This window comes from Argentina silus (genome assembly GCF_951799395.1).
Source record: "Argentina silus genome assembly, chromosome: 4".
Lineage (NCBI taxonomy): Eukaryota > Metazoa > Chordata > Actinopteri > Argentiniformes > Argentinidae > Argentina > Argentina silus.
The window spans coordinates 2,279,515-2,350,009 of NC_139658.1; the positions used below are offsets into that span (position 1 = coordinate 2,279,515).

The window sequence follows — 70,495 nt, forward strand, 5'->3', positions numbered from 1 at the left end:
AGAGAAAAGCAAACTTGAGTTACCTTGTTGATAAATAGTGTACAGTATAACCAAGCAAGAGCTTAGTCGTTGGCCTGGGGCCAGCATCTGGTGTGTTGTAAATAAAGTTCTCCTTTTCAAATGCGCGCAACCATGCTCTTTTCATTTCCTCCCCATAAAAGCCCAAACTCTCCTGGGCCAGCGGTGGGAACAATCCAATCTGGAAATGACTCGGGCCGCCGGGTTTAGGTGGCAGCGCCAGGGTAATTGACTGTTTACAATTTAGTGCTGATGGGGCTGCTTCCATTCGGGCAGGCAGAGCACTGGGAAGGCTGGGTGTTTGCTGGGTGGATTTTGCTGACACAGCCGAGGCCCTCCTGCTATTTTAAGGCCAGGTCATGAATGAGATCAAAGCAGGAGAATCAATTAGATGTTACTGCTCACTCAGAGTATGGAGTCCGCACCTTGTAGCTCTGCCTCTGGCTGTTCATGTTGACAGGGGAATGTATGATACAGTGGATGGAGAGATGAAACAGGTACCAGTTGGGTTCACTGTCAGGTTGTTAGGAATTCAGCTAACCTTATTTATGTCAATAATATGTTTAAGACAAGGGAGGTTACATGCCACTGCACAAAGATACATATTTTCTTTCTGACTGACTGGGTCTATTGCAACCAAAATTCGGAACGGGATGACCCTAAACTGGTCTTTTGTTAAATCAGATACAGGTGTGAGATTATCCTAATTGCAACCAAGATTCCCCCAAGATTCCCCCTAGAGCATCAATTAGTAGACACCTGGGGCTCATCTACTTATTAGATATTGCAACATCAAGACAACACCACAGTGGATGGAACCACCCATGTAACACTGCTTCCTAATTGCCTGTGGCCCGCGTGAGGTAAAACCCAGATGGTACTTTGAGGGTGTAAAAATGTTTTTTTATATATATACATTACCAGTCAAAAGTTTGGACACACCTTGCCAAGAGTGTGCAAAGCTGTCATCAAAGCAAAAGGTGGCTACTTTGAAGAATCTAAAATATAAACCATATTCTGGTTTGTTTAACACTTTTTTGTTTACTACATAATTGCATATGTGTTCCTTCATAGTTTTGATGCCTTCAATATTAATCTACAATGTAGAAAATAATAAAAAATAAAGAAAAACCATTGAATGAGAAGGTGTGTCCAAACTTTTGACTGGTACTATATATATATATATATATATATATATATATATATATATATATATATATATATATATATATATATATATATATATATTAGGGCTGTCAAATGATTAAAATTTTTAATCAGATTAATCACAGTTTAAAATTAATTAATCATGATTAATCACCATTTGATTCGGTCCAAAATATGCCATTTACTTCTGTATATTGTTGCGGGAATTGAAAGATAAATGACAGAAGGCGGATATATACATTTAACATACAATATGCATGTTTATTATAATAACATCCACAGTGTGGTATTAATATTGAAAAATATACACCAAACTGCTGTACAATGACAACATTGTTATTGCTATTCCTCGAAACAAAGTAGGATGGTGTTAAGAACATTCTTTTTGTAACACACTTACTTGGCCATTAGCCAAGCCATTTCTCTTATTTGAATGAAACCTTTTTCTTTTCTTTTTTACAATAACAAACTCTTTCTTGCAGTATGTACACATTACTATTTGTTTATTCATTGTTCCATCTTTGTTTTTTTTAAACTCAAACCCATCCAGAGGGCCAACCTGTTCGTCTTGCTCCATGCTGTGACTTGTTAGCATCCGCTCGCCGCTCAGCTGCACACTGGAGCGACATCGGGTGGAATTATGGGATGTATGGGTGGGGGGTTCTGCGCATGCGTTAAATGCGTCAAATATTTTAACGTGATTAATTACAAAATTTAATTACCGACGTTAACGCGTTAATTTTGACAGCCCTAATATATATATATATATATATATATATATATATATATATATATATATATATATATATATATATATATATATATATATATTATATATATATATAATCTAATCTTTCAGTTATTAATGAATTTGTCCAAAAACAAACCATTTTATTTGTTGTCAAGTATTAATTTGGTATTCAGAAAATTACAAATGTTATGGGAGAGCAAAAAAAGGCACAATTCGCCCAATTCAACCCTGCCTCCCTGGATTAACTAACCAGATGTAAGCACTCAGCTAATCAGCAAGTCAGATCGTTCCATTGCAACTGGCCCACTGATTTTATGTTGTGAGTAGCTGTTATCTTGTAGAGTACAGCTGTTCGACTAAAATGCATCATTAAGTATTAGCCTCTTATTAACTGACTCTAACTACCCCAATGTAGGTTGGGTGCCTTATTGTATCCTGTCCAGGATGCAGTGATTGTGGATGCAGCTTTACCTCACCTTTAAAGGCTTTAAAACCAGTATACTCCATGGCTAGCTCACCCTAACGTGGTAGATTGGATTGGGTGGTCTGACTCCTGCTCGGGCCTCTCATTCCATTCAATCCAATTTCCATTCATCAGCATCACTACAGGCATGGGGACCAGTGCGTTACATGAATAATTAATACCTAACAGAGTGATTAGTATAAATTAGTAATTACCCACCACACGTGTGTACTAGCATTAACAGTGTAAGTCTAATGATATAACAATAACATGAGAGTAATACCAATATGTCTGGCCAAGTGCCTCCTGTAGTTTTGTCTGCATTTGCCTGATGAGTCTCCAGTCATTCCCTCGCCAGCACAAATTTAGATATGCATCACTGTATTTCCCCATCAAAGAGACTCATGAAACTGCTTTTGCATTATTCATTATGTTTTCTGCTGAACCTTACACAAGGTAGGCAAGGTGCATTTTTAAGTCTATAATTGCAATAACAAAAAAGCTGTGCCTTTTAATTTTTCCTTTTAAGAGTTGTTTTTTTCAGGCTGACTCATTAGACATTTTATAGCATGGTTTAACTCCGGTCCTGGAGGGCAGTTCTGTATGCAGGCTTTTGTTTCAGCCAAGAACTATCACACTCAATTAAATGAATCAATTAGTAATTGGACCTCGATCAATTAAATCAAGTGCTAGCCAAGTCAAGTTGTTGATCTTTGGTGTACACACACCCTGGAATACATCTGTTTTGTAATATACAGTGTGTGGACTATCAGTGCCACCTAGCTTATCCACTTCAAACTGCACAATCAAAATGAATTACACCCACACAAACAGTATCCAAGGCTATACATATATGGGTGTGTGTGTGTGTGTGTGTGTGTGTGTGTGTGTGTGTGTGTGTCTGTGCGTCTGTGCGTGTGTGCGTGCGTGTGTGTGTGTGTGTGTGTGTGTGTGTGTCTGTGCGTCTGTGCGTGTCTGTGCGTGTGTGTGTGCGTGCGTGTGTGTGTGTGTGTGTGTGCGCATTTAAGGGGATTGCGTAAATTGTCATTGGCTTATCCAGCATGGTTTACTCAGATGAGAGGTCCTCTCCCCTGGCCCGGCCTGTGTCCTGCTGTGTGTCCTACTGCTCCTGTGAGCAGGTCTGAATGAGCTCTATTAAAGAGGCCAACAGGCTATTAACCCCAGAGTCAATACTTAACAGGTTCAGCTGTGGTTATGAACCCATTCCAGCTCCAGTCATAAACACTAGGCTTATTATAGCTTCTCCAGGCTAAAGCAGACTGTGCCACTCCACCCCATTACAAGAGGACCCTAAAGTCAGACACTCTGGAACAAGGGTAGAGGTGGACATAATAGATAGATAGATAGATAGATAGATAGATAGATAGATAGATAGATAGGTACTTTATTGATCCCTGAGGGGAAATTAAGACGTCACAGAATAATACAATAAAATAGACATCTGAAACATTATATACAGGAGTTATAAGTTGGTGTTTACCTATTTCAATGGTGTGTTGTCTTGTTGGGCTTGAGGGTATTATTGATGTCTGTGACTATTGTGTAAAATAGCAATCAGTTATTAACTTGAGAATAAGTGCTAATACAGCTCTCTTACTGTAAGTCACAATTCTTATGAGAGTAAAAAAGCATTTTATAATATTTTCAGTCAACAATAGATTAAATGAGGCACTCAGAGTGTGTCATATTATAAGTGTTTTTAGATTGCGTTTGTATGGTTATTTTGCGAGAACTTGAGCTATTTCTGCCCTGTGAAAATTGGGGCCAGCCATTCACTGATCTATGACATGTTAATTTAAACTGTAATGACTCCTTTTAACCTTCCTCCTGACCTCTGGTCCTCAGAGACTGAGTTAAGATGCCTTTTCATTTTCACCATGGTTAACCTTTCACCCTCATCACCATTCAGGGGTAAACATCCTAGAGGTAAACAAGGGGAGGATTCTTTGACTTGACCTCAACTTCACATGCTGCTGGGAAGTCTCATCAGAACCTTCCAATACCATTCCTGGAGTGAATTATTTCCTTACAGCATATATATTTCTCCAATTATAGTGAATCTCTACTCCATATATGTAAACTCTCATTGCTCAACAGTTCAACTCAGTTGTACTCTATACTGACAATCAGTTGTACTGTATAGCTTATGGTAATTCTGTGCCTGTTGAAAATATGATTGCTTATTATAAATATCATCTAATATTAAAAATCAAGCAAGTAGGTACAACACAAAAAGTGCCAACAAAAACATTTACAATAATCTATTCTCTCCTGTCTGCCAGGCCACATATTACATTACTGATTTCAATTGTGATTATAGAGGTACAATGTATGGGGTAGAGATTCACTATAATGGGAGAAATAGCTATGTGCTGTGAGGAAATAATTCAGTTTTGTTCAACACTTAGTATATGTTTGTGTCCGATATAGAGAGTTGTGTTAACTGTTTTGCAAAAAGGTGCTTAACATTTGCGTTTTGTGTGAAAGCAATGAGAAATGACTAACTGTTTTGCTGACAATGTTTCTGTTCTGCTCATGTATGTTATTGCTGTAGGCATGTGAACTTCAGTTTCATACCAAACGTGTAACCAGTCAAGAATAACTCTATATGTATAGTAAGCAAGCATATTCTACAGTAAAACTTAAGTGAGTTCTCAAGTACAACTTAAGTGAAATTCTAACTGTTTTTCACCTTTCAAATAAAAGTTTTCCAACCTGCAATGCATATTGATGGTTCTAGTTACTATTTAGTGTGTCATTATTAAATTAGTGATGGATTGAACTTTTCATTACATGATAAAGTATAATGTTTTTGAGAGTTATAGTGTATTTTGCAAAATAAATGTGGTGTTTTGGCAAACATGTTAACTATTTAGGGGAACGTGTTAACTGTTTTGAAAAGTGTAATGCTGTTTCAAAGAATTTGCTCAAACTATTGAGAAAAACTGTGAAATGAACCTGTCCTCCGATTTCTACCTTCACCAGACTCCCCTGACACACACACACACACACACACACACACACACACACACACACACACATACACATCGAGAGCCAGCTGCCTCTAGTCCCCCTTTGGTAGGGACTGTCTATTCATCTCATCCAGCAGTGAACAGAAGTATGACACCAATTAATGTAAGGAATGTGAAGTGGAACCTGCAGTCACACGTGTAATGAGGCCCATGGCAGCAGAGTGATGTCACTTCTGCCCCTCTGGAAGGCTGGGGTGTTTACCCAGCACCCTCAGGTGCTGTGACTAAAATGTCGCTAGGCAACCACAAAGTCCCTTCCGGCGCTCCATTTCTGGCACTCAAGTGGGAGCTTATGTGGACTTAACTCTGAAAGAGCAGCGCTGTAGCGCAGTAGAGAGGGAATTACCAGGGAAAATATTGGATTGGGCGGAAGCACAAAGGGCAGGCGAGCCTGCAAGAACCGTACTGATGCCCTGTCTGTCTGTCTGTCAGTCTGTCTGTGTGTCTGTCAGGCACTACAAAGGTTACCTGTATCCACTAATTATGCCTGAGCATTGTTTTGGGCTGCTCTATTGCCCCATATTTGGACAGCTGCACACAGTTGTGAAATTATAGATACAGTAGCCTACCGTCCGTAACAATGTTTTTACTAAGTGGTATTGGGTAAGCATCATGCTCAACAAGATAATCTGACAGGTGAGTGTTAGACACTGGTCCTAGACTTATTCTGATCCATGTGTCCTCACCACAGTAGTACCATTATAAGCCTGGCAATCCAGCACTACCGAACCCTCCGTTAGATTATGCAACTGAGCTAATTTTAGATGAATGGCGACGCAATGGATGGAATCAATTTACAGGTATTAACTGTAACTGAGTGCATACTAATGTCTGAGCAAATCTTGCTGTACTAAGGTTTATCCTCAAGCATGTACCTGGAACATGAGATGATACTGCCACCTTGTGGAGAGCAGCAGCACAACTGCTGAACAGAGTGGAGATTACAATGGAATGGATACATACTGTATGTCAATGAATGGATCCCTATTCACTTAAAGCTGCAAATGTTCATTAATTGTTCTGCATGCATGTTAAAGCTGGTCACAGTACATGTAGCATTAGGCCTGCATGTGTCCCAACAGACAGGCAGAATGGTGTGATTGTTTTCCGGCTGACACTGTTGTGGTGAACATTAGCATCTGATGTGGCAATTGTTTCCAGAATGCCAGCAACTGAGTTGCTAATGTGAGTCATAGGTTTGGAGGATTGCACCGAGTCAACCGACACAACAGCTGTTGTTCTGAGAATAGTGGACAGATGGTGACAGCAACAGATGTACAGATGCTAGCAGACAGTCCCACCTTGTGGATCCCCCAAAAATGTGAACATTATCTATGTTGGGCCTCCCCCAAGTATTGATGTGTAATTCAACCCCTGAAAAGAACATTGTCTCAGGCCTAATAGTTCAATCAGAGAAAGAGGATTGTTACTGGCTGGTCTCTAATCATGTCCTTTAGGGTGTTTCATTAGAAATAATCTGATGCATACCATTGCAATTTTATAGCTGTACTTCTAGGAATTTCAGTGATGAAGCATTGCCTTCTAATGCACAGATACCTTTGACAGTAATCTTCTGTATTTCAATCAATAATTAAACAAATAAGAAACCTATGAGGATAGTCACTGAAGAAATACAGAAAACATATTTTTTATTTTCAATTTTAATGAAGGAGTTAATTCTCTTTCAATCCTATACAAAACCATTGCAGTTAAAAACTTTAGGTAAAATATTTACATATGAACAAGTGTCTGTGCAAAATGTACAAGAAATAAGGGAGACATGCTATGCTACTGAGGTCCCCCTTACTTTGAATTCTCTGTGAGAGACAAATATGGAAAGTAACAGGTACCGACCATCAGCATCTAAATCAAATTGATCAGGAAGAAAAATACCACAGAGCGTTAGCAAGTGCTGTCCAATGGGGCACCAGAACAGAAGCACCAAGATGATAATGCAGACAGGACAACTTCAACAATCATAACAATACCATTCATACAACCATCTGAAACAAATCAGCATATCCATCCATGAAAAAGGTATAAAGTTTGCATGTTTTGGAGAGCATAAAAATTCCCTCAAGATTCAGATAGATTGAGAAATGGTATTACAATACATGCAGTCTATAAAATAAAATAAAAATCACTTCCCTGCATGCATGTGCCAGTGAGTACAGTTGTGGGGAATGGTATCCAGTACGTGCCCTCTATCAATTTGGACTGCAATTGTTTTTGGTGGTGGAGAGTTATTTTGCCTAGTTTTTGGAATACTGTTTTACTATTGTAGATCTAATTCAGTTCTGTCTAGATCAGTCAATCTTTTTTTATTAACTAAAATATGGTGTATTGTTATCAATGTAAGTAATGTCAGTAAGGGAAAGAGATGTGATCTCAATCACACCAACACAGATGCAAAACAACAAATAAACAGAATAAAAACACAAGTTTGAGCTTATATTAAAAATACTGAAGACATTGATTTCAAGCTGAGCTGCAAACTAAGACAAACGTGAGATAGACAAAGCCCTGCTGTTTCAGATTACAGTAGGAATTGCTTGATTAATTGCTTTGCTGTTAATAATCAGATACAAATATATGGCTTATATCATCAGGAAGGCAATTCAGTAGAAGCAGAAATCCGTTAAAACAAATTAGGCCTATCGAATAACTATAATAAAATAAAAGATAAAAATCTTCACAGCCGTTCTACAGAAACACTTTTGTTGATTTGATTTCTTTAAAATATATAGATTTTTTCATATAAAGAGAATTATAAAATCAATTGACTGCATTACTTTATATTTGTACATTAGGTAATTTGCACTTTACAAAACAGCCTTCTAAGTAAAATGCATCATATATATCTATATTAATCTTTACACTTCCATAAAAAAGGGATTCTAAATAAGTAAACTAAAACGTAAATAAAAACAGTAGAACATATATGAGAGTCCCAAGAGCGTTGTGTCGGAAGTTGGTGAGGAGTGATTTAAGGGAGGGGCTGTAGAGCCTAGAACCAGATAGAGAAGGACAGGACAACTCCACAGGGTAGCCAGAGGTTCAATTCTCCTCATTCAGTTCCATTCACTAAAGCTTCCAGTGTAGGACTACTTCCTGGAAAACCTTGAAATGTATCAAACCACTGACCAATCCCTCTTTATCGTGTTCTAAGCATCATGTAGAGCAGGGCAGACTCAAACCCTCAAACGTCTCAGAGGAAGCCTCTTTAGAGGAGGTGACTGGTCTCTCCACACTCTGGTCTCTCCAAGCTCTGGTCGCTCTGGTCTCTCTCCTCTTTCTCCTCTCTATTTGAGGAAGCCTCTGTAGAGGAGGTGAGAGCGACTGGTGGCTTTCTCGTTTTCCAGGCAGAAGAGCAGGTCCCTGAGGTTGATGCGCGTGATGCGCTGACGGGTGAACTGCCTGGACCCTGCTAAGCCAGCACTTCCAGACAGAGAGGGACTGGAGCCCGAGCCCTGAGGAGAAAGAGAGAGGACATTGTGTGAGTGCATGTTTGTGAGCGAGTGAGATAGAAACAGAAAAAGGGTAACTGAAAGAAACCAAGACAGGGCAGGGTGAGATAGAGGCATGTACTGAGACAATGTTACCTCAGCAGCTGCAGAGGATGCAGCCTCCAGTTTCCTCTTCTTCCTGGGGCCTATGGCTGCCAGTGCCGTCAGGTTAGCTTCTCTCTGTCTCATCTGAAACTGCTCCTGCTGCTGCATCTGGAAAACACACACACACACACACACACACACACACATTGAAGTGAGATGCACACACTCAGCACAGTGGTTCATTAATTTTCATCTAGTGTCCTCTTACCTCTTTGGCCTTCTGTTTTAAGCGCAGCTGCTCTGGATCCTCCTGTCGAGCTCGAGACTGAAAGGGCATCAAACAGAACCCAGATTAGACATCACAGGGCAGAGAAGCAGTATGGATGTTTCAGTGCACCTCTAGGCAAAACGCATGTCACTTTCCTAAAAAAAAGTCTATATGAGTGGGTTTTCAGAATAAAGTAATTTCCACCTCTCACCACAAGTGGTCCAAATAGTCACACACCAGTGTGGATTTTCAGCAAAACCTCTCAGATCTCAAGTGGGCTACTTTGAGTCTGGGAGTGTAATGTGTGGCTTCTGTTACTGCTCCTATACCTTAGCTGCCTTCATCAGGATCTCTCTCTCCTGCTCTTCTTTTCTCTGCTTCTCCATTTGGTCCAGCTGCTCAAAGAACTTGAGCTGGGCACGCACATCACTGGTCTGCTCATATCGGCTGTCCTCCTGCCAATGGAGAGCAGTGTCGTCAGCTCAGGAGAGTGTTACGTTATAAACAGCATCAAGTTCGAGAGGATATGAACACATGATTGCAACCAAGGTCCACAATATGTATGTTCCCTCTCTAAGTGCGGCTCTTCACAAACCTTGAAGTTGATGTTCTTCTGCTGGGCCACCTCAGAGACCTTCTCCAGCAGGTTCCGTAGCCTCTGCTGGGTAGCGTGAGACACATAGTTCACCACCTCTGGCCCCAGCTCTGTGACCCCAAACTTTTTACCTGAGGAGGAGAAACACAGTAAGTGAGAGGTGTGTGTGTGTGTGAGTGTGTGTGTGTGTGTGTGTGTGTGTGTGTGTGTGTGTGTGTGTATATATGTGTGTGTGCGCATGCGCGTGTTTGTCTCACCTATCTCCAGTATTCTCCTCTGCAGTATGGGGGTGGAGAGGAAGGCCTCATCTTTGCAGGACCGCGTCACCGCTCCCACCAGCTCTGAGTTGGTAGCCAGGATACGGGCACTCTCCTCCGACAGGTTGACCCCAGCCATGGATGCCACATCGTTGATGTCATCGTCATCCCTGGAAATTTGGACACACACACGCACGCACACACACATGCACATGCACACGCACACACGCACACACTACAACTACTGAACCTTTCACTTCTACAATTACTTTTCTTTCATTTTTGTGAAAGAGCAGACCTGAATGTGCTGCCAGCCTCCTTCAGCTTGTTCTTCTGAGCTGCAGCCAGAGAGGCAGTACCAGGAAGCAACTTAGAGCCAAGCAACCCCCCTGGCTTCACCATAGGGACTGAAAGATAGAGGGGGGGGGGGGGGGGGGGGGGGGATCAGTCGATTTGTCTAGGTTTTCTCTTGGTTATCCACACATTCATGCCCAGCTGAAGGTTTCCTCCCCCACTCACCTGTCTGCAGCTGTTTGACCTGTACCTGTGACTGGCCCAGCATGATGCGGCTGGGGGGCTGACCCCGGAGTGTCACCATGGGGGTTGTCGCCAGGGTTACCTGAGGTGGCCTCACCATCACCCCCTGCTGCTGAGGGGTGAAAGGTTAAGAGTCAAAGGGAGAGTCAAACCTCTGTTCCCCTTTAATACTCTCCAAACTAAATTAAGATAGAGCTGTAACACGCTATGAAAGTCTGTACCTCACAAACTGCAGAATGTAAACAAAACTGGAGAAATTTGTTTCTGTTTTTGGAGACAGGCGTCATCGTTATGATTGCTAGCAAAAGAAATCGAGCGCGGTAGCAGATATTACTCAATTTATATTACTTACATCTTGGGCCAGATCAGAACATATTTACTATTCGTTAGCAACCACTCAGATTTACTTTTGTTAGCAATCATAACAGTGACGTCTGTCTCCAAAAATTACGAGTATCTCCAGTTACATACTGCAGTTTGTGATGTACAGACTTTCATAGTGTATAACTCATCAAACCTTCGTAATAACATAATGCTATCTAGCTCTACTGTGGTTGTCTAGCCCAGACATTGTGGTTGATTTACCAGTGGGGCAGGCTGCCCTTGTTTGCTGATTACAGGCTGGAGGTGGGGTCTGATGGCTGAGACTGCAGGGCGGGGGGCAGGGCTTCCCAGGACCACCGAGGTGGGAGCAGAAGCCTGCTGCGGGAGCCCACTCTGCTGGATGAAGGCTGTTGAGTCTGGGGTGAGCTGCCGCAGGGTTGGGAGGCTCCTCTGGAGGGCAGACAGACATGCAGAATCACATTAGGACCAACATAAAGAATACACTATTTAGTACTTGTCGCCCAATTGGAAGCTGAGGATCAACTATTGAGTCTGTGCTGGGGACTGGGTCATGAATGAAAGCATGCACAGGCATGTGAGTGACAAGTATCAGTGTCAGTACCTTGAGGAAAGGCACAAGGTAAGGCTGGGGTGAGGAGTTGAGCTCTCTGTATAACCTGCTGGTGAAGTCCTCTGCTTCTAACTTCCCCTCCTGTTGGAAAGATGAACAGAAAAAGCTCGGGTCAATACCAAAACAATATACAAATATGCGTGGACAGGGGGTACTCCCAAGGCAGAGTGTCACACTTTATGACCATAGCGTTTTCTGAGAGCTCCCATTTTTCAAAAGTACAGAGCAAAAGTTGAACTATCTATGGATTGATTACAATGTCCTTACCTAAAGTGATATTCTTAGCAATTTACAGTGATTATTAGAAAAAATGACACCTGTGGGGCCACTCACCAGGAGATCTTTGACCAGGTCCTTCACGTTGGCGGCCGTCTCTGAGGACTGCTTTCCGCTCGATGCCAGCTTGATTAAAGTTGACAGGAAGTTCTTGCATTTCTTCACGTTCTCCATTGTTTCAGCCTTAGAAACATTTAGACAACCATTATGTTGACTTGCTACAATCACACTTCAAAACCCAGTCTGCCCTCTCATATCATATGAGATGTTTTACTAGAGACCATCAAAGTACTATTTCCACAGAGCAGAATTCCCTGATGAGGCCTAGCCCTAGCATTGATCCATGGGGGGATCCATGGAGTGGTTGAACCCCAGTTGCTCACCGTTGCTGAGGTGACAGTGGTCCCGGTTGACAAGGTAACTGTCCTCTGGGTGGCCCCTGGTACTGCAGCCCCAATGGGACTCTGGGGAGGAGAGAGAGACAAGTGTTTCAGACAAAGTACATACTTCAGAGCCCTTACGCATTCTACAATCATGACTAGGCCTATCTATGCTGGCAACCACCAGTGTTTTGTTGAGATTGTGAGCCAATGATCAACAGCTAACCCACTGGCTTTTGCTGGTTGATAGGGGCATCTGAATATTGCTGTTATTTACATTTATATTTATGCTGTCAGCCAGAAAAGTCAAGACAGCAGGACACACAGCAGTATCAGTCTTAACAAATTATCGAATTATTAAGGCAATGCCTCATTTAAAGGGTATGAGAGCATAGGGCTTCACACACACTACAGCTCTGAATCGACAGACAGAAAACACTCATGGGGATCCCTTTAAGAGAGAGAGCATGGCATGCACACAATACCTGTGAGAGGACTGAATCAGACATTGTAGGGCCAGGATAAACCAGGCTTTCACTAGAACCACTGGTCATGATAATGAGTGTGTGGGAGTCCACAATAGACACACAGAAACAACACACACTGAGCCTAGCAGAAGCAGGTTGTCTAGGTGACAGTAGCACCCTCAGAAATCTGAAATGGTACCTTGAGGACGGGCGGTCTCTGGAGCATGGTGGTGGCAGGGGTCTGGGCGGGCGAACCCTGCTTGATGATGGTGGTAGGGGTCACTTGCCTGGTGAGGATGGGAGTCCCAGGAGCCTGGAGGAAGGGATGAGGTATGCTTAGACAAGTTTCATACATACCTAGCCATGACTTTCTCTTTAATCAATTCAATACACACTAACATTTACTAAAAGAAGACTTTAGTTATATAGCTATACTTCAACCCTGTTTTTTCTTTTAGAGTAGTGTTCTTATGTCAATGTATGTGGACTTGATTGGTGTGCTGTGCTCTGAACTGAGGGGAAGGAGAAGTGCTGGATTTACCTGGACTGAGGTGATCTGGACTGGATGAGTGCTGGTGGGGGTGGCTGGGCGAGGAGCCATGGCACCCTGGGACTGGGACTGGGCCTGCATCTGGGCCAGAGTCTGCTGGTGGATCATCAACAGCTGTCCACTCTCACTGCGAACCAGGACCATACCTGTGGGGAAAACAAAACAGAATTCAGCAACAGGTTGCAGCGCTTCACAGAGTAACAGTTCAGCTCAAATCCTGCTGACTTTCTCTGGGAATACTGCATAAGGGCAATTCCACGGTAACAGAATGAAGCTGGGACTCGATTTTCACTTTCACCTTGATAGAAAAGCTTAAGAAACCATACAAGTCTTTTGTGCAAGGACAACTTCTAACAATTCCAAATGAAAATGTATATTAAAAAAAATACACACATTTACTTTAAGAACTGTGCAGATTCAGAGTTTGGTAATGGAATGACCATAAAATCCCTGGGTTTTGTATGTAACCACATTTCCCCAAACCTCTGTTAAATATCTGCTTTAAATTCAGATTTAAATATGTCTGCAGAAAGAGTGGGGTGTCAGCTATAATATGATACCTTGAGTGAAGGCATCATAATGAATAAATAAAATAGGCCTATGGCATGTACAGACACACGGAGACACCCTAGTTTACCTCAGAAACAGCCTCTGCAAAATGTTCTTTGTCTGCAACCGGTATGGGAAGTATCCTAAAATTCTGTTTTAGGGACACCACACCATATGTGTCAGTGTGCTCTTTAATGATGAAGACAATGAATTTCACATTTTGATCCTCATGGGTCCTTTTACATGGAGCTGCCCATAAGCGTCATTGTCTGCCTGTCATATAACACTAAACACTTCTCCTAATGGAGCGAGGAAGCAGAGTCATGCTGTAATCTCCATGCTAATAGATTTGGACACCGGGCCATGCTGCAGGGAATCTCAAGATGGCTCTACGAGCATGGGTGGTCCTATTGTAACAACAGAGAGCTCATGGAGGACAAGACACTATATAGAACATACAGTACAGTGAATAGGGGTTAGCTGGGAAGAGAGCTTCAACCAGGGAAACTAAATATACTGTGCTTACAGGGTTGTTGTTGTTGTTTGCTTACAAAACAACAGCCTACTACCAGCCTAATCTGAATGTGCAGGAATTATCAGTTTTGTTAGACCAACAACATTCTTATTTTATTCCTGTCATTCTATTCGAATAGACGTCAAAGAAGCACACATAAAAACAAAGGACAAACTTTACCTGGGAAAATTGTACATGACGGAAGAAGTCTTTTCTCATTCAGAGAAAAATCTCCTGCATAACTCAGAAGACTTTTTCTGTCAATAATAATACGCTTTTCAGCATTTAAACGTGAATTTAAAAGAGAGTTGGCAGTGTTTAGAGCTGCAGCGCAGCATGGAAGGAGCTGCTCAAGAGAGCACTCACTGGCTGGAGAGAAAGTTTGGGACTGTGTGCAATGGTGATGTGGCTGACTCAAGCTATAGCTTTTTCAGGATTTGATGGTTCACCATAATCATCGTCAACAAATATGGTTTGAAGTATTGAGTCCATGGCACAGCAGCAGGCCAGCTTTGATCATCAATGAATCAAGAATAGAGCAACAAGTATTTCCAACATGCAATCAACAATATTTATTTTCATTAGACAGTGATGACTTGTGTGTTTTCAGCATTTGATGCACTGAAACCAATATTTTGCAAGCAGAAAAAAAAAAAAAAAATGTATATATATATATATATATATATATATATTTTTTTTTTTATATATATATTATTATTATTTATTTTTTTGTAGAGTAGGAACTCTGTTGCAAGTTTTTAAGACAAGTAAACAAACCTGGGGGGAGCTGAATGTTCTGCACGTTGGGCTGATTGGGGGAGGTCTGGGGGAGCCGTGGCGCCAACACCTGTGGAGCAACGGCTCGGACGCCACCTGGGCTTCCCGCTCCTGTCACCGGGGTAAAAGTCCTCGGTGCGCTCTGCAACACCGGGTTCTTGATGATCCCCATCCCCGGCTGCAGCCCGCTTTGTTGCTGCTGGCTGTGAGTCAAATTGTCCGTGTTCTGAGCAACGCTCGATGTAAGAGACTGTGGTGCTGTCTGTATGATTGTCTTGGGTGCCTCTGCTTTGATGATCTGCGACCCCGCACTGACAGACACAGAGGCGGGCGACTGGCCATTGTCCATAAGCGGAGATTGTATGGTCATGGCCGGTGTAGTTGTGCCAGGCTGATTCGCTACATTGACAACCAAAGGCGATGCCATATTATTATTCCCATTCGACGTTGTACCCGATCCCGCTGTTTGCATAGATGGTCTCACGAGTGTTACGGTAGGTCCACCTCCCAGACTCGCAGCCTGGGATGAGGTGACAACATTCTGTGAGTTCACGAAAGATGTTTGGATGACAGTGTTTGAGGGAGGCATTATCGCGTTCGCGTGCCCTTTTAACAACCCCGGTCCGTTGTTGACAACTGTGACAGCGCTCGTGCCACTAGTCAAGCTACTTGACACGGGAGTCCCTATGAGAGGGACAGTGCTTCCTGAATTGTGAGAGTTCATAATGCCTCCATTCAAAGTTTGTACTGTGGATGAGCCTAATTTTCGCCCGTGGTTGGGAAGAGGAGTTATACTGGCACTGACAGCAGTCTTGCCTTGGCCGTGCCCTGTCGATGAGTCCGACACAGCCGATGATGCATCCATAGCTGAACCCTGGCCCTGGGACCTCTTACTAATTACAACCCCTTGCACTCCAGCCCCTGTTTTGGAGCGGAAACAACCGTGAGTGAGCGGGGATATGCCGTGACACAACTCAACTGCCGAGGTACTCTCAAGATAAGAACTGGTGTTTGCTTTCGTTTACACTTAGAGAAACAACAAGCAAAACAACGTTAGTAACACTGCATACCTGCTTTTGCAACCCCTTGAGCAAGCCCCTGTCTGCTCTGCTTGACATTAGCATTACCCCCTGTCCCGGAACTAGCGATGAGATTAACGGCTGTCTGGCTCCTTACCCCAGGGTTCCCGTGACCCGAGCCCGAAAGCTCGGACTTAAGAGACCCCACAAGATCACTAACTACTTTCTCGTCCACCTCTGTATTAAAGAAAACCTCATCCAGCAGATCGGAGCCTGTCGCCATCTTCACACTGCTGCGCGAGCTGAGGGGTGGGGGCACTCTCAAATTGCCATACGCATGCGCAGTAGAAATGGAACGTCACCCCACAGGGATTCCCGAGTACGGGGATTGGTCGATTCCAGGATTTAAGGGCTGGACTATGGCCACTACTCTACTGTCATACAGTATATGGGGTATTGTAACACCGAGCTAGTACAGTAATGTTCAGCTCGAACCTGAACATTTTATTTAGCGTATTTCCAGTTACATGTAAGCTAATCGATTTTGGAATTGTTCCTTGCGATGTTTTAGACTATTAAATGACGACTAGCGTCAGTACATGATCCATATATTTAGGCAAATTCCCGAGTGAAGCTTTTAGGGTCTCGTGCTTATGTTACAAGATGGCTGCGTTGTTTTGTTGAGCAAGTTTAGAGCACCACTGTCTAAAAGCGTTTGAGGGCGCCACACCTTCCCTGTCAATTACGTTTCAGCATGCTGTCAAATGAAACCACGTCATATGATTGTCAACAAAGAAATGTACGTTTGGATATTTATAACATGGTGTGAAATACATGGAAATTCATTCAACAATGTTTCGTGTCATTTGGAATGTTTAAATTGATTTAAATGTTTTGGATTGTTTATGTAATGTAGCCTACTGTCAAAATATGTTGTGTGCACCCATGTCAAATAAACCATTGATGAAATGTTAATTCATCATGTATTTGTCATATTCAATATTTCCATGGGCTACAATTTGCACTTTGCGATGCAATGTTTATAACTGTGCAAGATAAATTGTTACGATAATCATTTGTTAGGCTACTTTACGCAAACCAGGCATTTTAATTCAAATTGCGATCTGGAGGTGTGTCCCAAGACACCTGGGGCAGCCATATAAGAAGCACTTGAAGTTACTCCCAATTTGCACCTGGCGATAAATTAGACATTTGAGTGTTGGCCTTCGGTGGCCTATGAAACAGACCATAAAAACACGGCTTGCTTTGAAAAGTGGGAATATCCTTTACCAGCAAAAATGAGCACTGGAACGCCGTACATTGGAAGTAAAATAAGCCTAATATCCAAGGCCCAGATACGTTATGAGGGCGTTTTATATACAATTGACACGGATAGCTCGACGGTGGCCTTGGCAAAGGGTGAGTGTTTTTTGTTGTGTGTTTTATTTGTCACTTATGAGATAAGAACGTATTGATTGATTAGCAAAATAGGCTTGATAGGTTAATTCAACCTCAATTAACATTTTGGGCAAAATGCCTAGTATGGGCTGCTGCAGATTTAAGGTGAAGTTATTGAGGCAATGTAGGCAGCCTATGTTGCCCTGTAAGTAAAGTAGGCATACAAATATGGTTACCCTTATTTGGTCACACATGATTTATTTTTCCCCAAACAGTCAAGTCATATGGAACAGAACGTCGACCTACAGACAGACCAGTGTCACCAAAAGATGACATTTATGAATACATAATTTTCAGGGGGCGTGACATTAAGGACATCACTGTGTGTGAGCCTCCAAAACCACACCATGGTTTACCTCATGACCCTGCCATTGTACAGGTATGAGATGTGGACTAACACCAGCTGTAAAGAAAATAAATAACATTTTATTTTGACAGTGAATGATGCATCCAGAATCAGAATCTGGTTACTTCTCAGTTTTTCAGGAGGTTGGTTTGTCTCTTATTTTGCAGTCCTCAATTGGCAGCTCCTCTGCTGCATATTCACCCCAGACAAATTACAGTCCATATAGTGGTATGGTGCCCTCCTATAATCAGCTGGCTGCGAGCTCTCTACTCAACCAGCAGTATGCTGCAGCCTTGGGCCTTGGTGAGTGAAACTGGTGGAGAAAACCATGACATTGATAAGTTGTCATTGTGGAAATCTATAGGGAAATTGTCTATCATTATATTTTTGAAGATCAGATTTGGTGTATTTTGTTACCCCCTGCACTACTGTAATGTGAAGCCCTCATATTTAACAGCCTCTTCTTGTAATTTCTCGATCACTCTAATCAACCCCTTCTCCTTTTCTGTGGAGTTGTGCCTAATTTCAGGATGCTTCAGAATGCGTTTCCCCAGATCCTAATGAACCCTGCTCACCATATCCTCCAAACCCTTTGTTTCTAATGTTAGGGGCACGACTTCAGGGCCCTCTGGCAAGAAGAGGCCCCATGGTAGAGCAGGCTGTCCAGACAGTGCCAGTGGAAGAGCCTGCCCAGAGAAGGGGCCAGCCTGCGTCCCAGCAGCAAGGCAGAGAGTCTGATCGTCCTCCCCAGCACCCAGGCCGGGATGGTCCCCAGTCTCAGAGGAGGACAGCCCCTAGTGGTAAGACCAAACATCTGAAATTGGCCTTAATGGCTTTATGGACCACTACCGGTGTACATCAATGTCATGCATGCAATTGAGTGTGTGGTACATTGTTTCAATGCTCAATCTAGATTATGCTCTCATTGTGATATGAAACAGATATGTAATGACACTGCAACCTAATTGTCCTTATCCATTTTTAGGTCAAACAACTTCCCAGCGTGGCACAGCCAAGGTTCAAGGGCAAGGTAATGATGAGGACAGCAGACCAAGACGAAGACATGGTATTTCACTTTTAGGGTTTGTAGAGTGATGCTATCATTCATGGTCCCAATGCCTCAATTAAATGCTATGCTCACAGGAAATCGCAGGGCCAGAAATCGTGGGAGAGGTCATCTTCTTGTGGAGAACTCAAAGGCCACAATCTTACAGTTTGAGTCTGACTTTGATTTTGAAACTGCAAATGCTCAGTTCATCAAAGATGACCTCGAGAAAGAACTTCAGGATAAGCTGACCATCAAAGGTAAACCAGTTGTAAACAAAACTATTGCTTTAAAAATTGTTTTAAGAACCACAATTTGTATACAGAGTTCTTGGCAGTAAGCATAACAGGGATCTACATGGAGATCCAACTGCTGTTGCAAGCCATTATATTTGTCTACACCTTAGAGACATTACATGATTTGCTGTTTGTGGTCCACCTCTAAATCCCTGTTCCCAGATCGAGAGGAGAAGGTGGACTCTGGGGTAGAAACCCAGAACAGTGAGGGCACGGTGGAGGAGGATCCTCCAGCAGAGAAGTTCTATTATGACAAAACCAAGTGCTTCTTTGACAATGTCTCATCTGAGCTCCAGTCTAGGTGATAAGATATTTGTTTCAGCTCCTTTATGATGTATCCATGTTCACCCTTTTGGATGTAAAATGGAATAACCAAAACTTTTTTTTTTTTTTTTCCTGATTAAGCCTGAGTTCCTTAATTTCATGCATGTTTTGTTACAAATGTTAGTTATTATTATTATGAATATTGAATGAATCTAACAGTCTCCTGTTTCAGAAGGACAACCTGGGCGGAGGAGAAGAAGTTGAATGTGGAGACATTTGGTGTGCCAGGCCGCTTCCTGAGGGGCAGAGGGGGCTATCGTGGTCGAAGAGGACGGGGCAGCGCCAACCAGCGTCCTATGCCGCAAGTAGGCAGTGGGAGGCTGTGAAGACGGGGTGTATTCTCTTCCGGTCCAAAGCGCTTGCTATTTATTTGTTTTGTTTTTTTAGTTTGAATGTATGTACATGTACAGTCTTCAAATCATGTTGAACAGTTTTTTTGTGCTTACTTCCTTCCCCTGCTCTTAGAAGTACAGAAAGACAAATTACATTAAGAGCTTTAAGTTGTAGAGTTTCCTTTTATTTGTTCTTTGTGCCTCATTATGTTGGGCATATTGTTGTATTTGTACAGGAAGATAAATTGTGTAAATTGATAGTTTTCCAGTGCTCACTTTTTTTTCATTGCATGGTACTGTGATGCAGTTTCTCTCGTATTTAGAATCACCCAATTTAGTTTTTTGCCTCTTTGGAACAACATGCCTACAGGCATGCAAAGTTTTCACCAAAGCAAACATTTAAATGATTATGATTTCTTTTTATTTATTCCTTGTAAATATAATTGAAGTGGCATGTCTATTGACTGCCCAAATGTGAACATATGTGACTCTTTAAGAGTGAATTCCCACATGTTGAATGTATGGACATTAGTTATGGTTGTAAAAATTATTTTCTCTCTTGATAATGAATATTGAAACTGTGGGAAACTTGTATTGTGACTTATCCATTACTAATAAACTACATGAGAAATTGTCTGATTGTGAATTGAGTTCATATTCTCAAACATTGCAGACCTGACACATACCCCAGTAGATATCCATGCATATTCTCCCACTTTACTTAAGGTCCCACGAACGTTGCACCTACACCATATGTTGCTCTTAACATCACTAAAAATGTGTTTTGCAGGCCTTTAGAGCTCACAACACCAAAAACATTCTGAATACATCCAACAATAACTTCTAGCTACATCATTAATCATTATTTGTAAAGATGTCTAAACTCATACTGTATCTTCTCCATATATTTTCATAGATAAACCTGTGTTTTGAAAATGGTCCAAGAAGGCTACTACTTTAGCACTGATGTTTTAAGATCAATGTTCAGCCTATGTAGGTTTGCAGATCAAGGCCAGCTGATTGAATTTGAGGTCCAGGTCCTGCAGGTCTCTCAAGTCCAATGTGTCAGGAATGGAGATGGAGTCCAGTTCAGAGTGAGTCTCTGAGTCCCCCTCATCAGTGTAGGTGTGAGGGTCATAATCCCCTAACTCCTCCCCTGGAGCCTGGATGGAGTGTAATCTCTGTAGAGGGGGAGAGAGGAGGACAGGTGGTGGGATGAGCCAACAGTTTGGAGAGGTAGTTAAAGTAAAATAATATAATATTAAGATTAAGGGTTAGCAAATACAGTTTTGTGGTTTAGCTTTCATTAATTCCATTCCCACCCAAACTCATCACTGGTGCAAAGGCATAGTATATCTGGCAAATGGGTAAGATAGACAGTATGTCATTGTTCATGACACCTGCTTCAGTACAAACCTGGTGAAGCAAGGACGACAGGGCTACCTCTGTCACATAACCAGAGTCCCTTCTAGTTATGCAATATGACCTGTTCACAACTGGTCCCTGTAGAACAGTGGAGAGATACAGGGCTATGCTCATATATTGGCCAAAATGGAATGAATAGGTTGTGAAAATGTTTTGCTATGGTTTTTCTATCAATGGTATGTATTAGCCTTGAGTTGTGAGACTCTATTCCACTATTCCCCAAATGTTAACCCCAGTATGATATTCCAGTGTGTCAGTGATCAATAGACACCTCCTCACTATACTGTACCTGGGGGTGGTGGTGGTATCCATCTATCACTGATGAGGTAATCTTATATGGTTAGAAAAGGAAACGTTATGGGTGGAGAAATTAGTAACACACTAGGAGGAACTATTATAATCATTACAAACTGATTTAGATAAACAAACTGCATTCCTTGTTGTCTGAAAACTGAAGTCAGAATAGACTATCATTTGGATTTGGGGTAACTTGTGAATGATAAAAAAATGGCCGGAGATGGATGCTTACCTGGTACATTGAGCCTCCTTTAAAGAGATTATAAAGATGCTCATCCCTGTGATCTCTGACTTTGTAATGACTGTGATGGTGATCTAAAACCTGTAAAATGTATGATCGATAAAATAGTTAGGTACTGACTCATTAAACTACATGTTTACTCGAGTGTGATTTTATTTAATAAACTATGAATAATTCACTTCAGAGAAGATTTAAAATGTTACCTTTTTCCCGCCAACCTTTTTAATGTCCTGGGTGTGTTGCATTCCTCCCCCAGATTGGTCCGGATTCCAAAGTGATCTCTGTTGACTATTGTCTGTGAGTGCCACCAGTGTTGCATCAGGCATCTTGACAAAGACAGTACATGTCACTATCGTCAACAGATACAGAAAATACAGTATATAATGTTTTATTTTGCTTTACTTTTTGCATAAAGGTTAAAATGTTACCTTTTTCCCGCTAATCTTTTTAATTTCTTGGGTATGTTGCATTCCTCCCCCAGATTGGTCCGGATTCCGAAGTGACCTCTGTTGACTATTGTCTGTGAGTGCCACCAGTGTTGCATCAGGCATCTTGACAAAAACAGCACATCATGAACTATCATGAACAGATATAGAAAATACAGTATCTAATACATTTTATGCAAAAAGTTTTGCATAAAGTAAATCTATAGTACATTGATTGACCAGTAGAATTACCTTGCAGTCTGTTCCTGGTTTCTCAATGTTGTATAGCAGCAAGGTGCCCCCAGAGCTGTAATCTATCTGGATGATGGACATCTCTTCTTCACATGAGACGAAAATCGCCAACACCAGGAAAACTGACGGTCAAAAACAAATGCAATGACATGGTCAATTATGTGGTTTATGTGTATGATTATAGACCAGTTTCCTAGTCTGTCTAAAATCATTCTACTGTGACATAAGTATATCAGGTGAGTCTTTTACACAGTAGCACAAAGAAGGAGAGGAATATAATGCCGATGGCTCCGGAGCTCATTTGTGTAACAGTGGCCCTGCTGTGCTGGCAGTTGGGAGTGACCGAACAGTCGCACACAGTCACATAGAGATTGTGAATGGCAAACTGGCCCTGTTGATCAGAGATCTTCAGCTCAAGTGTGTGTGGGCCAGCATACACAGCAGGCTCCTTCACCAGGTTCACAGTGTAACCTGAATGAATGATAAACATACAGCTAGTTCAAAAACGCATTTCAGGCCCATCAACATTTTGAGGGGGTTTTAAGGGCACAGCAGTAAAAGTTTGACAAAATCATGGACAGTGTTTATCAGAGCCTTATAAGGGACACTTTAAAAAAACGAACCCTGTGAAGGATCCAGACTCCATTTCCCCTCGACATCTCCCAGCAGTTGAAAGAGGAAGGGGCCTTCATACGGCTCTGCATCCAGTTCAGAGGCTGTGATGTTGGCCATGGTGGGACCCTCAGACACACACATGTCCAGGTGGTTCACAGACAGCTGCGGAACATTGTCATTCTGGTCCATCACATGGATCCTCAGTGTCCCTGTGCCTGTCATGGGTGGGTCATCTGGCAACGAGAGAGTACACAGATGAAATGGTAAATAAAAAGAGAAATTGTAAACATATTGTGTCTTTTATGTCAACTATGATACTGAATTGTGTGTCATATTACCATTATCTATTACATAGAGTATGACTGTGTAGATATTGTTGATCACATAGGGGGACTCTCTGTCCAGTATCTTAGCTGTGGTGATGTGGCCTGTATGAGGGTCTACTGTCACCCAGTCATCTGGGTCGTCTCCCTTCACGTACCTGGTTCATAGGTGGAGGAGGAGAAACAGAATAAAAACAAAATCAGCGCTATGCCTTGCCTAGATGACACAGACATTTAATTATACCACAAACCTCACTCCAATGGACTGAGTCACTATTTCAAAGTTTTATACTGTAAATTAGTCTGATTCAAACTTTGTCTGAGTCAGACATTGTGTCAATTCCCCCCCTTGTTTCAATGCCACCTAGGATGATGAGAATCACTCTAGTCTTACACAAATTCACTGGCATAGCTAGAGTCAGGATCAATGGCAAGGAATGTCTCCACATGGTATCCAATCTCTGTGTTCTCTTCTACCATGGTATCTTTGATAGAAACAGTAAACATTGGTGGGTCGTTGGTGTCCTGAACTAGAATGGTGAATCTCTCAGCGCTGGACTGTGGTACGTCTCCTGGTCTTGCATTGCCTCCGGTGGTCACAACAGTCCACAGCCCTGAGACAGGTCTATTCTTCACCTCACAGGAGAAATATGGCTCCTCATTCTCCACTCTGACTGACAGCTCTCTCTCTGCTCCATCTTCAAAGTCCAGAGGCTACAGTCACACATCACAGAGGGAAGGGGATATACCATGCTGTTATTATCATCAGCAAAACAATGGCTTCAGTGACATTTAATAGCAAAAACAGATGATTTACAGATTTCTCTATGAAATTGGTAAATCAGTCATTTATGAAGAAGCCTTTTTTGCTTACTATACTTTACGTCCAGTCAAATGAATGCATAGTATGAAGTGTTGCAAGGCACTACAGTATGCCATTAAAGCAAGCAGGATGGCAATATCTCAGACAAGAACTGGTTTTAAATTAAAAGAAAAAAAAATCTTCCTTTCTTCTCGCATTGTGACTGCCAATAGCCCCTGGTCCTAGCATAGATTAATTTTTCTTATGATGACTGATGGATAGATGATTCACTTACGTAATCAAGTAGTCGTGTATTTGTTGTAAGTCGCTTTGGATAAAGGTGTCTGCTAAATGCCATAAATGTAAATGCCAGTAATGCAGTCTGGAAAGACTCACTTTTACAACAGTCAGGATTCCATCGTTGGTTTCTGGGTCAGTCTCTATCTGAAAGTGTGCTCCCGTGTCCCCCTCAATGGTGTATTTGGCCCGCCATGCTGGCATTTTCTTCATATCCCTGTCTGTTATGTGGAATCTCAGTGGTGAAGCCCCAGTCTCTCCCTCCATCACCATGCCAGTCCCCTGGTGTAAGAGAGGTCAAGCATACAGATCCAGGTGAATTCTATTGACGGGGGAAGGGCATTATATGTAATGATTATTCTTACACTGAAGGGCTTCAGACGAAGAGTATGTTAGATAAGCATGGAATGATACAGTATGGAACTATATGTAAATTACACATTGGTCAAATGATGTTTCCAAATGCCTACCGTGTGACCAGTGATATTTGGTAGGTGATTGTTCCCATCCTCAACATGGATGATGACAGTAGTTGAGCTTGACAGACTGACAACTTTACCATGGTCCTTTGCCTCTACGACCAGTGTATATTTGTCTGCTGCCTAGGTGGAAATTAGGTATAGAATGAGAAATTAAGAATTGGCTTGATTGAGTTGTTCATTAGATTAGCATTGTCTACTGTTTCCCAGGCTACATTTCCAATGACAGCAGGACAGCCACTAGCGGTTTACATCCTGGAGCCGTGTAATTATAGGTCATGCAAAAAGAGATTATCTCCTGAATACTTCACATAGCTCCAGTGTCATTCACAGGAGATGTCAACATGTTTCTACAAATCTTTGAAGTAGGTATCTGTGGCTCAGTTGGTATAAGCACTGGCTGTATGCATTTAATGCTACATTACACCTGTTCATTCAACATGTTCATATAATACTACTTTCTCATTTTGATCTACCTCTAAATATGTCCTTTCATTTGTTATTCAGTGACTCTGGTCCTCAAAGATAAATTGACTTGCCTCATATTCCAAGCATCCCTTGAATGAGATTGTGCCTTGGCTGTCAATGAGGAACTCAGCATTTGGTGGGTTTGGGGATACTGATGTGATTTCAAAATGAAATGTTGAATTGGGAGAGCCTGTCTTGTCCATATCGTAGGCCAACACAGTAAGTAGATAGCTTCCTGTGTGAAGAGAGGGTGTGTAGAAATGTGTGTAAAAATGTGGTGACACAATAATGTTTTTTGTCATACTGTATGAGTCATATACCATATACACTGTTTACCTTGTGTATGTGCCTCTCCAATGCTGATCTCATACATATCCTTCTTAAAGAGTGGTGGGTTGTCGTTTATATCTAATATGTCAATGTCAACCAACAGTTTTGTTTCAACTTCAGAGTCTCTTCGTGCCTCAAATGTAAGCTGTAGGATTGAATTAGAAAATGTTGTTATTTTGACCTTGTTTGTATCACATGACATTGGCAATGAATATGATATGTAGTAAAGTCAATTGTAATATCATTAGCAACAGAAATACAACACTGTGTATGTGCTGACCCTCAGGTTTTGGTACTCTTCATAGTCGACTGCTTTGTGGACCATCATCATGCCAGTGTCTGTATTGATAGAGAGGACTCCCTTTGGCTCTTCACCCATTCCCTTCCCGTGGAGTTTGAATTGAAATTGTTGCTGTCCCTCAAAGTCAATCTGAACCAGAGTGGTAGAAGTACACAATACCTTTTGACATCTTAAATTAATTATGATACCAAGAGTGTCTATTTCTATCGTGCCAATATAGATATAGTCAATCTGCATAACACAAAAATAACTTACTTACTTACCATGAATAACTTATTTACTTACCATGGTCCTCTGTGGCTCAGTTGGTAGAGCATGGCACTAACAATGCTTAGGTTGTGAGATTCTCGCTGGGACCATATATACTGAAATGTATACACTCACTGCAATGTAAGTTGCTTTGGATAAAAGCGTCAGCTAAATGGCAAATTTTAACATACTGTCAATCTGTACTTACTTTGCCCAACTCATAAGGGAAAGGTCCAGGGTGCTCCTCTTCTATACTGAATGAGGAGATGATCCAGGCCCTCCTCTGACGACTCAGGGGTTCTGAGCAGGTGACACTGGCCAATGTACATATCTGAGGGAAGCACTCTATCTTAGTACATCAAATATTAATGTCAAAGATTATCTGTAAATTATCCCGGCATATCTAGATGTTTCTATTTCAAATGAATGAATGTAATGAATACATTTTGAAACTGTTCATCAGATAACAAAGAAAGAAATCAATTACATTTCTAGATTTTCTAGCTGTTTTCCAGCTGTACTTTTTCAAGTGTATTGCAGCAGTGCACCATTGTACCATTGGAATACAATAATATCTATATGGACGATATATCTTTATCCAGCCAGACCTAATAATAGCACAAATACCTATAATTTTTAAGAGGATGTCATAAAGAAATGGCCGAGTAGGAGATCATTGTTTGTTTCAGCAGTTAAGCAGCATGCTGAGAGAAACTACATATTTAAGACCTTTAACCTGTGTTAAAGGAGTGTCTATGAGGATGAACCTGTTCATGGCTGATAGTATTACATGGCCCTTAAACCAGTTTTGCAGTTGATTGTACTCCTCACAACAAGTACAGCAGACCTTGTATTTGACCTAACAAATAAAGGACCTTGTATTTGACCACTCCTCATAAAGGAAAAATAACAAGCAACTGGTTTCATATTATACCTACAGTAGTAAAGTTACACCCATACTACATCTACATTATTTGTATACTTTTTCATAGTGGTCCTGTAAGCATTCACATTGGGGTCGCATTGCAGAGAAGTACAAGTTTTACCTTAATGTATGTAATAATTTCTCACTGTAAATATCAAACAAACAGAATATCAAAAATACAAGTACTATTACTGATCAAAAGTAATTACTTACCAAAATCCAGAGAGAGATGTATATGATAGATTCCATGGTAAAGTCAGTTACATCAGGTACGTATGTTACATGATCTGCTTGGGGGATGTAACAACTATATCTGGCATGTACTGAGAGAAGACAGAGGCCTTTTATGTTATGCACAGCCCATGGAAATTACAGTGTTTGTGTGTGTGTGTGTGTGTGTGTGTGTGTGTGTGTGTGTGTGTGTGTGTGTGTGTGTGTGTGTGTGTGTGTGTGTGTGTGTGTGTCTGTGTCTGTGTGTGTGTGTGTGTGTGTGTGTGTGTGTGTGTGTGTGTGTGTGTCTGTGTGTGTGTGTGTGTGTGTGTGTGTGTGTGTGTGTGTGTGTGTGTGTGTGTGAAATTGAAAATTACTGAATGTACCCTAATCCTGACACATTCATCACTTCCAACACTGGTGTGTACCTTCAACACAGGTGTGTACCTTTGCGGGCAATACAACAGCTTGTTTTGACATTTAATATGAGGTAAATGTAGTTGAGCAGCATTCCTTCTTAATGTTTCAGTTCACTTCACTTCACATGTTCACATGTTCACATGTTAACTTTACGGTTCATTTTCTGACTATGGTTCTATTGGTATTTCAAGCTGTGTCAGTGTGTGAATGTACATTACAATGAAATGGTGAATTCAATAGTGCCTCACTTTAAGTGCCTTAAAGTGCCTCAGTCATTCCATGGTTACCCAGTCAGACCTCCACTGAGTAGATCAGGTCTTCACCACTTGCACAGATGCTCAGACTAGTCAGATGATTTTCTCATGGGGAGAGGAACTGGGGGCAATGTTGTTGTTTCAGTCAGTACATTCATACTTAGTGTTTGACCTTTATACCAAAAGGTTCATGGCATAAGTGGGTGATACTGGAAGAGGAGGTGGAATAGGGGGTGTCAAGTGAAACAGGTCCTGGTGGTTCTTGACAAATTAAATTACAAGAAGACACCTGCAGACATGTCCAGAAGACAGCCAGGAAGGAGCAGGATTCATACATTGTTGTTTCAGTTATCAGTGCTGAGACCCAAAGAAACAGGAGTGTCTATCTGTATGTACTTTTTATTGATGAGGCAAAACAAACCTTAAGATCATGTATGAGTTTACACCAGTAAACATGAAACGTTATTTATTTACGTTCTATTTTTAGATCTCATTCCACTACAGGAAAATGATAGGTGCAAGTGCTTAGTAAATATGCCACTGTTAGTACCAAGTAAAGTAAAGCATGCTTATGTTGTTGCATTTTTACTACTTTACCATTTCCAACTCATGTAGGGTACTGACAGAAAAGTCCACACCAAAAGAGTATAAATACCCTGCATGATCCAAATAGAAGAAAACATGTCTAAAACGTGCTCATAAGAGAAATTGATATACAGGAAGCAAGCTTGGAGAAGATTTATCTTTATGTACAGTTCAGACAAAACTCATTAAAAAAGAAAAGCGAAGAGACGGTTTAGTGATAAGAGCCAGTCAATGGAAGACATTGGTGTGTAAGTGTCCAGTTACAGCAACACCTGTCTGTAAGTCCAATATTACCCCCCTTAAAAGCATGTTACTGTAAAGAGGTGTAGCAGGGGTGTCTATGGTGAGAGGATTGACCTATCCTTCCCCTCATCCTTCCCCGGGGGTGTGCCCCTCCGTGTGTCTAGATGCACGTCCTCATCATCTGATTGGACGACAGGAGTATCCCGTCCATCCTCACTGGTGTTCTGACTGTTTGAGGAGGAAGTAGATGAAGTGGACGACATGCGGGACTTTCCATCACTGCCATCAAAGACATGTCGAGAGAGTCCATTATTGATGACCTCATCGTTGTTGTTCTTGCCATGGGCTGAGGGTGAAATTAAAGTGATCATTAGGAATGTTAGACAACATTCATGCTGAAAGTTGCTCTAGTCAGCTTTAAGCAAGTGGACAAAGCCTCAGCTCTTTATTGGATTTACAATTACTTTTGGTAGAAATAATTTTAATTTCTACAGTAGATTGACCTCTGCTGAAGTACCCTCCAACAGTCAGTGTCTAAGGCTTTCTGCCCTCTCACTGGAGGTCTAGCTCCTGTACTCCATCTCCACCTCTCTCCCTCTTACCTGGCAGTGGGGAGGGCAGCACCCCATCCTCCCCCCCAGAGCTGAGGAAGACATCCAGAACGTCCTGGTCAGAGATGTCCATCAGATCCATTTGCTCCAGCATGTCCACATTCACCTCCATGGACGAGATGCTGCCAATGGGAGCTACCAGGACAGACACCAAAATTAGAAACCAGGTAGAGTGTGTGGGTGTGTGTGTGTGTGTGTGTGTGTGTGTGTGTGTGTGTGTGTGTGTGTGTGTGTGTGTGTGTGTGTGTTTGTGTGTGTGTGTGTAATGCCGACCACACTCACGCCTCTTATAGTCGATCTGTAGGTGAGCGGAGGACAGGTAAACATCCACATCATGCTGAAAGACCTCCTCAAAGAAGCGCTGTCTCTCTCTCAGCTTCAGCTGCTGGGCTGCATCCATGTCAGGAACCCTCTGGGCATGCTCTGACTCCGCTGGCAACCAGAACAACAAGACAGATCTCTCAGAGATGCCAACCATAGATATACGTATCATACACATGGTGCCAAGCATTTTAATTCAGCCCTCATTTAGAGCACGGAAACTGCGGTTTAAAAAAAAGAAATAGACCAGAAGGGGGCAACACTGGGCTTGGAGCAGAGGAGATTTAAACAAAAACATACATAGTCACACTGTACTCTCATCAGGGGAGGCTGGTGGAGGTAGAAATCTGAGGTTGATACCATTCTTCATCCCATTCCATGCATTATAATGAGCTAGTTTTTTACCTCCACCAGCCTCCACTGACTCCCATGCACTATATTAAATCCCTCCAGCCCCACCAATTGATTTGCAAAGGCAAGCTGTCAATTCCCTTACTAAGTTAATCTTGTTTAGGATATGCCGCAATCACATTTTCCACATAATCAGCACCATTGTAATAAAGCAGAGTGCAACCAGAGGGGAGAGGAGACAGGGGTGTTACAAGGAAAGAGGGATAGAGGAGAGAGAAAATCTGGATGAAATAAACTGACAATTGCTTTCAAGCCAATGGACCTAGCAGACAGAGGAGACCACAATGACCTGAGGAATGTCATTGGGCCCTGAGTGCAGAGTAGACCACCTGGTCTCACCACCACCTTTTATTGTGGGCTTCCTGCACACACTCCAGTTAAAAACTGCCAGTCAACAACTAAGTCTAAACACGCACAGCAACATATGAGAATGACTCTGGGCATATTAATCCATGAAGTGATGTGTGTCAAATTTGAGTCTTGATTTTGTTCATGTGTTTTATTATGTGAGGCATGCCCTTGGTCTGACAGGCCACAGCTCAGATAAGGTTGAAATGGGCTTTCAGCATCGTTCTCTAAAGGTATTACAGCACACACTGCTCTCTTTCTCTCCCCTCTACCCAACATCCATATATTGATCCTCTTTGAAAAAAAAGTGTCCGGGGGACTTTAGGGACGCATAATTAGAAGCTAAAGGCAGGGATTGGGCTAATTGGGTGAGGCTTTTAAGCCTGGTCTAAATTGGGAATAATACAAAGATTATCCGGCCTGTGCTGTGAGTAGTGATCACACTCAGGCCGCAGAGCTATAAAGAGGACAGTGAGACTCTGAGCAGCAGATAATAGAGACACAGCTCAGCTCAGAACACAAACAATACCAGGAAAGAGAGCTAATGTACTAATCAGAGATATAGTTAAAGGCTTCATGTGTGCCTAAACACTAACAATTCCCACTGTAAATAGTCCTTACGCATGCAAGTGATTCCATTTTTGGAGTTTTTGATTGTGAATTCAGATAATTTATCTGTATCAAAACATAGACTTGAATCAAAAACAATTCTTAATTGATAAAGTTATGTATCAAAATATGTCAAGGCAGTCTGGAAAGAACAACAGGTTCCCCTCCTGTCCGCTGTCTCATCACAAAGCTCCCCATGAGCCTGGTGAGACCTGTCTCTACAGTACCAGCAGGAGGCAGGTCTCTCTCCTGACACTGACACGGTCTCTCTCCCCCACTCTGACAGGCTGCTCTGGGCCTTGGCCTGGCTGGGGATGCAGCAGGGGAGAGGGTTTATCCCCTAGGCCCTGGGGATGGGCATGACTGTCTGACAGCACTACTGTGCATCTGTGGGCATCTGTGAGCATACTTGCAGACAGGGGGAAAATATGCTGACACCTCTACCCCAAACAAACTCATAGCGCCAAAACCAAATTGACACAGCAAAAACAAGCTGGTGAATCTATGTCATGCCAAGTGTTCATAGTGTTCACATTGGTATCTACGTATGGGTTACTGAACAAGTATGCAATGAAGGAATTAGGCCATGACTTGTTTGGTTTTGGATTCCTCTGCCATGATTCAGCATGACTAGGATGATTCAGTGTAACTTTATTTAACCCTCTTAAACGTACAACATATCAGATCTCATTGCAGTAGCTATGGAAACAATTCAGCAGGTTGTTACTGCCAAATGAGCAAGTCTACTTTGCAGTACTACTTTGTAGCATAAGACTTTGTTCTGTCATAATCATGTTATGCACTTTCCTCTCAGCATAAATACATCTCTGCACTGTACTCTCATCGCTTCTCCTTTCCTCTAAACAAGAATTAAACTTTATCTGTAAAACTCTTTTTTTGTGTACTCTTTTTTTGTGTACGTTTAATTTCCAACACAAGTCTCACTCCCCTCATCTCTCATCCTAATTCTTACCATTCTCACCTTCAAGTGATGAAAATTGTTACCATACGCTTTAAGGATGTTCTCTACCCTTCAAGTAATCAGAACCTTTTCCTTTGTCATTTCCAACTTGGCTTGTCTAAAACGTAAAGCCTGCCAGACTCAGCACTTCTGTTTATGCAACCAGCAGAGGAAGAAGGAGAGTGTCACTTTATTTACTCCCCTGCATAAGTGTGATGTGAGTGATGAAGTTAAGATATTACATAATGAAGGCACCCAACTCAGCGAACGAAAGCACTCTTGCCAAGAATGCTCTTTTCGTTAACCTCAATCTGACAGAGGATGTTAACTCAGCCACCCTGGGGCTACAGACACAATAGCAAACGCAACCCAGCAGGGTATCTATTTAAAGTTCTCCATCAGGTTAGATATGGATGCACTTACCAAGGGTACTGGAGGGGTCTGCGAGCTCCCAACTGGCACTGTTGGCATGGAGGTAGTTACTCCTTTCTCAATCTGACATGCCACTGTCTAAACTCTGTGGCTCAGTTGGTAGAGCATGGCGCTAACAACGCTTAGGTTGTGGGTTTGATTCCTGCTGGGACCATATAAACTGAAATGTATGCACTCACTGCAATGTAAGTCGCTTTGGATAAAAGCCTCAGCTAAATGGCATATATAAACTCTTGAGGTGATTATGAACCCATGCTGACAAAGGAAGATGCCAGGATAAATTGAGGGCATTCACTTGAAGAGAATATGCAAGATAAGCATTCATTTGTTTTGATTACCAAAGCACCAAAACATGTCAGGATCCCTATTGTGGTCCTCCAGTCCACTGTCATCAGAATAGATGACATCATCATGTTTGGACAAAACATCGGATTTAAGATGGTGTGGGCGTGCACAAAGGCTGATGTTGTTCTGCTATCAGCTGAGCCACAGCAGTTTGGAAGCTACATGTGATTCTGAAACCACACAACTGATCACTTAGATTATTGTTTATTGTTCTTCAGTTAGTGCGTTTTCTATACTGGTTGACACTGATTAATCAATACATTGATTCATCAGTATGAATCATTAATACATTGATTTTATATATTGATTTTTCGAAGAGGCCTGGGACCAGATTTAGAGTACATGAGCTAAAGGAGGGTAATTAAAGATGCATATGCTCACATTGATTGTCCTACCCTATCCCATTCTTTAACCATCGAATCACCTTGATCAATAAGGTCTGACTAACACACGGCTGACCCTCCTGACCTCCGATCAGTACCATCATTGACAGGGGGAAAAACTGGGTCACACAATGATGGGGTCACAATGTCCCGGACTGATGAGATAACTTTTCCGGTCACTTATCCCCCCCACCCTCCCAACTTCACACCATGAGTCATCCAATGTCACAACCAGCAGGCAACACAGAGTGGCCATTCAGAGAAGATGAAGAGAAGGGAATGCACACAAGAAAAGACTGGGACAAAACAGATGAAAAGCAGATTGTTACAGAGGCTTGAGGCTTGACCAAACTTTCTCTTACAGGAAGTGTTTTTTACTCTCCCTTTCCCAACTTCTCTTTCTTTACTCTCTTTACTATTTCTCTTTTCTCTCTCCACTCTCTCCCTTCCTCCCTCTCTCCCTCCCTCCCTCCTTCTCTCCCTCCCTCTGAGGGAATGCGATGGGAGTTGTGGGACAGAGTCGGAGATTAGGGCTCAGGACCAGCTGGACGTGTGGAGTGAGGCGGACAGACAGACAGACAGACAGACATGTCGGATGTGTCAGCGTGCCCACTTTGCCTCCCCACACAAAGACAAACCCTGGTCCTCTGCAGCATTGAGAGGACAAACAGAAAGAGCCCTTTCAGACTGGGACAAAAGCAGGGATCTAGGGGAGTGGGGCTGGGGCGGACTCTGAAGACATGATGTCAATGATAGGAAGTTACATTACTCGTTAGGTATGTAAGATAGAGTGGGGGTATAATATTACATCATGAACACACAACCCGTGCCAACAAGGAACCCTCTCCCACTATTTATTGAAGTCTGTTTTATTCAATACAACTTTATCAATCCCCTGAAGATCAATATAGAGGGCATCATCAAAGCACAAGAGCATAATCACAGGTCCTCATAGTACTACACAACATAAACTATATAGGCAGCAAGAGCTGGTCTCAGGACATACAGAGTGTGTTTGGGTACACAACACAGAAAGTTAGCCTTCCAGATGATCCAGTTGTTTAGGAGTTTTAGATTTCTGGGTCAGGGCAGATGGTTTGTGGCCTCCCTCCATACCCTAAATAATCAGCACTAAAACTAAAAACCTCTATTGGAACGACGACTTCCTCCTGTACAAAGAGTGATTACAGACTAAAATTCCAGATGCACTTTCTGAGGGTTAGCGTTATTCTGTTCCACCAAGCTAAGTGGTGGAAAAGTGATTTGCTAAAGAGTTAAGTATTCTTTAAATTGCCTTTTGGAAATGACTGTGAACCACATAAACTTACTGAGAATATAGAGGCCTAGATTTCCTGCTGTGGAGCTGAGCATGGAGCTAAGACATGAAGATTACAAAGGAGACAAGAAAACAAACCTCTTGCCCTTAATCTGAACTCAATCGGTCACACACTCTCTCTCTCTCTCTCTCTCTCTCTCTCTCTCTCTCTCTCTCTCTCTCTGTGTGTGTGTCTCTCTCTCTCTGTGTCTCTGACAGGATGCACCAGTGGTCAGCACTTGATGATAAAGATAAGGGGAAGGGGCATGAATCACTTGCTGGCACAATATCAGCCAGTGTCAGTGACTCCTGATCTGAGACTTTGACGTGATGTGATGTGATGTAATACTGTTTACTAGGTCTAGGAGGAGACTGTCTGCCCTTTCCACTCAGACGTGTTACTCAGACTGTGGGCGGGAGAGATTCTGTTTCACAGGGACGATACCACCGCTTGTTCTAGAGGTGAGTGCCAGGGAGGGTGGGGTGAGAGAGAGAGAGGTAGAGAGAGTGGATACAACACAGATAATGAGTGTAGGAAGAAAGGTCAGCCAGAGATTAAAGGAGACAGGAGGGGGAAGTAGGGTCAGCTAAAGAGAGAGAGGAACAAAGAAAGAGCTTAAAGAGATACGATGTGGACAGTGAGAGAAGGAATGTGTGATTGAATTGATTTGGGTTCATTATTTAAAAGGATCTCTTGCTCTTAACTGTTTTTTTCAGTGCCCTGCAGCCCCCACCATCCCATTCCACACACAACAGTCTATAGATGGTCTACAGCTGGTGCTAAAGAGATCAGCCAAGTGACCCAGGCTGCCCCTTGCTAACTGAGAGGTTGCTGGCCTAACTGCTGTGTATCCGGCTAACCTGCTTTTGAACAAATCATTAGATTAACTGCATCCTTCTACGATTATTCTGTCTAAGGGGATGATCTAAGCGGTTAGAGTCTGTCCCTGGCATGTGAACAGACTGCAGAGTGCAGCCTCCCTCTTGTAATACCAATGACAGCATGGATGGAAACTTCTCTGTAGGAGTTTCTGTTGTTTTTACCTTCCATTTTGGGCTTTTCTCATCCTATTGCTTTTTGTCCTAACCCTCTTGTCTGGGCATGGATCCAATTGCGATGAGTAAATTATTGATGGTGAGTGTGTGTGTGTGTGTGTGTGTGTGTGTGTGTGTGTGTGTGTGTGTGTGTGTGTGTGTGTGTGTGTGTGTGTGTGTGTGTGTGTGTGTGTGTGTGTGTGTGTGTGTGTTTGGACGAGAGTGTGTTTGTGTGATGGAGTATTTGCAACAGGGCGAAGCACAGCCTGGCACCATCACCACATACCCGACTTAGTAAACACCACATGACATCATTATTAACCCTCTCCTTCCCCCAGCTTACATCCCAGACTGACAATAGGACTGTTTGTGGGTCAGTCTTCTGTCCCACTGCCCTCCATATAGCCCATAAACATAGACTGCCAGGAAATGTAGGTGTGTACTGGTCTAGAATGGGCCCAGCCAGCTCAGAGCTAAGAGATATCTCCATCAGACTGCAAGGGAATAGGCAGGATTTGCCTGGAGTGGATTTGGAGGAGTAAAGGAGGATGGGACGGGATAGATAAGCATTGGTGGAGTGTTGGTCACTAACAGATGATGAGAGCTCAGGAATCCTAGTTATATTCACTAGATTCAATGCAATGGCTCTGGCCTTCAGTTGAACTCTTCACAATAATTCACAATGAATGTTCTATATCAATAATGGTGAGGGTGATACTGGTGTGATTGGGGGACAGGTCACTGTTTTTACAATTAATTAACTTCAATATATTTGCAGGCGCTGACAAGACAGTCTTCTTAACCCATGGGAGCTTTGTTAAAAACTAGTTGGAAGACTCTGTCTCTGGCCTGTGTGCTGCATAGTTTAAATGATCTGAGAGAAAAAAGATGTGAACCTTGATTCAGACAGTCAGTCAAGGCCATACACACATGTACAGGAACACACCAATGATATATACACTCACTGAGCACTTTATTAGGAAAACCTGTACACCTTCTCATGGTGGAGGTGGTGTAATGGTGTGGGGAATGTTTTCTTGGCAGACTTTGGGCCCGTTACCAATCAATCATCGCTTGAATGCCACAGCCTATTTGAGTATTGTTGCTGACCCTTCATGGCCACAATTTACCCATCTTCTAATGGCTACTTCCAGCATGATAATACACCATGTCACAAAGCAAAAGTCGTCTCAAACTGGTTTCATGAACATGACAATGAGTTCAGTGTTCTTCAGTGGCCTTCCCAGTCACCGGATCTGAATCCAATGGAACACCTTTGTGATGTGGGAGATTCACACCTTGAAAGTGCACCTGAAAAATATGCAGGAATTGTGTGATGCAATCATGTCATCATGGACCAGAATCTCAAAGGAATGTTTCCAACATCTTGTGGAATCAATGCCACGAAGAATTGAGGCTGTTTTGAGAGCAAAGGGAGGCCCTACCCAGTATTAGTATAGTGTTCCTAATAAAGTGTTCAGTGAGTGTACATTCATCATGGTACACACCCCATGGGACATAAAGTGCACATTATAATGCGTATATTATGTGTGCTCACACAACACAAGTTGTTCTCAAACTAGCCATGGGAAATATCATCTCAGCATTGCAAGTGTATCAGTTCATATCTGTTCTGTTGTTGCATCAGTGGTATTAGTAGTAGGAGGGGAGGTAGAAATTGGGAGATGGGCTCGTTATAACACACGTGTGTTTGATACCATTCCTCATTCCGTTCCATGCATTACAATGAGCCTGTCTACCTCCACGAGCCTCCACTGAGTAGTAGAAACAGTACTACTAAACAATACCAGTGGGGGTTGTTGTGGCAGTAGAAGTGATATAGTTACTTTTAGAGGTACGATACCAATGATCCAAATCAAGCTTGTGGTTTTGAAGGTCCGAGTATCGGTAATGTCCAAAGAATGCTACACCCTATCAGTGCACTCCCAGGCACTGTCTGCCCCAGTGGGTGGCTGGCTCCATTTAACAGGAGCACTCTGGCAACAGCCGCTCTGTCTGTTACTGAGCTCCCAGCATGCAGAGCAACATACTGGAGGTCAATGCCTGGTCAGTGAGGAATCATGGTTGTTGTGGCTGAGACTACCTGAGTTGAATACTTAATACTTGACATGAAATCCATCATTATCAAACAGGGTCAGCACAAGAAAGAGACTTAAAAGAGGTCGAGTGAGAATTAGTTTAAATTATTTATTAAACCATTTAAAATAATGTGGTGCAGGTCCAATGAGAATGTATCATGGATACAAAGAGTTAAAAAAATGTTTTAAAAAAATAAACTCCAGCACACTGGTTATCTTGCAAAAACTTGCAAACATTTCATTGGGTCAAACCAATGTTTCAGGCAAACGACCTTCATCAGGGTTTATAGAATTCCCAGACTGTCTTCTAACTGTGCAACAGTCTGACAACAGCTGTTCAATCCTTCAAGCCATAACATTATAGCAGAACATTGTGTGCCCATTATAGCAGAACATTCCCAGACTATCAAGACAAGGACCATAGTGTGAGGGCACTGAGATTGGTCAAGACAACAGATGGAAGGTGTCTTCTCACAGTCATGGTCTGATCCAATTTGGGCCCCAAAACCATAGACTGACCTCACTGTGACAAATTTAATTTCCACTATGCCCTATCTGGGTTGCTTGTGACAGCATAGTCACAAGGACAGTCTGTCTGTCCGCAAAAACTAGACACACAATCTCATTATGGGTACGAGATTTCAGCCTGGGATTTTAGTCTGTGTGGCCCAAAAATGTGTATCCATGCTTTGAATGTTCCAATGATGACAGAGGTATTAAGGACCATTACTCATGGTGATGATTCAACAGTCTTGTATGTATTTGGCTAGCTTAGCAACTTTCATCAGCGTAAGTCACATCAACAAAAGCAGCTCTTATCTATTATATCCTCTGAACATTGAAAGCATCCAAACAAACACACACAAACACACACACATGTGCACGCATAGGTATGCACACAGACTCACACATACGCGTACAGGCACGCACACACACACACACACACACACACACACACACACACATTTTCAATAGCATGAATCAGTAATAACTAGTAATTACTCCAACAGGTTCTGTTAATTGTGGCTTTGATTTATGTTTCTCCGTATTAAATATGTAATGTATTTGTCTGTAAAAAAAGAAAAGAAAAAAAAGCTCCTACTGCAGACACCCAAATATGGAAAGGAATGTCCTCTATTCAACATTCTCTTCTGCATTTGGGGAGGAAATGTACGTATGTGGCAAATTACATAAAACAAACCTGTACTGTATAAAACATACATTTGACACCACTTGTCTGCAATAACTTTTCAAACTATTCACACTGTCACAAAGTCTTTCAAGGTCTTAATCAAACATGTGTTACTGTAAAAGGACCCTCAGAGTGACTCACAGGGTAGACGCTTGTTGTGGAGGTTGGCCCCAGACGAGCTCATGGTCCAGGGAGCTCTGGGTAGAGCTGCAGTCAGAGTCAGAGGTGGTGTAGAAGAGTGGATGTTCACACAGAGACACAGAGAAAGAGGTGGTGGTGGTGGTGGTGGTGGTGGTGGTGGTGGTGGTGGTGGTGGTGGTGGTGGTGGTGGTGGTGGTGGTCAGCCCTCCAGAGCTTCAGCAGAGAGGCTGGACTCCAGGACAGCTCATCTCCCTCCTCTTCTCCTGGGACAGACACAAATTTACAGCGTTGCTTAGAAACTCACTCTTTCTCTATTGTTATACACCACTACTTCCCTCTTCCCCTCAGTGGACTCAGGCAACTAAACCCTTTGGATGAGGACAGCAGGTTAGGGCTTTGTGGAGCATACCAAGTGGTCACTCACAGGGGGGAGGAGCATGGTGTGAGTTAGGAAGGGTTTGATGGCAAGCAAGGAAGAGAGGTTTTATGTAACAAAGTGGGAGATACCAAGTCAACAGACAGACACTTTGTTATTTTTGTCCCTCTCTCTTACACACCAGCTCTCTCTCTCTCTCTCTCTCTCTCTCTCTCTCACTCTCTGTCTCTCTCTCTCTCTTCTCTCTCAAACTCCTTTCTTCATGAGCCCACTCTCTCTCTGTGCTGCTCTGTCTCACTTTCAGGGTCAATTGATGTGCAGAAAATGCAATGCGACAGGATACAAGATCGCCTTGCTGTTAATGGAATAGCATTGATGTTATTGAACCATTTCAGGCTTCCCGATTTCACAGATCACATACTGTTCTTCAGGGAGAAATGTTGATTTCAGCCGCTTTATGTATAATTCAGCTAATGGCATTGGTTACATTTTTTCGTCACCAAAAATAGCATCAGAAGCTATAACACCTCTGAGAATATACCTGTGTGTTTGTCTAGACGAAATACCTTTTCTTTTAGGAATAAGAAAACTCAATATTTAGCCTTTGGAAAGTGGAAATAATCCTACAATGGTAAATAAAGTTTTAACATACATTGTCCTATGTGTATTTATGTACCAGTTGACTCAGCAGCTGATGTAAGAACAAATAGCTAGTGTATCACAGCTCACCAGATCCTACTGTATATATACATTTGTATATAATACAAATACTTTGTTATTTGTTCTTGATATCTGCATGCTCTGGTTTACAGCTTGAATTCACAACAGACCTGAGCCACTGAAGTCATTTGAAGTTGTCAGCTATATTGTGACCTGCTCTACGCTTCATTTGATATATTTCTCTCTGCTGGTGTCAGTGGAGAATTGCCTTATGATTGTGAAAACTTGGAATCGTTTACCAATCAAATACAGAAGCAGTGATGAAAGCACAAAAAGCTACTTGAAGTTATAGTTAGTTGAGTCCAAGTTTATTTCCAGTGGTCTGAATTTAACTCACAGGTTTTGGTATTGCCACTACAGAATTCTATTGATACAGTCAATGGAATATCCATGTAGTTGACACCATCTAGTGGTGAAAATATAAATGTTTCTTTCTCATTGTAAATGACTGGAGCTGCTATGAAAACATTACTTTGTATGAAAAAAGTAAAACAGATTGTACTTTATATGCTTGAGAAGAATCAATATCAAGAAAATATCTTTTTTTTTTCTTTTTGATAAACCTGACAAATGATGCATTGTTACTTGCATGCATCTCTCCTTTGGGTGTCGAATCCAGAATTCAAATGATCTGAATACAATCGTTGATGAACAGTCAGAAGAGAGACAAGCCAAACAGATTCATGCCCTATCTGTCCCTGTGCAAGGGTGGCAACTTCACACTTGGCATCTGTGCTAGGGTGCAGAGATGTAAGCTGCTGACCACAGAGTGCGCGTAGAAGCTACAGTTGTATTTGGAAGAGGTGGGAGTGAGAGAAAGATATCTAGCAACACATTATCCTCTTAAATGTCAGGAGGATGTTCATTGTGGTATTGACTCCTCCAGCCTTACCTCTTGACATGTCCTGTACTCAGTGTACTGTCTGAGAGAGTGTGTGTGGGCAGAGGAAGCATGATGTGACTCAAAATGAGCAGGCCTCTTCACATCTCTCATCTCTCTCTCTCTCTCTCTCTCTCTCTCTCTCTCTCTCTCTCTCACACACACACACACACACACACACACTCAGTGGTCCCATGGAAAACACAGCGTTCGTTCATATCTCTCTCTCTCTCTCTCTTTCTCTCTAATGTATGTGTGGGCTTTATCATAATTGGAGTTTCACGCTTGTAACATATCTACCTGTACATTTGATCACTTTCCTTTAGATGTCAACAGGAATTAAGGGCCATGGACACATTGTATTGTGCTTAAAGAAGTGAAAAAGGGAAGAGAGAAATCAAGCTCAAAAAGAGGAGAGAAAGAGGGGTATATTATATTTTATGCTATCTGTGCTGAAAGAAATGTTTACCTTATAGCTATTCAATAGAAAGCAATCACAGTAGACCATTTCAAACTATTTTGATATTACCACTGTTTAGAGTGTGGTTCAGCTCCTGAAATGTATTTGTGTACTGGTGTTTCTCCTTTATCTGCAGGTGGGAGGGAGGGAGAGATGTTGAAAGAAGCAGTTGTGAGAGTGGTGCTGCCCAGTAGGAAGTGAAAACTGACTATAAGATGTTACAACTGTGAATTTCAATAACTGTAAAAACACCCAATGGACTTTCAGTATGGGATTTCAGTTTCAGAAAGTGTCGTCCTATATTTCCTAGAAGGTTTTGCATTCCAGCTGGCTGAAGCGTCATGAAAGCTAAAGGTGTGTATGCCTGGAACAGCCTAAGCTATAGTTTCCCGCCCTCACCACAACTGGGCAGAGTGCCAAACCCATCAGGCAGCCGTACGCCTACTATCAGCTGAGGAGTAGCACAGCAGTCTCATGTCTAATTATACACCCAGGGAGAGGGAGGGCGATGGAGAGGTAGGGAGGGAGAGAGTGAAATATGGAGAGGGGAGAAAGAGGGAGAGAGAGAGAGAGAGAGAGAGAGAGAGAGAGAGAGAGAGAGAGAGAGAGAGAGAGAGAGAGAGAGAGAGAGAGAGAGTGACCGATTGAGATAAGGAGAGGAGAGGGGAAAGGAGTCTGAAGAGAGAGAGAGAGAAGGGGAGAGTGAGGGGAGAAACACAGAGAGAGAGAAAGAGAAAAGCGAGAGATACTGGGAGAGTGAGAGAGAGAGAAAGAGAGAGAGAGAGAGAGAGAGAGAGAGAGAGGGAGAGAGAGAGAGAGAGAGAGGGAGAGAGGGAGAGAGGAGAGAGAGCATAAAATCTGTCAGATAGGTTGAGAGGGCTCGAGATACAGTGGGGGTGTAAAAGAGAGTGGGAGGAAACAGAGAGAATGTGTCTGATAGACAGTAAGGTTGTCTGGATGTTCCCATTCACTCTACAGTCTAATGTACTGATGATGAGGACACACATCTCTACATGAACAGAACAGAGAGGTAAGATATCACATATTCAGATGTGTCTGGTGTATGTCACAAATAATACATAGGTATGCAATTCTTATGTGTATTTGTATGTGGATGGAGCTGAGGGCTTAAACGTATTTACCTCACTTGCCATCATTACAAAACATGCTCAAGGTGTGTAAATGCTTTGAACCAGGTGTAGCCTGTAGGTGTCTCTGTTAGCATTAGTCTTTATGGATTACATGAACTGTAATATGAGATGCTGTGCTTTAGGAGTTCTTACGATTACAAATTGTTGCTTGTAACAGAGCTCTTTGGATAATAGTTATCACCATTTTTCTATGCAAAGAAATTATTTATCTTTCAGGAGTTTCACAGCAATAATGATTCCATATAGAGTAAGAGTTGTGTGTCCACACAAGCCTACTGTGTTGACTGAATTTGCATAGTTATGACCTGCACTGCAAGCTGAGGTGAATCAATAACCTTAATAGGCCATGCAGGTTTGCTTCTGCTGTTGCAAATTTTTGACCCCTGATCTGTCAGTGGAGTCCTCTTTCAGTGTAGTCCTCTCTGAGTTTCCTCTATTGGTGTTGTGTATTAGTTTGGTCCCCTGGCCGTCTGTGGGGAATGTGTCTCCATCCAAGGGTGTTGTCTGTCCCTGTTTTATGAAGTCATCTAGTTCCATGTGTACAATAGAGGGTGTGATCCCAGTAACTCCTCATATCTGCTAGACATATCTGCTAGACAGAGAGGGTTGAGAGAGAGAGTCTTATTCACTCACTGTTGACAGAGGTGCAATGACATGATGACATAATACAGGCCTTGGGTTTAGCTTTGTATCAAAGTGGGCTGTAAAAGTTGTAGTCTGCTTTCATCTCTCTCTGCCTCCATCAGCTCATTTTAATAATGAGCCGGTGACGATTTGAATAGGTAAACCACTTGCAACTGTATGTATTGTGTACAGTGACATATTTTTGTTGATGTAGACAATAGGGAAAAGCAAGGTTGGCTTATGGACTGTAAACTCAATTTGTATATAGGTTTGAGTCATTCTAAGAATGGAAGAGTGCAGATTTCTTTGCAATAAACATGAACTCCTGTTGACCTTAAAATCAACTGCATCTCAAGTCGAGTTCCGTGGGAAAGGGGAGAAGAGTTTATGACATAGCTCAGACAAACTTAAGATAATTGAAGTGAAGTACAGAGCTTACTGCAGACCAATGGGGAACTGAGTTTTGTTATCAATGTTGGAGCCACAAACAACCACAATCTCACACTGTAACACCTCCCCAACCTTTTCCTTCGCTATGCTCATGTACGTGCTTTGTTACCATAGTAACTTTTTTTTCTGAAGGAAACAAAGGGTAAAAGTTGAGCATTCTATTCTATCAGACTATAGCTGTCAGTCACACTGAGAACAGTTAGTACAGCCGTCTGGGCTTTGAAAGGCTCTCATTTGGAAGCGATGGAGAAATTAGCGTTGAGGTTTCAAGGGCAGCGTCACCATCTGTACCTCCACAGGGGAGTGAGAGAGGGGAGGGAAAGGCTCTGTCTATCATTCATGAAGTACACATTAAATAAAGGTAGACCGGGGGAGAGAAAGAGGTAGGAGGAAGAGGGAGAGAAATAGTAAAAGAGGAGAAGTCAGAGTTTATGTAAAGTGTGGTTTATGAAATGTACAGCCTGGTATGTGTGACTATGACATGAATCAAATGCTTGAATTTGGTGCTTTTGACTTCAAGCGTTTATTATCAGACACTGCATGAGTATGATAGCTAGATGAAAGAGTGAATATATTGAAAAACCCTCCTGTCTTTCCTCAGGGAGAGAGGCCATTCAGACTGAGACAACCTTTGACCCCTTTGACAGTGATGCTTCACCAGAGAGTGATGGAATCCCCCTGTCATGTGACTTGACCTTCCCACAACATCCAGTGGAGAGACTCACAAGTGTCTGTGTGAGTGACAGGTGGGGTGAACCAATGAGCACCCCACCCACCCGAACCCCAGGCCCAGGCAGAGACAGCCTCCCGCCCAAGAAGAGGGACCCCAGACTGGGCTTTCCTGAGGAGCCTGCTGAGGTCATATTCAAGGTGCCATTCCCTTACAAGAGCCAGAATGAAGAGAGGTCCTATCATGTCTCTCACCCAGACCTGCATCAACCCATCCATGTACCTACACCAAAGTTATACCAGCCCTGGACCCAGTCCCATACCGCCACCAGAGCTAAGCCATACCTCCCCTCTCCTGTCAGGGACAGCCATGGCTGTGCAGAGTGGGCTGAGCTCTATCATAGGGGCTTGGCTGACATACACTCAGCATGGGATGTTCCCCTGATACCCAACCACCACAGGGATGTTTACCCGCCATCGCCTCACCCCACTGTCCATTCCACAGAGGGCACACACCACCCCTCTAAATTCAGACCAGTTATCCTACCTACAGAGAATCCCTATGTGATGGGTGGGGGACACAGGTGGCAGTCCCCGACAGTGAAGGCACCGTTTAGTCCACACACCAGGAGGCAGAGCAGTGGGAGGCACAGGGCTCCATATAGGAGAGGGAAACAAGGGGACCAGTCACAATCCAGCACAGTGGCCCTTAGTACTGGTACATCTTCTTCAGCCAATAAGAACCATCACCGTGACCTGGTGTATACTCATCACAATATCGCTGCCAAATATCCTACAACAGAGAAATACTGGACTCTGGAAGTAAGAGAGAATACAGGAGGGTCTCCTCCTCGCTCCTCCCCCCACCATTCTAACTCCACCCCCTCTGACCACCCTCCCTGGCTCCTACCACACTTTGCGGCAGGCTCACTAATTGAGCTTAGAGACGGGCGGCTGAGGAGGGTGGAGGATCTGCAGATGGAGGATTTCCTGATCAGCGCGGAGGCCTGTCCAGAGCTGCATTTGAGCTGCTGTACAGTGCAGCACATCTCCCCCTCCACCTCCCCCTCACTCTCACGCCTCCTCATCCTCCTCCATGACAAATGCTCTCAGGTGAGCTGAGAGTCATTACATTCTAGAAGCTGGTTACAAAGTGATAATACTTTTATCACAGGTGTAGTGTGGGGAGTTGTGGTTGGTGTGTGTGTGTGTGTGTGTGTGCGTGTGTGTGTCTGTCTGTCTGTCTGCTTTGATATAGCCATGTTAAATACAAAATAGCATTGCATTATGTTTGGAATTTACATTTGGAATTTAAAAAAAATAATGTTCACACATCTGAATATAAAATACAGATAAGAATGCCAAGTATATCCCTTTCTAAGACACCATGATTTCCCCTATCATGGAACAATTATACCACTTAGTGGACAGAAAGAGTAACTACATTGTTGTGACGGTGATATGTATATTCCCCTCCGCAGGAGTTCCTAGATGTGTTTGTGGAGTATCCGTTCTTTGTGCGCGGGCGTGGTTGGTCCTCCTGCTGCCCTCAGAGAACAGCTCGTCTGTGTGGCCTCCGCTGCCACCAGCTCAGTGTTGGCGACGTCTGCCTGGCTCTCACACCCATGCCGCCCTCCATCCCTCCACCTGTCCGGGGGCTAAGCCCCCGAACCAGGGGTGAAGATAGAGGGCTTAAGGTCGTGGTGACACCCTGCCCCCAGCCTCTCCTCCCTCCTGCTCCAGACAGGCCAGCAGAGGGGCAGGGAGGGGGCCAGAGAGGGGGGCAGGACCCCACACGGAGGAGGCGTTGGTCAGCCCCAGACCTGTCCAGGACCAGGCACTAACTGCCCATACTGATAATAAATCCCATTCCACAGAGGGAGTAGGCAAAGCCAAGCCAAACTGTTGTTCTAATATCTATATCTCTACCTCTCTATCTACTTTCCCTATATGTGTCTATTGTCTTGAATATACTGTATATAAATAATGATTAAGGAGGGAAGAATGAGATAGACTCTCAGGGTTCCATAGGGATAGAAAGCCAAGGATTATCAGGGAAGTGAGACAAAAAAAGAGAATAGGAAACTCAGTTAACTGTACACCAAGTGACTACATGTAATCTATCAAATTCATCCAAATGTGTCTCAAGCAAATGCCGTCTATGTAATCCAAAATTGTTTACTTTCTAGATTATGAGATCAGGAAAAGATAGTACTTTTGCTACCTCTGTATTTGCCACTTTAAACTTAAATCGATTGCTATGTTGTTGACTGCTGCTTTACCTTATCTGATGCACTGCCTTCCCTCATTGACATCCATTCATTCCATTACCTCACTCTAGCTACAGTGTAACAATGCTAGCTGAATTTGAGATCTCAATGTTCTAAAAAATGATATGTGGAACTGTTTTGTGAATATTTTGGTTAAAAATAAATGTTTCATGTATTTTCCTCATGCTTCACCACAACTGATTTGTTTAGAATATTTTTATTTAACTACCATGCACAGGTTGTCAGAGTGAGGAATTATTTTTCTTTCTGTCCAAGAGACATAAATGCATTGCACCTGCAACTTCAACAGTTTCGGTTTATTACGTTGCTGTAATCATTTGGTTTTGACATGAAATACAGCCTCCATTCGCCCACCTGCCAGTCTGGACTGACATCAAAAGACTGCTGAAACTGAGTGATAGCTCTCAGCCTGCCCTCTCGCTCTCTTGTGGGTAAACGCATTGGCATCTTTGAGACCACATGCCTCTCCTGTGCTGTGCAGAGTCTGGTGATATACGTCTCTACCACCTACTCCAGGAAATTCAACCCCAGAACCTAGTCTATCAATCCCACACAGTCTCTTATTGTCTGTCAGAGCTGTCGTCCCAACCAGGAGCCTCGACATCTGTACAACATAGGCCTCCAGATGTCTTACACCTGACTTAGCCTCTGTTTCTGATCAACGACCTACATCATGTTCAAAAGAAAAGATAGACAGGCATTTTTGTTATTGAAATCTAAGTTGATCCAGCTTTCTGTAAAAAAAAAAATATTATATATATATATATGTGCTGTAAAACAGAAAATCATGTGTCAAAGCAAAAAAAAAATGATATGCCATGTAATGTATCAGAGACAGAATTCTTTCCAGAGGCTGTTTCCCAGCAAGCAGCAGAGTGCACACAACATAATTCCAAGTTCAAACATGGGTTATCATTCTAAAAGAAACACATTTTAATATGTCTAACACTCAAGGTTGTTTGATATTTTTCTAGCATTTGATGTGAGTATCTGCCCCCCATCCTTTTGCATTCATCAACATTTCATGGGTTCAACTAAAATAGAATGAGGTTGTCGTCCAAAAATGTATGAGTGTTGATGTCTGTGGTATTTCCTTTCTCCATTCAGACTCAATACTAATGGGGACTTGCCCCTGTGTCCAATGCACCAAATGTCCAAAGAGGTGAGAGTCCAGACACCACCAAAGACAAGAATTAGGCCGGTACGAGTCAGCCTCCTTTCAATCTGCTTCTGCTGATACTGTATGTACGGCACAGTTCACAGCCTAGTTTCATACACCGTATCCTAGCATACAGGAATTTAGCCTGAGGCAGCGGGTCCTTATAGATCAGGCAGTGTGTCAGTTCCTGTCCCCTTTACTGCCTTGTCATCCACTCTTAGCCCCACTGCATTCTGGGAAGGGGGAGGTGTAGTGGGGGTCAGTGGCAGCCACAAGCTCTGACCACCATGTTGCGGTACTTCTTTAGGATGACGTTGGAGCTGTCGTCAAAGTAGAGGACAGAGATACCGTGGAGCTGGGTGGGGGCACAGCAGGGCTTGGGCACGGTCTCTGGATTTATAAAGTGGACCTGTGGAGAATAAGACAGAGATAAGTTATCAAGGAAATAGCCACTGTAAGAAAACAGTGGTGTTACAGTAATGCTTTGGCAGTATTTCATATCACAGGATATCAAAGAGTGCGAAAAAGCATACAGCTTCAAGTCAGAGACTATAGAGAAACCCACTCAATTGGTATCCTCGATGTGATGTTTACTACTATAATAATGTAAACTTGTCTTACCAAGGTCTGCACAATGGCATGATTGGTGGCGTTCATGTAGGAGTTGAGGGGGAAGGCACATTCACCTTCGCAGTAGTACGCTGCATAGCCCTCTGGTGCAATGATCCAGTCCTGAGGGAGGAAGTGAGAGAAACATATGTCATAATTTCCCAACATTACACCTATCTACCAATGGCAGATGGAGATTAGCAGTACATTAAAGATAGTAGTTCCAAGTTCTGTACCTGCCATCCCAGATCCCTGAAGCTGACATACAGCTCATGCTTCTTACAGCCCTGTTTAGGGTCAGTACTGATGTTCTCTGAAGGATATAGAGGGAAATAAACAACATACAGGTGAGATTAGATATGAGTGGAGATATGAGCAAAGTAGCAGCTCTGAAATACTAACAATAAGAAGTGTTCTCTGTTCCCTTTAATTCTGTTTATAATGTATGATTCAGTAATACACAACAAAAAAAACACTACTGATAAAACACTATAAAATATAACAGGATCAGTCATTTTTGGCTCTGGTAGATGTATGTCTGTTGGTCACGTGTGTAGTGGGGCCTACCTGCTGCAGCCTCAGCAACCTTCAAGGCGTCCTGGGCAGTCTTGGTGGTTTTGGAGCGGTTGGGGTTGCGCCCCTTGTGGCCGTGGGCTGAGCGGACACTGCGGAAGCGGACCTCAGTGGCTTTGAAGAAGGCCACCATGAAGGGCTGCTTGTCCTGGGGCCCACTGCCCCCCACCACCAGCCCTGCTAGCCTGGGGTTCACACTCTGACCTGTAGGGGGAGACAGACAGACAGACACTGTTCAGGTCAGAGTCCTGTTGGGGTATGTCTCAATTCAGAGAAAAATGCTAATCACAAAAAAAAAAACATACCCTCCCAACTGAATTGATTTATATTCTATCCAGCATGGTTTACTTGGCTATGGATTATGGTGAGAAATACCATAGAATTAGAATGAGCAGAACGTTCTGCGCATTTTGGCTAGACCATTCTAATTCTATGAGAGTTACTCACCATCCATACTCTCCAGTACTAGCTGCAGGCCCAGGTTCTGGTCAGGGTTCACCACCCACTGGTTACTGGTGGTTGTGATGTCGAACACCAGCCAGCCCTCCTCTGCAGCCCACACCACACGCGAGTCCAGCAGGAACAACTCTACCTCACTGAGGGAAACACACAGTCACCATGTTGGACACACACTAAAGGCTTTACAGTTCTGCTAATGCCGATAATGTTGATTTCATTCAACAGGTTGCATTGAATCTGAATAGATTTATAACCTTGCTACCTCACACTATGTAAAATTTGGTGTAGATACATATACAGATAAATAGCATATAACAGTAAAGATGAGGGACCATTTAACCATTTATCAAAACAATACAAAAAAGGATCCAGCAGAATGCTATTAATCGCAAACAAGAGATAACACGCAGAGTAAATCCAACCCCCCACGAATATTATAAGAGCTATCTATCACAGATGAAAATTCCCAGACTGATAGAAGCAGATATGGCGGCTTAAGGGCAGATTTCACAGACAATAGCTTCGTTTACAGATTGAGTTTCAGGCCCCCAGGCTCACTGTGGAGACTGTCTCTTTGTCTTGCCGCCTTGTTGTCTGTATGGAGGGCCTGCGTTTGTCTGTGAATGACAATGGTGTTGTTCTTAACACCGCCATCACAGCCTGACTGTCACCGCTGTAGGACAGACAGACCATGTCTACACACACACACAGCATGCCTCTGATGTCACCCAGCAGGCAGAGCACACATTTGCAATGTGTGTGTGTGTGTGTGTGTGTGTGTGTGTGTGTGTGTGTGTGTGTGTGTGTGTGTGTGTGTGTGTGTGTGTGTGTGTGTGTGTGGTATAGGGAAGGCAGGTGGGGGTTGTTTTTAGTTGGAGGCCAAATCAAACTCATTGTTCACCACGATCAGAACATCTGGTGTGGTCTCCGCCAAGAAAAGAGGGGAAGAATTGGAGAGAGAAAGAGAGAGTAAAGACTATAGAGGGAGGGGAATACTACTCTGCTTCTGTAATAAACAGCAATGTCTATGAAAACAGCCTCTGTACATACTAGTAACAGTAAATCCCAGTAACTGTCAGTAACCAGCGGACCTAATCCCGTTGACACACACCTGAACACACAACTCTGTTTCAATGATGTAGCTAAACCCAACTGCTCAAAGCATACAAACTCAAAGGATATAGAAGCAGTTGTAGGTTGAGGCCTCACCTGTTGGAGGGCTCCTGTAGCACCTGGTAGACACTGGTGTGGAACGTCTCATTCTCAAAGCGCTCTCGAATGTAGTGCTTATAGATTCGAAACTCTGCAGCGGTTACAGCCTCTCCCTCTGGGATGCGGGACAGATCGAAACGGAATTCCCTGTGGTGCTGGTAGGGCAAGAGGTCCTGATCCTGCTCCACTGTAGAGATAGAGAGAGAGAGAAAAAGAGAGGGGGGGGGGGGGAGAGAAAGAGAAAGAGAGAAAAAGAGAGAGCGGGAGAGAGAGATATGTGCGTATTATGGCAATGTCTTTCTGTTCCCTGTAAAATGATCAAATGGATAGTCTGGAGTACGTGGCGTTGAAAGAAAATGAGACAGAGAGACAGATGGAGGCGTATAACAAGCCATAACAACTGATTCTAGAACATCTTTTGATATCTCATTTCAACAACCCAACCCAATTTACAACCCATCCCTGGTCTTTGTAAATAGTAGAGAAGCATGTGTGGCATGCTGTGAATACAATCAGATCTGCAGTCAGTCTGTGGTTTCATTCTGTCCAAATTGTCGTTGAATCAAACAGTCCTCTGATCCACTTTGCTTAGCCCACGGCTCGGAAGCACTGTGTCAAAAATAGGAAACTCCTGCTTCCATAAGAGAAGTGATTGATCTAAAGATCAGAAAGTCAAGTCTGTATAAAGTGCCAATGTGGGGGGGGGAAACCACACTCAGAGCTCAATTTGGCTCCCTGTTTAAATTGCACATATGTGCTGACCACAAGAAAAGCCTTGTTAAAGCATTGCCCGGAAAACCACAGCACCCGACACATACACACATATACTGCAGAAACACTTTACTCATTATGGTTAAGGTGATGTGGCCATTCGGAGAGACTCATTCATCCATGACTGTATTAATATAGGCCTATACTGTCATCAGCCCCATTTGAACACTATTTCTCATACTCTAAACTATCTGTTGATTCACTGTCATAATAGGCATTATATTCAAACACTATACCCTGACTATTCTCCTGTGGTAATGATAGAGCTACTAACCGAGTGAAGCTTTATGAGATAAATAGCTTGTGTGATTAACCTTTAGTAGAGCTACCACCACTACTCAGCTCCGTGGTGTCCCACCCTGCCCTTAACCAGCTGAGCCACTGTCAGAGTTTCCAGAAGAATGGTGGTGGGGAAGCAGAGCCAGAGGTTTCCAGCGCTGTGTTTTTACTGCCTTACCCAGTGTGTTTGTCCTTGGAAAGACCAGTGGAGGTCTCCGGGGCAACGGGGGGACTCCCCACACTGGAGGTGTGATTATACCCACCTTAAACACATCCTGCCCACTGGCAGCCGCCATGACATCACCCCTCTCACTGATGGCTGGGTATTGTTTCAGTGTCGCACTATGGACAGGCGTGCACGCACACACACACACACACGTACACACACAGCACACCGTCTCACAGAACACAGACACGCACACACAAACTCATAAGCAGTCTCACAGCACACACACAACCTAACAAAGCATTCATATACACTATCTCCCTGCATGCACACACACACAACCTAATCATACACACATATAAATATCTTACAGCACAAAAAAAACAACCTCTAACCACACTGTACAAACACACACACACAGCCCATGGGGTAAGAGCCACCCACTCCTAAGAAGAGAGCATTCTGAACCCTGCTAGTCATTTGTTTGACCGCAATTAAACACTGGAAAGAAACCAGGGGCGTTTTTATGAAGGCAATAATTGCTTGTAAGGACTTGGTGTGTTTACGTTAGGGACCATTAGCTGCAGAGATCAGCCCTCAGATATGCAAACTTCTCTCTGTGAGCCATTTCAGCAATCTTAGCTCATGGGTCTGACACAGGACTGAAGGCGTTGCACTGGCATGGCACAATAATTAGCTTCTAGTCATTTTCTAATAACCTTTTTTCTATCTGCAAAGACATAAAAAATAGTGTGTGGGTGTTTTTTGTGTAAATGTAACCAAAACAGTCTGATGACACGCTTGGCCTTTCCAGATCTTGTAGGTTGTTGCTCATATGAAAACTTTAGTCTCTTCACCTACCCTATTTCAGATTAAATTATAAATGTCTAAATGTGAGTGTTTGACAACATTGAGTGGCTTTCAACCTAAGCTCCTTTCTCTAAAATTGGATTAATCTATCCACCAAAACTGGCTTTGTTAAACAAACTTTGCACCTCATTTTGCACAAATCTTACGCAGAATGTAGTCCCAGGCAGTTGGATTGGCATTTCAGTTTAGCAATGAAAGCAATCTTTTCAAGTAGGGATAAAGGAATAATTGGAGGAATACTGAGATTTTGCTGGAGAGAAAGAAATCCTCTGTAAGATCTCCTTATGTTCCCCCAAATCAGCTTACATATGACAAGCAGTCAGGTTTCAACCTGCTTGGTCCACAATACCCCCCTGTTCTTGAGTGACATGGTTCTTGATAATGGTTAATTGTAATACCAGCATATGAATGTGAGGCGTGACACGCTATAATAATAATAATACTACTAGATTAGTCACATAGCAATGTTTTGGTCAGCAAAAACCTTCATCAATCGTTTATACATTTCTTCTTTCTATCATTTCAAATTTGGGGGGGGGGTGATAGATGGCTGATCCATGTGCTGCAGGTGTGTTCTCACCTCTCAGGGGAACAGAACATCCCAGAGACATCTGTGTCAGCCTATGGCAGAGTCCCAGCAGTAGCAGCAGCACAAGGAGAGCAGGAATGCAGGTCAGCTCAGTCCATGGAGGAACCACGCAGGCAGAAAAGGCAACCGTTATAGCTCTCAATGGTCAGACTGCTAAAGCTACTGTACAGTCATGCCTGAGCTGTACATTCAGTTAAGCTACAGGTTTATTACCATGCAACAGATGTGTAGTCAAACTTTAGCTGCATAATCAGATGTGTTGCATGGACAAGAAATGTATATTAAATGAAGTAGATTTCGCTTTAAAAGTGCTAAATGACCATAATAAATCTGTAGCGATCAAGGAATCCATCACATGACTAAGAATATTGAGTGAAGAGCACTGTTTTGGTCCAAACAAAGTGCTTTCTATCTGGTGTTGAGGTTGAGCACGGGCCTTTACATACCTATTTTACATTTTGTGTAGGATATTTACACAACTGGCACTATTAGAGCATGTTTATATAATGTCAGTGTAGCCAGAGAGGGCAACAAAGCACAAAACTTTGTGCTTCACCTTTAATGGTGGGGGCAATGTGGAGTGGTGGTTCGGGATTTAAACAGCCTATGTGCATGTGTGTATCAAAGCATGTGTATGTAGCACCAACTGTCCAACTGTATACTGGAAACAGTTTTTAAACAGTTGTTAAAGGAATAGTCCACACTCAATCCATTTCAACATATTGAATTAATGTCAGGGGGGAAAACAATTTAATCTATCAACGATACCATAAGAACAGTCAATGTGAAGCCAGGGATTTGTTTCCACTCTTAACTAGTCAATTAAGGCTAATAAAACATAACTTGATTCCATCATTTTTCAAGATAGAGTATGCCAATGTTGGCCTCCTAAATGTCTACACACATTGAGGGAAATAAGGGAGAGTGAGAGAGAGAGAGCAGCTATTTTCCTCAATGGAAGCTGTGGTTTGTAAGAGGGGAAATACCTTAATCCAGTTTGGTCTTAAGTGATCACTCTGGAGACCACCAAGACTGGCTCTTTACAGAATGGTGGAACCCACAGCTGGAAATAGACTGCCAATCAACAGGAGAGAGGGGCCATGGGCCAAGGGTTCATGAGAAGAATAGAGAGAGGAATGAAGGACCATGCATCTGTCTCTTTCCACTCATCCAAACTTAACTGTGAATGAACTCTTATTTCTTCTCCCTTTCCCAACCCTGCCCTCCTCCCCTGTCACACACACTTAGACAAACACAAAGGAGGGGAATCTGATGTCAACATAACATGCATACACATACAGTAGGCCATGAGGAGCAACCTGTAACCCTCATAAATGCCCTAAGGCAGGAGAACATGGAGGAAAGGGTTGATTTTGTATAAAAAAGTCACATCCGGATGAGAGCCACAGGCACAACGTTGTCTGCTGTTTCACCATAGTGATTCTAGACCCGCTGTATGATCTCCAAAGGAAACAAAAGCAGGATTTGGGTTTTATAAATGCAATAAAGTCCAAGGAAGCACCCCACTACCCCCACATCCCCAACTAGATTCACGCCCTTTAAACACACATACACAGATACTCACCTACTGACTTGATTACACATCCCTATGACTGTGTGCAGTATCTATGTCTTTATCTCTCGGTCAACTTGCTTTGCCCTTTCCAGGGTTCAGAAATGCCTGTCCAAATCCTAGTCATGCGAAACAAAGCCGCTAGAGCCGCTCTCCCAGAGCTTTGAAGGGATTCCGAAGGAAATCGGATACAGGCATGTTGTCATAACATTTACAAGCGGGAATGCAGAACAGTCCAATTTAAAGGAAAGAGAAAGTGACTTGAGAGCCTCTGCACCTTAGTGCAGCAGACCAATGGAACATCACAAAGACACAAGCACTTAGCTAATGCACTCGCTTCAACAGTACAGTCCTTTCAGTAAAGTGCCTTCTAACAACAAAGGACATGGTGGAGAGCTTTCATCATTTAAACCTAATGCCAACAGGTAAACTGCACAATGGAAATATCTTTCTGCCCTCTGATCTTGTGAGAGGGCAAGGTTAAGCCCAGGGGTAGCGAATCTTATCTGATGCATCATTGGATCTTCAGCAGTTCTGTCTGAGCAGCAGTGAAACACAAACACACTTCACCTTGCCTGACCTCTGCCTTTCTGGCCAGTACAGACAGGTACTCACAAAGATTTCCTAATGTGTTGTCTTTTTAAAATGGAAACTTACCCCCCTTCTATAAGTTTTCCAATGAGCAATCAACATTAATGTGGAATGTTTAGTCAACTTAAGTGAATCACCAGTAGATCAAAATAGATGAGAGTGTAGATAAATCATACAGTAAACAAACAACAGTTTAAATTATTGGGCTATCGTAATGTTCACGTGATATGTCTTAAAAGGAGATTTAAAGCCGCGCATCTGCGTCAGGCAGGCGTTAACTCCTCTTGCGCAAGATGCGCGCAAACGTTTAAACAACTTCAATGAAAAATGTTGAAAGCTGCTGAAAAGACATATATACTAAGGCATTAAAAATAATGAGTAGGCCACACTAATAAAATTAAAAAAAACATCACATTGGAAAAGATAGAAATATGCCTACCTCTACACAGATGAGAGACTAGGACCTAATTGCAAAGATTCACATACCCATGTTGACAAAGCTCATCACCATATCCGCGTCATTGAGGAAGCGGCTGTCTTCGGGGGTCACCATCGGGGGTCCCTGGGTCGTGAATACGGGCTTATAATAAGAATAGCCGGGCTGTTCTCGGTCCGTGGAAATCGCGTTGTACAAATCCAGCATGAACATTGGGGCTGCGTTTTGTTTGGTGTAGATGTGCGGCCGGGGCCGGTGAGGCAGTCCCAGGATGGAGAGGATCTCCCGCTGCATCTCCCTGCGCTCCTGGCTTCGTAGACGCCGCTGAATGAAGCTGGAGTGAACCACGTTATCCAGAGTGAAGTTAGAAAATGTTGTCTCGGCCAAAATACAACAACCCCACGCAAGAAGCAGTGCCGAAGCGCGTTTGTGTAATAATATCACCATTTTCAAATAATTGCTATGTTCAATTGATACCTACAAAAAAATATAGAGTACCTCAAAAAGTGGTTAAAGCACCTTCTCTACAAACATGAATGGGAGGGTGAGGACTCTGATCTTACTTTAGAAATACTATCAGCCATCAATCACATATATCATCTGGATTGGTGAGCGCCACTTGGGGTTGCTAATGGAGAGTGCGCTCGTGCTGCTGATTCAATTGCTAGTGGACTGGACTTTATGGAGGTGCAGTGTCTTAGGGGAGGGGCGGGTGGGATTTACAATGGGATTTCCCTAGCGCTAGAAATGAGTGTGTATGATTGGATGGGTCGGGGGGTTGCTGAAGAATTAGGACAGGAGTGGGTCAGTGTCCTCTCTGATGACGTTTGCTCTTCTATCTTGGTAATGGGATAGGTGCGAACCACCTTTGATAATAACCTTACCCTCAATAACCGTTCAAAGCCTAATTGTCCTATCACACCTGTCTTTGTTTGGTCATGTGTGGTGTTTGTAAGTATTGTGGCAACTAGTCATGCATATGATGAGGGGGGTAGATTTAGGCTTAGTGTGGAATTATGACCACTAAGCAATACAAAAAAAATAAGAATATGCGTAGTTCTCTGCTGGAGTCCCTAGAGTCTAACAGGTGTGCAAACAGCAATATTTGTGTTGATGCCACCAGAGATTCATCTCAAAATGTGTCAGTTGAGCCCTTTGTATCTTTTTTCAGGGACATCATTTTTCAGCATTCATAATAGCATGTCGGCATAGTCAAAGCACAACACATAGTAGGCCTAATCACAAATTATTATTGAGAAAAACACCAAGACAAATCTAAATTTTAATCTAAAAAGAGCTGCAAACAACAATGTTTTCAATGTGCTCTGTTCTCAGTGTAATCTGTAATCATCTGGATTCCACTCCTAATATGGGATTCAAGCAAGTGTGTGACAGTACTAGAATTGGTTGGTTGATGACTGCCTGGCACAACACTGACTCCTGCTGTGTCTGTGCCCTCTTTCCCATTACTGTGGCCACAGTAGCCTGGCATCCAGTGCCGCCCCCCTGCTGTGGCTGTCCCAGGATTCCCCACTCTGCTCCTTAGCTCAAAGGTCAAACGTGTCCCACACGCTAGTGTACTAACACTGCTACTCAAGCTGAATGGAATGGACATCTGACCATCACAAACTCTTTGTCCCTATATTTCTCCTCTGAAAGGTTCAGCTGCCTCAAACAATATCAGCCTGAAGAGCATGTTTTTCTCACAGTACTTAGTGGGAGTCCATGGTCAGACTACAGGGTCTAGTGGGAAGCAGAACGTGCACATGGGCACTGAAGGAGCATGTGTGTGTGTGTGTGTGCGCATGGACTGATCTTTTCTAGGATTTCTCACTTATTATTTCAAGTCATAGGAGACTGCAATACTACAATGTGAACATATCACACAATGTAGCTTTGTGAATGTTCTACATCACAGATTCTCACATGAGGGTTTTGAATCCTCCCCTGTGGTCATTCAGAAGGTAATGGGGGATAATTCCTTAATCCCTCGTTCACGCCAGACACCTTTGAACTCAAACAATGAGTCAGGACCCACCCTTGTTGTTAGTGAGGAAAAAGTGATCAACAGCAGCACTGTGGAGAGACATGACAACAGAGGTGCTAATGTGACCATTGTATAACAGGACAAGGTGCAAAGAACCCTCCAGGGGTTGTCTGATTGGGGGTGGGGTGGGAATTAATGACATCGTCCCAACAGACCGACACAGATCTCACTCCTTATGTCCCCCCTGTTTAGGTTTGAAATAGATGTGACTGCATAGCAAATGAAAATACTCACTGGGAGTGGAAACACCCCCCTGTGTTGCCCTTGAGCCAAACTGAAATAACTTCCCAGACTATAATTATCTGTTTTTCTAATGAAATTCTATTTAAGTAATATGCTTTACACACATCCACATCCAAAATAAGTACTCGAGGCAATCCAAAAAACAGGCTGTGTGCAATCTGTGTGGACTGTAGTCAGACTGACCCCACATGAAGTTGCCTCAAAACCATTTCCCTGTCGTGAATCTGTGGGTCTTGGATGGAAAGAAAGCCTTGTCCAAATGATTGGACTTATCTAAAGAAGAAGGGACTGGCAAACATGGCAAAGTCGTCAAATGTGGTGTACTTTGTATCGTAATGTAGTGTACTTTGTATCATCGGCCATGACAGACAAACATATCTTTAATATTTACGCTTCTGTGTCATTCAAATTATTAAATAATTAGACATTATTATGATGATACGATTTCAAATCTGTCTCAGTGCTTGCAATTCCATAAATTCTCTAGGTGTGTAGCCTACAAATCTCCAGGGAGCCTCTGTTGTAACAAGCCAGGGGTGAAATAAAGGAAATACTAGCATATACAGCAGTGAAAATTATGTACATTGTAAAGCTGTCTTAAACAATCATGGAAAAGCAACACATTTTGAAGACAGGAAAATCACAAGTAAAATCTCAATATTAGAGATACTCATGTCATGTAAGCATACTGCCTCCTTGTGGGCGTTATCTATCATTGCCCCATCTCTGAGGGAGCTACATGCAATCAGTGAGGTTCTAAATTGTCATTCACTTTTTTCACTTTTGACTTTTTGTGTATAACATACACGATCATTTTACAATGGTAATGGTAGAGCATAATAATTTCTGACACTGTATATGGTCGAAATCGACGTCATCAGTCCGCGCCACATCAATAGACAACAACAACAAGCTGAAGTTGTCTTGCAGGCGCTACATTTCCATAACCTGAAGATTTGTGCCAATCGCCTGTAGTGCTGAGCTTGACATCCATTTCTAGGTATGTACATTGTGCAAAGTATGAACTGACAAGAAAAAAACTGAATGATTTTCATCTAGCTAGCTTTTGCAAGATAGGTGTGTACCCTGAAGCTAACCAGTTTGCTAGTCAGCTGTATCCGAAGCAACAACAGTATCAAGTGTCAAGCCTGCTACCGCCATAGCAAATGAGAATAACATGGTGCTGTGTGCAAGCTAATGCTATTTTGGTTATCGAGACATTTGGTGTTCTCTTTTTCGTCCATACCCCCCTGAAACTAATACCATTCCATGGACATTTTGACAGTCTGTGATTATCAGCAGTATCTACAGCTCGTAACAGCAGCAGGGCTGTCAACTTTAGCTGAGTGAGTGGGAGGAAGAAGTCAACATACCCGTCAAAGTATGAGGGGCCGTATAGGTCATAATTTATACTTAACGCCTCACACACACACACACACACACACACACACACACACACACATTAAAGTCTCATACATTCATATGTAATTCAAAACATACACACATGCATACACACATGAAACACTCATTCTCAAAACTGAAATGCTCTCAATACATGCATAGGACGAAACACTTGCACACACTTGACATTCTCACATACACTTATGTGGAATACTCTCACCTTTGCTATTGAAAGTCTCACACATACATAGTATGAGACTTGCACATAAACACTTGAAATTCTACCATGAACGTATGTGAAATCCTCACCTTTGCTATTAAAACCGTCATGCATACATACACTCACCGGCCACTTTATTAGGTACACCTTGCTAGTACTGGGTTGGACCCCCTTTTGTAGCCCATCTGCTTGCATGTTGTGCGTTCAGAGATGGTCTTCTGCATACCTTGGTTGTAATGAGTGGTTATTTGAGTTACTGTTGCCTTTCTATCATCTCGAACCAGTCTGGCCATTCTCCTCTGACCTCTGGCATCAACAAGGCATTTTCGCCCAGAGAACTGCCGCTCACTGGATATTTTCTCTTTTTCGGACCATTCTCTGTAAACCCTAGAGATGGTTGTGCGTGAAAATCCCAGTAGATCAGTAGTTTCTGAAATACTCAAACCAGCCCGTCTGGCACCAACAACTATGCCACACACACACACACACACACACACACACACACACACACATACAGACTCACTTTATTAGGTACACCTTGCTAGTACCGGGTTGGACCCCCTTTTGCCTTCAGAACTGCCTTAATTCTTTGTGGCATAGATTCAACAAGGTGCTGGAAACATTCCTCAGAGATTTTGGTCCATACTGACATGATAGCATCATTGCTGCAGATTTGTCGGCTGCACATCCCTGATGCGAATCTCCCGTTCCACCACATCCCAAAGGTGCTCTATTGGGTTGAGATCTGGTGACTGTGGAGGCCATTGGAGTACAGTGAACTCATTGTCATGTTCAAGAAACCAGTTTGAGATGATGTGAGCTTTGTGACATGGTACGTTATCCTGCTGGAAGTAGCCATCAGAAGATGGGTACACTGTGGTCATAAAGGGATGGACATGGTCAGCAACAATACTCAGGTAGGTTGTGGCGTTTAAACAATGCTCAATTGGTACTAAGGGGCCCAAAGTGTGCCAAGAAAATATCCCCCACACCATTAGATATTTGCGTTAACAAGCAGTTGAACAGGTGTACCTAATAAAGTGTGTGTGTGTGTGTGTGTGTGTGTGTGTGTGTGTGTGTGTGTGTGTGTGTGTGTACACACAGTACCAGTCAAAAGTTTGGACACACCTTCTCATTGAATGTTTTTATTTTATTTTTTTATTATTATTTTCTACATTGTAGATTAATATTGAAGGCATCAAAACTATGAAGGAACACATATGGAATTATGTAGTAAACAAAAAAGTATTAAACAAACCAGAATATGTTTTATATTTTAGATTCTTCAAAGTAGCACACTCTTGGCAAGTTTGTGTCTAAACCTTTGACTGGTACTGTATATATATATATATATATATGGGTGTGGGTGTGAGGATTCCTCAAGTATATGTGCATGTATTAATGTGTGTGTGAAAGGTAAACTATGGCCTATCAAATATTCACTCTTGTGTCAGATGCTCAGCTTTTTTGCATTAAGGTAAACAGTGACTGAAGTGCACTGGCCTTCTCTATTTTGCACAGCTAGCTCCCTTCTAATCCACCATGAGTTTATTTGGGACAAGCTCCGGTTTTGGAAGTGGAGGAACTGGGGTCTTTGGAAGCACAACGACAGACAGCCATAATCCTATGAAGGTAAGCGCTGCAGTGCTGAAGATAAAGATCATTATGATCCCATTTCATCCTCTTTGTAGATGGGCTATTGTTCTATTTTGACAAAGTTTGCTAATGGATTGGGCTTTGCTTCCATCCATCCATGTGACCGTATCTGTCTATTGAACCCTGTCTGTCAGTTGAATTGCTTGGGTGTTCTTATTGCAGTGTCTCTCTGCTGCAGGATGTGGAGGTAACCTCACCACCTGATGACAGCATCAGCTGCATGGTCTTCAGTCCACCCAGCATGCCAGGGAACTTCCTCATCGGGGGATCATGGGCCAATGATGTGAGTGTTTTCAATATTGTCATTTCTGTGTTACGTTACTATGTAGCCTAAAACGTTGTATCACTATTATTGTTTATCAGTGTGCTGTACTATACTGCTTTACAAGCCCATGCTGACTGACTAGAGTTGGACTCTAATGGTTCATGTGAGCTTGAGTCTATACTTGAGACTTAACTTGAATTCTCCCTCAACAACACTACTTTCAAACCGTTATGGCAGGACTGGAGATAATTCAAAGAGTCACCCAGTACTGTGCTCTCAGTAGATCTCTTCTGTGTCCCTCCAGGTGCGGTGCTGGGAGGTACAGGACAATGGACAGACCGTCCCTAAGGCCCAACAGATGCACACTGGTCCTGTACTGGACGTCTGCTGGAGCGATGTAAGCCTCATATCATATCCCAGAGGTCAAGCTGTAGGCTGTATGAGAACGTGATTATTGCAGGGTTGGACGATTGTGCTTCATTGTTTGAGCAGGATGGGAGCAAAGTGTTCACTGCCTCCTGTGACAAGACAGCCAAGATGTGGGACCTGAACAGCAACCAGGCCATGCAGATCGCCCAGGTAAGACAACACCCCGTTGTCCAACCGTATTGTCCTGCTGATATCAGAAGGATGACGTTTTGTAAATGATCTTGAAGAAATGTTCTGTTTCCCCCAGCATGATGGCCCCATAAGGACCCTACACTGGATAAAAGCCCCTAACTACACCTGTATCATGACGGGTAGCTGGGACAAAACACTGAAGGTACACATCAACCAGATCAGAGAATATACATCCAGGTATTACAAAATATACAGCATAGTGTCAGTGGTGTTAACAGGGGATGTTGTTACATTGAGATGCTGGGACTGATCTGTTTTCTGATCTCTCTCCCTCATCTCTCTGTTCCCCCTACAGTTCTGGGACATGCGCTCACCCAACCCCATGATGTCTCTGCAGATGCCAGAGAGATGCTACTGTGCAGACGTGGTGAGTGTAAACATGATCTCTACTGGAAATCAGTAAACTCATTCTCGATTGGTCTTGTCTTTATTTAATTTGGAAGCCAATCCCTCCAGCATGTCACAATGTTTTTGTTTATGATTTTTTTATGATAACATTTTTATGTTATGATAATGTTATGGTTTAAAATGTTTTGATCATGTTCATTTCACATGAAGCAATAAAATGTCATATGTGCTCAGTTCTAGTAAGACAGACGACCCTCTCTTGTGTTCCAGCTCAACAACTTGCCCCCCCACCCCCCAGTTTCGCATGGTCGTTAGCTGATATTTTTGTAGGCAAATTTAATGGATTTTGTCCATTGCTCTGACTGTCAGTCTTCCACCATCAGCTTCACACGTGAACACGCTGACAGGGGACACAACAGTGTGATGATGTGTGGTTTGATTCCACCGATAATTGGTCAAAATTGCAAGAATCACTAAATCCTGGAGGGACTGGAAAACATAAACACAAGCTAATCACATTGTTCTCAGTATTCCAACATTACAGTCATGACTCATGTACCATACCATTGGAGATGTTTTCTGAATCATCTCCCCTCCACTGAGTAATTCAGTTCTCCAGATCTCTGAATGTGACCCTGATGTTTCCCCTCCCTGGGCAGGTATACCCCATGGCAGTGGTGGCCACAGCAGAGAGAGGTCTGATCGTCTACCAGCTGGAGAACCAGCCCTCAGAGTTCCGCAGGATAGACTCTCCTCTTAAACATCAGGTGAATGCTCGAGTCTAGGGGATTTTCCTGTTCCTCAAACTCACTCACTTTGTCTTTCTCTTTTTTTTTTTTGGCGTACAGTCCATACCAAACCTTTTCGTTCTTTGTGCATAAATGACCTTTGGCCTTGTGGACTGTCTCCCTCCCTCCTGCAGCACCGCTGTGTAGCCATCTTCAAGGACAAGCAGAACAAGCCCACAGGCTTCGCCCTGGGAAGCATTGAGGGCCGAGTGGCCATCCACTACATTAATCCCCCAAACCCGTGAGTGACAACACACAGCTGGGATTTATTTGTGGGTCCTAATAGGATTGTCACTGGATTTGATGTATCTGTTGGTGTGATGTCAGGGCTAAGGACAACTTCACCTTCAAGTGCCACAGGTCCAATGGAACCAACACCGCCACTCCACAGGACATCTATGCTGTAAGTTGACCTGCCTTCATTCAGTGATGTGTTTATTTTCGCAACATTTGTCAGTTGTCCATCCTTCTTCAGACTTAACAACTTTATGCTTTACTTGACCTCCTGGAATGCCACATATTGGTGTGATGCTCAGCCATACATTGACTACCATGAATATCTATTTTCTTCCCACCTTTTCTCTCTCTCTCTCTCCTCCCCAGGTGAATGCCATCTCCTTCCATCCTGTCCATGGCACACTGGCTACTGTGGGTTCAGATGGACGCTTCAGCTTCTGGGACAAAGACGCCCGTACCAAGCTCAAGACCTCGGAGCAGCTGGACCAGCCAATCACAGCCTGCTGCTTCAACAACAACGGCAACATCTTCGCCTACGCCTCCAGCTACGACTGGTCAAAGGTAACGTCTATGATTTCACAGGCAGCTACTTGTCGTAATTATTGACATTTATGTAGTATATGGATATGCATTGTCCTACCTATTTGTTTAGAGAAATACAGACTAACACACACATTTTTGTTTACATCCTATTGATTGAAGACATTTTTGTAGTCTTTGTGCTGTAGGTAGAACAATACACTACTAACTCATGGGTTATTTTAATTCCTAGGGACATGAGTATTACAACCCCCAGAAAAAGAACTATATCTTCCTGCGGAACGCTGCAGAGGAGCTGAAGCCTCGGAACAAGAAATGGTGAGAGAGGGACAGCCGCTGTCTGTAACCCCTGGAGACGGTGTCGCGGGGCGGGGCTGCCGTCCTTTCTCAGTGTCATTGCTGAGGCCAGCTTCCTCAGCAGCCCATGGTCCTTTGCATGCAAGGATGTGGGTGGTCAGCATTTTGCTGTTTCATGAGTAACGTGTTTAAGATTTCAGTGCTGCTGTGTAGCGCTAAGCTTGTCAGTTGCGTTCTGAGAATGCAACTTTACTGACTGGAAGCTAGGCTGTCAGGTTTGGTTTGGGCTGATTGTGCTGTGCATATGGGCTCTATTAGCACTTGTAGGGTCAGTGATTTTCTGGAAGGAAGCAGGCTCACTTTGAGAAGATTTGACTTTGGAATTTGTGAAATAATAAGGATTTGCAATGCATTCCTAATCACACCAAGAATTTTTATGACTTTGGAATTTATTTAAATCACAGTCGATTCATATGAACAGGTAGACTACTAAAGAAATGTAGTTTAGGTAGGCAATACATTCATTTGAAATGAATTAGCCTATACAGTGGAAATATGATTAATAGACATTGATTTTGTTTGTTGCTGCTATTGAATGAAATTGTACTTTTATGTTTTGTGGAAAAACGGGACACAATAAACACCCTTTCAAAAATAAAAACAACTTAAATATGCTTCTTGTGACTGACTGCTCCCTCCTGTCTTTAGATTCATCATGCTGAGTCGCATCTGTTGTGGGGAAACGCAGAAGACCTGCTGCTTTAGTGTGTGTATACGCTCAAGAGAGAGACACACCTTCGTTTTGACAAACACCTGGACCAATGCCGCTGTGTTGCAAACTGTACATGGACCAATGAGAGGGGCCTATCCACCCAGTATTGATGACAGCTGCATGGCTTTTGGTCATAGTAAGGGGGGGCTTAATTGTAATTTATCTTGTTTTATATTATTATTATTATTATTAATGTGTGCTGCTCTTTATTTTTTTATACTGCTTTCCAAAGACATTACATTCTCCTTTGACTTGCTGTCTCCGTGGTTAATTAAATTTATTGAATAAGAATAAATATCCACAGGACACTCTTCAGGTTTTCCCCACCATGTTTGTTCCATTTTGAGGAAGATCCGCAGCTTGAAAGGAAGTCAGTTCTGGTTGCATTGTTGGTTCATTGTATATATTATGTGAATCGAAATTGCTTCGATTCACACATGTACTGTATGTGCATGCTTGAACATGGAATTAATTAACTGAATATGTGAATAATAATTATAAGTAATTAAGTTCTGTTCCGGTGAGACTGTTGCTTAAAATGTGGAACTACTGTCCCTTATCAGTGCTTCATGAATAAATATACATTTCCATACATAATGAATAGATGACTGCAGCACTCATTTTGCCATCTCATGCCTCTGAGTGTTTTAATCCAAGTGGCCACCAGGTGGAGTGTTCTGTGTTTTAGTTTACCCCTGCTATGCTGAGAGGTTGTGAGGTTAGTCCAGGATCAAAGCAGGGGGGGTTGATTCAGGTAAGTCTTTGAGAGGGAGAGGAACTGGAGATTGGGGATTTATCAATAGGATATGAATGAGGGGTGGTGGGGAGGTACAAAGGCCATGTGTGAAAAGATGGACAGGTCATAGAGGAGAAGGTGTGAATTAAATGCCTTTTATTGCACTTTTATCTTTGGATTATTGTGGTCATTAGAGTGTCACCTCTCTGTCAGCCAGGGTTTGGGTACTTAGCAGATGTGCTCCAAGGCAGGCTGCAAGGGTGGGAAGTCAGTGGTTCCCTACAAACTTTGGATCTAAAGCCTGGTGGATTTCCTTTACACTGAACAAACCAATAGTCAATGCCTCATGGGCGCCACCACTTGGGTGACACTAGTACAGTATGCCTTCAATACCCTCATCCCGATAACCATCCACTAACAAGCCTACCTCTTGGCACTTGTAGCTGTCATTGTGTCAGATTGTTCAGTCCAGTTAACACACAGTACCAGGCAGTGCTGCATTCCTGTATAGTAAAGTGTTTTTTTGTTTTGTTTGCTGACCTGTCAGATCTTGGGCAACGGTGACCCCCCAGTCCATTCTGTTACTTGCCCTGGCATGTATTCTGTATACTGCAGACAGCCCTGACTGATGTACCTTTGCACAATCAAGCAATTAATCATTTTACTGGAGACTACATGTATCAACCTGTGGCTAAACCAGAATCAATTAAACGCTCTCAAAGACATCAAAGTGTGTAGCCTGTTTAGCTTTTGTCAGTAGGACTTGTTGCACATATGAGTAGCTGTACTCCCTTCCATACACAGTCGGTTCTGGCAGCATATAAGAGTCTATGAACTCACCTTAGAAATAACGACATTATTTGAGGAGGCCGAAATAGAGTCCTGAGCTTTGCGCGCGCTGTTATCATGCTTGTAATCAATCGTGACAAATGTGTTTTATGATTCGTGCTTGCTTTGGAAAAACGATATTCTTGATAATAAAGGGCGGCCTGCAGTGGCGGGCTTGTAATGCAATTTATTGATATCCGACAAATTAAGATTCGGTATCTGTGTCAGAAATCTTTGGTCTATGGGTAGCCTAAATGGGGGTTTAAAACGTTTTTCAGCTTCATGTTTGGGAGTTTGTTACCTCGGTACTCTCCCTCTTTGGAGGTAAATGACGATTTGGAAATACGAGAATTGACTGTAGAATGACACTAGAACTGTACGAACAATATGTACTGTGACTTGGGCGCAGCCTTGAGCACAGCATATACTGTGTGGTGCCAGAACACTACAACAATGTTTCAAAAATGAAGTCAAGACATTTTTAAATAATTTTTTATCTTTAGAACCATCGGCCACGACAGAGCTGTTTCTTTATTACTATGAGACTGATACAATGTAACATGTGCGTGAGGCGCGCTTTTTTTTGTTGTACAGTAGTGGCTTTTCTTTGTGTTATAAAGGACAAAAGCAGGTGCAAGAAAAACGCGTGGGGGCGGGAGAAAAGGAGGGGCTTCAGCTGCATCAGAACAAAGTTGTCATTCAGAGTCTTTGCCGATAGGCCAAGAACGCAAAATAGGCGTGGTCATTCTCGTTGAGTATAAATTCTCTCCCAGTACTCCTCTTAGTCGCAAGAGAAGTCACCGGTTTGAAGTCAGGGGTGTCAATTCGAAGTATAGTAACACATGTAGACTTTTGCTCTGGGTCACAAGAAGAAGCTCAAGGACCGAAGTACTGAAGTGAACGTGAAATTAAGAAGCAAGCGAGAACTGTTTATTTCAAACGTGGTCTCTCTCTGCGTATATTAATGCGAGTCAATTATTAATAGTTGGTTAACCAACTACCTTAGTTTACAGTTTTTAGTCGTCCGTTGTCCTTACAGGCTACCCAATGCTCTTGCATCAGTTCATGAACGGAGCTCTGGAAGTGATGCATCCAACAGCAATTCAAAAAGACACTACTTATACAAAGATTTTCGTGGGTGGTTTGCCCTACCACACACACGATGCCTCTTTGAGAAAGTATTTCGAGGCCTTCGGGGACATTGATGAGGCTGTGGTGATAACGGACAGACAGACCGGGAAATCTAGAGGATATGGCTTTGTAAGTATCACATCGGTTGACACCTGTCCATCATGTAATGAAAGGTAGCAGTGGCAGCACGCGCGTGGTGTGCCCTAGTGCGCACCTGTGGTGGCCAATCTGAATATATGAATTGTGTTCAAACTAGCCTACCATGTGATATGCATTTAGACCAAAATGTTCGATTGCTTGTTGGATTTTTAGCCTATGCGTGGCTTTTACATATTTTACATTTACCATCGTTTCAGTGCGGTATTTGTGCGCATGCAAACCACGTTTCCTTCCGTCACCAAGTTATTGTTCCATGTCAGTGGTTTTCGTATGCTGGTACGCCGAGTTCCTGGCCTATGAATAAGAGGGGTTGTATATCCGAGAAGGGCAAACTGCAGATTCCAAAGTTGCACAGGTCTATTAGACACATGTAAAAAGTAATCCTTTCCTTAATGTGCGGCTTAAACGCACAAATGCAGACTCTCATTTTTTGCCTTGCAGACTGTTAATGCAGATTTAATGAAGATAAGGGAGGGGGGGGGGCACGAGTTGAGTTTGTGCATAAGAAGATTATATCTCAACATATGTGCTCCTAACCCCCCAAACGAACACACTCCACCAGGCTTCCCACTCACTAGCGGTGGCCCGTGAACGACCTTATCGGTTATGAGCGCGACAGGGGCATACACCGAAGTGCAGAGCTGCTGTTCTCGCTTGCTTTATATGGTGATTTTCAAACGGTGGGGAGGTCGACCCTCTGTAACCTCCTCCCATTCTGAAGGACCGAAGCACTCGGCCCTAACAAGTAGTGTTTATAGAATCATAACTGCGGTGGAAGTGGTAGTCGTTTTTTCCCTAAGATGGACTGCTCACTCCACATTAAGGGACATACCGGTATTCAGAACACCCCTCTTCAGCTTTTAGACCTGTAAGTCAAAGTGCATTACCCATTTGCCTTTTCACCTATGTTTCTTCATTATGTGGTCTAAGCTTTCCAATCCACCTCAGGACACACCATCTCCAGCATTTTTGCCATTGCAACATATCTTACAAGCACATTTATATGGTGTTATGAGGTAAATGGCTACCCTTTAGCTCATGGGTGATATTTGAAAAGAGTGTTTATCCCTATGGTTCTCGTAACCTTTTCATAACTCCTCATATTGACTGTTGTACTGTATCCAGCCCACGATCTTGATTGTCTGCCAGATGTATTAATGACCCTCTAGTGACCACTTTGGAGTCTGGAAACCTTGCCATTGAGAGCTGGAAGATTAACAAATTCATTGATCGGTCCATATGAGGCAGGCAAAAAGAAACCCATCTCATTGATACAAAGAACAGGGACAGCAGAAGACATCCAAATATTTACGAGAAACTTGGAAAGGCACAACAGCATTAATACAGTCCAAAAATGGAATGGAAAAGTGTGTGTGTGTTACAGAAAGTGAGTCTGTGCGTGTACTTCTCAGTGTAAAACTGTTAAGACAATGGCACTACATGTTTACACATCAGCGATGCAGAAGACCAAAAAGAGCTCCTGCAGTCTCAAACGGCAAGAGTGGGTCTGGTGTTTCTGGTCTGACTGGCTTAGGGATATGTGGGTGCTTTAGGCAGGGAGAGATGATCCTCTCCACCTTGCATGCAGCTGAGGGCAAAAAACACCCAGCGGGTCTTCCCTAGTAACTGACGGGGCCAACTTGATAATCCTGTTGCTCAGAGCCAGAAGGCGAGGGGGGGGGGGGGGGGGCTCTCAAGCCAGGCTTACCTTTAAACACACTCCAGAGGTGGATTAGTAGACCCCCTTTAGCAGTTCCAGTATAAACACAATCTCCCTCTTCATGTGTGTTCACAACACAGGACCCAGTGTGGGCTCGGGAGCCCTCCTCCAGTCTGAAGAGTTACCGCTTCCTCAACAATAGTATACTTTAGATCACCTACACTATCAGCAGATGTTTCTTCTTCTCTGAAACGTCTGAGCAGACAGAAGAAGAAAAGCAGAAGGGGATGCCTAATGCCTCAAAGGGGGGAGGGAGGGGAACTGAAAATCTCCTTTAATAATTTCA

The 70,495-nt window shown here is 42.9% G+C and overlaps 7 protein-coding genes across 12 annotated transcripts in view; 3 read left to right on the forward strand and 4 right to left on the reverse strand.

The window, feature by feature from the left end:
- Window positions 1-7,084: 7,084 nt before the first annotated feature.
- taf4a (TAF4A RNA polymerase II, TATA box binding protein (TBP)-associated factor) lies at window positions 7,085-16,448 on the reverse strand. The gene is made up of 16 exons (XM_083668393.1): window positions 16,199-16,448; window positions 15,129-16,049; window positions 13,280-13,434; window positions 12,938-13,051; window positions 12,275-12,355; window positions 11,949-12,074; window positions 11,607-11,696; window positions 11,246-11,434; window positions 10,643-10,772; window positions 10,422-10,530; window positions 10,124-10,293; window positions 9,867-9,997; window positions 9,601-9,726; window positions 9,272-9,328; window positions 9,055-9,171; window positions 7,085-8,922 (listed from the first exon to the last, which is right to left on the reverse strand). Exons 1-16 carry the CDS (start codon window positions 16,428-16,430, stop codon window positions 8,755-8,757), a joined length of 2,916 nt encoding a protein of 971 aa, XP_083524519.1. The 5' UTR covers window positions 16,431-16,448; the 3' UTR covers window positions 7,085-8,754.
- Window positions 16,449-17,445: 997 nt separating this feature from the next.
- LOC310803183 (protein LSM14 homolog B-like) lies at window positions 17,446-20,483 on the forward strand (the record flags this gene model as incomplete). Its single annotated transcript, XM_083667870.1, has 8 exons — window positions 17,446-17,566; window positions 17,821-17,984; window positions 18,119-18,254; window positions 18,560-18,748; window positions 18,937-19,017; window positions 19,095-19,256; window positions 19,455-19,593; window positions 19,789-20,483. 8 exons carry the CDS (start codon window positions 17,446-17,448, stop codon window positions 19,940-19,942), a joined length of 1,146 nt encoding a protein of 381 aa, XP_083523996.1. The 3' UTR covers window positions 19,943-20,483.
- Window positions 20,484-20,937: 454 nt separating this feature from the next.
- LOC310802982 (cadherin-like protein 26) lies at window positions 20,938-27,227 on the reverse strand (the record flags this gene model as incomplete). The annotated part of the gene is made up of 13 exons (XM_083667618.1): window positions 20,938-21,129; window positions 22,589-22,710; window positions 22,838-23,059; window positions 23,212-23,436; window positions 23,542-23,684; window positions 23,921-24,240; window positions 24,725-24,907; window positions 25,096-25,223; window positions 25,640-25,807; window positions 25,909-26,047; window positions 26,183-26,332; window positions 26,661-26,801; window positions 27,189-27,227. 13 exons carry the CDS (start codon window positions 27,225-27,227, stop codon window positions 20,938-20,940), a joined length of 2,172 nt encoding a protein of 723 aa, XP_083523744.1.
- Window positions 27,228-28,646: 1,419 nt separating this feature from the next.
- LOC310803228 (dysbindin-like) lies at window positions 28,647-39,394 on the reverse strand. Its single transcript, XM_083667926.1, has 4 exons — window positions 39,293-39,394; window positions 29,983-30,132; window positions 29,692-29,835; window positions 28,647-29,435 (listed from the first exon to the last, which is right to left on the reverse strand). Exons 1-4 carry the CDS (start codon window positions 39,333-39,335, stop codon window positions 29,185-29,187), a joined length of 588 nt encoding a protein of 195 aa, XP_083524052.1. The 5' UTR covers window positions 39,336-39,394; the 3' UTR covers window positions 28,647-29,184.
- A 7,634-nt stretch (window positions 39,395-47,028) lies between these two features.
- Window positions 47,029-56,647, reverse strand: LOC310803091 (bone morphogenetic protein 7-like; the record flags this gene model as incomplete). Its single annotated transcript, XM_083667727.1, has 7 exons — window positions 47,029-48,481; window positions 48,694-48,804; window positions 48,918-48,994; window positions 49,249-49,458; window positions 49,702-49,850; window positions 50,923-51,112; window positions 56,251-56,647. 7 exons carry the CDS (start codon window positions 56,645-56,647, stop codon window positions 48,332-48,334), a joined length of 1,284 nt encoding a protein of 427 aa, XP_083523853.1. The 3' UTR covers window positions 47,029-48,331.
- Window positions 56,648-59,390: 2,743 nt separating this feature from the next.
- LOC310803207 (mRNA export factor) lies at window positions 59,391-66,190 on the forward strand. Of its 5 annotated transcripts, XM_083667901.1 has the most exons (13): window positions 59,398-59,490; window positions 59,776-59,871; window positions 61,633-61,743; window positions 61,946-62,050; window positions 62,337-62,429; window positions 62,525-62,611; window positions 62,709-62,795; window positions 62,949-63,020; window positions 63,661-63,768; window positions 63,924-64,030; window positions 64,117-64,192; window positions 64,393-64,587; window positions 64,799-65,556. In XM_083667901.1, the coding sequence occupies exons 3-13, from the start codon at window positions 61,654-61,656 to the stop codon at window positions 64,886-64,888; spliced, it is 1,110 nt and encodes a 369-aa protein (XP_083524027.1). In that variant the 5' UTR covers window positions 59,398-59,490; window positions 59,776-59,871; window positions 61,633-61,653; the 3' UTR covers window positions 64,889-65,556. The 5 variants fall into 5 exon arrangements, with proteins under 5 accessions (XP_083524025.1, XP_083524027.1, XP_083524028.1 ...); XM_083667899.1 differs by lacking the exon at window positions 59,776-59,871 and having other exon boundaries at window positions 59,391-59,490; XM_083667902.1 differs by lacking the exons at window positions 59,398-59,490; window positions 59,776-59,871 and adding an exon at window positions 65,572-66,190 and having other exon boundaries at window positions 60,581-61,743; window positions 64,799-64,884.
- Window positions 66,191-68,004: 1,814 nt separating this feature from the next.
- The window catches only part of LOC310803818 (RNA-binding protein 38-like), an 8,772-nt gene continuing 6,281 nt past the window's right edge, over window positions 68,005-70,495 (forward strand). For both annotated transcript variants that reach the window (XM_083668740.1, XM_083668741.1), the window contains exon 1: window positions 68,005-68,459. In XM_083668740.1, the coding sequence (XP_083524866.1) occupies window positions 68,247-68,459 (213 nt within the window). In that variant the 5' untranslated portion in view covers window positions 68,005-68,246. The remainder of the gene's footprint in view (window positions 68,460-70,495) is intronic.

Coding starts and splice junctions, on each gene's coding strand:
- LOC310803228 (XM_083667926.1), bottom strand. CDS start 39,335: ATGAGCTCGTCTGGGGCCAACCTCCACAACAAGCGTCTACCCT. Junction 30,133..39,292: donor CCACAACAAGCGTCTACCCT/GTGAGTCACTCT, acceptor TCTGGTTGCCAG/CGGAGTCAGAGCATGCCCAG. Junction 29,436..29,691: donor GCTGCCCTCCCCACTGCCAG/GTAAGAGGGAGA, acceptor TTTCACCCTCAG/CCCATGGCAAGAACAACAAC.
- LOC310803207 (XM_083667899.1), top strand. CDS start 61,654: ATGAGTTTATTTGGGACAAGCTCCGGTTTTGGAAGTGGAGGAACTGGG. Junction 62,430..62,524: donor TGGACGTCTGCTGGAGCGAT/GTAAGCCTCATA, acceptor TTGTTTGAGCAG/GATGGGAGCAAAGTGTTCAC. Junction 64,588..64,798: donor CCAGCTACGACTGGTCAAAG/GTAACGTCTATG, acceptor TTTAATTCCTAG/GGACATGAGTATTACAACCC.
- taf4a (XM_083668393.1), bottom strand. CDS start 16,430: ATGGCGACAGGCTCCGATCTGCTGGATGAGGTTTTCTTTAATACAGAG. Junction 12,356..12,937: donor AGAGACCGCCCGTCCTCAAG/GTACCATTTCAG, acceptor TCTCCTCCCCAG/AGTCCCATTGGGGCTGCAGT. Junction 10,773..11,245: donor AAGGGCAGCCTGCCCCACTG/GTAAATCAACCA, acceptor TTCACCCCTCAG/CAGCAGGGGGTGATGGTGAG.